The sequence below is a fragment of the Notamacropus eugenii genome, chromosome Y (assembly GCF_028372415.1).
Source record: "Notamacropus eugenii isolate mMacEug1 chromosome Y, mMacEug1.pri_v2, whole genome shotgun sequence".
In the NCBI taxonomy this organism is placed as follows: Eukaryota; Metazoa; Chordata; class Mammalia; order Diprotodontia; family Macropodidae; genus Notamacropus; species Notamacropus eugenii.
In genome coordinates this window covers 2,044,287-2,116,375 of record NC_092880.1, presented here as the reverse complement: position 1 = coordinate 2,116,375, position 72,089 = coordinate 2,044,287, and the positions used below count along the sequence as shown (strand labels likewise).

At 38.6% G+C, this 72,089-nt stretch overlaps 1 protein-coding gene across 4 annotated transcripts; it reads left to right on the top strand.

The window, feature by feature from the left end:
- The first annotated feature begins 28,124 nt into the window (after window positions 1–28,124).
- On the top strand, window positions 28,125–57,401 carry LOC140516580 (E3 ubiquitin-protein ligase Mdm2-like). Of its 4 annotated transcripts, none has more exons than XM_072627519.1 (10): window positions 28,125–28,219; window positions 30,391–30,465; window positions 33,740–33,873; window positions 34,965–35,014; window positions 38,671–38,738; window positions 38,859–38,952; window positions 40,689–40,849; window positions 51,197–51,340; window positions 51,788–51,865; window positions 56,237–57,401. In XM_072627519.1, exons 3-10 carry the CDS (start codon window positions 33,767–33,769, stop codon window positions 56,801–56,803), a joined length of 1,269 nt encoding a protein of 422 aa, XP_072483620.1. In that variant the 5' UTR covers window positions 28,125–28,219; window positions 30,391–30,465; window positions 33,740–33,766; the 3' UTR covers window positions 56,804–57,401. The 4 variants fall into 4 exon arrangements, with proteins under 4 accessions (XP_072483620.1, XP_072483618.1, XP_072483617.1 ...); XM_072627517.1 differs by lacking the exon at window positions 28,125–28,219 and adding an exon at window positions 28,355–28,433 and having other exon boundaries at window positions 40,692–40,849; XM_072627516.1 differs by lacking the exon at window positions 28,125–28,219 and adding an exon at window positions 28,355–28,433.
- Window positions 57,402–72,089: the final 14,688 nt, after the last annotated feature.

Below are 72,089 nucleotides of genomic sequence, written 5' to 3'. Positions count from 1 at the left end.
AAAAAACGATGGAATAGTTTCAGAGGAAACTATGATGCAGAATGAAGTGAGGAGAACCAAAACAATTTATACAATTGACAACATTACAGAGAAAAAAAGCTTTGTGACGTGAGAACTCTGATCAATGCAATGACGAAAGACCAGAGAAAGAAAGGTGAAGTGTGTTTACTAACCACCTCTTGCCAGAAGGGTGATAATGGACGTTAAATAAAGAATGATGAAGACATTTTGGATTTGACCATTGTGGAAATTTGTTTTGCTTGACTTTGAAGATTTGTTAGGAGGGTTTTTTTTTTCTTTTTTCTTTTTTAATTGTTCAGTGCTGGTGAGATGAGTGAAAGAGAAAGAAAATAAACACTTGTTAATTAGAACAATAATATTGTTTATTAAAAATAGCAAAAAATTTTTGAAATTAAGTCAGTGAAAGTATAGATTTCGTTTCAATCATATACAGTAAAAATGCAATGGAAGAAAATGGTATTATTTCAGTTATTTGTATTAGTGAAGTATTGTGATTGTCAATAGAACATGTGTGGTTAAATATGAATTAGCTAAATAGCCAGTATTTTGGCAGAATTAACTCAGCATTGTCACACCCATGAGTTCATAAAGATTTTAAGCCAGAAAGTGTGTGAAGAGAGACAACTTTAAAAAACATTTTATTTAATATTTTCAAGAATTAAACAAAGGCAAGCAACATAGCTGTTTTTTAAAGCCTGATATAGAAAGGACCAAAGAAGAGAGAAAATACATTTTGAAGGTTTTATTAGTCATCTATTTCTTGCTAGCATCTGTCCTCTGTTTTTGTCAGTCTAGATTCTTCACTTTCTCCAAAAGATATAATTTCCACCTCTGTCACCTACATATTCTTGGACAAATCATTTCCCCTTTCTGTGCCTCAGTTTTCTCAAATGTAGAAGAGAGACTTGTACTACGTGACCTCTTATGGTCTCTTCTTCTTCCTTCTTTTTTTACCTATTAAAATCCTTCACATCCTTGAAGTCTCTTAAGTAAAAATATTTTAACCAACAATCTCCAAATTAAAATGTAGCCAGTTTTTATATTTCCTTAATCCAAACAACCAGAAAGCTGAAATCTCTAGTTGAGGGTTTGTTTGTTTTTAGGGACTAAGGAAGTGGACTAGATAATCTCTGCGGGACTTTTCAGGTAAAAATTCCATAAACCTGTGACAAGTGTCTCAAATTTTTGGTAAAAAATATGAATGACTTCACTTTTCCATGAATGTCAGAGGTTTATTCCATTTAAGTGGAACACCTTTTTCTCTGATGACTCTGGATAAATGAGGTGTCACTGTTATTCTTTTCTTTAAAGCTTCCAATTTATGTCTTTTGTCCCATCTCACATCTAGAAATTTTAACTATGAGAACAAAGTGTGGGATGAGAACAAGAGCAGATTTTTGGATCATGCTTCTTCTTAAACCTAGCCTGAGAGATTAAAAGAGAATTAGATATGTTCCTTCCTTGCTCCTCAAATCTGTTTGGGATGTGACTTTCAATGTTTGGGTCATATGCCCCTTTGAAGTTCACCTTGTATATGGTGTGAAATGTTGTCCTATGCCAAATTTCTGCCGTATTGCTTTTCAGTTTTCTTGGTTTCTTTGAGCAGTGAATGTTTATCCTAATAGTTGAGGTCTTTGAGATTATGGAACATTATGCTTCTATGTTCATTTTCTTCTGTATGTTGTGTACTTAACCTGCTAGGTTAATAAAGCTCTCTACTTTTTTTTTTAACAACTACCAAATGGTTTCAGTGACTATTGTTTTGTAATGTAGTTTGAGATCTAGTGCTACTAGACTACCTTTCCATTTTTTTTTTTATTATTTCCTGGGGACTTCTTGACCTTCTGTGCCTCCAAATGAATTTTGTTATTATTTTTTTCTAGCTTCATAAAGGCATCCTCTGATAGTTTGGTTGGTATAATACTAAAGAAGAAAATGAGTTGAAGTAATATTGTTGTTTTCATCATATTGGCATGGCTCTCCTCATTCTCTCCCTCTTCTGTCACATCTTAATCCTACTTTCTCTTTCTCCTTTTGCTAGTTGTCCCTGTGCTGCCAATTCTTTCCAGTTCAACTACTGATGTCCCTGTTCTTTCCTCTCCATAGTCAGCTCCTTGAACTTTCTCCTCAATTATGGGATAGATTCTTGTTTATACAAATTCCTTCGAATGTGACCTCACCCAACAGAACCAGTTATACCTAATTTTAAAAAGCCTTTGATTGATTGATTCAAGAAGTTTACAAGTAATTTCCAAACTTAGTTCTAAGATTTTCCTAACAAAGGTAATTGCATTTAAGTGGGAGTAGGGGTAATCAATGGATCCCCATCCTTACACAACTATGGATAGGATAAAAATTGATAACCAAACAAAAGATAGAAAAGTATTAACTAAGTAAAAATGGAAATATTTTCTTATATAAAATTTTAAAAGTTTTTGCATAAAAAATATGTAGTTAAAATTAGAAAGGAAACATTGTTTTGACTTTTTTTGTCTCTAAAAAAATACTATCTATTATATGGAATGGCTCTTAGGAAGGTAGAGGAGGAGGGATACATGGGCTATTATGGTGATGTAACAAACAGAAAATATCAATAAAAACTTGTATTAAAAAGAAAAAAAGAGAAAACAAATAATTAGGGGGGATCCTTATGCCAAGTTTCTCTGAAAAAGGTCTGATATTTTAGACATATGAGAAACTGATTCAAATATGAGAACAAGAGCCATTCCCCAATAGTTGAATGGTCAAAGGCTAAAAACAGGTAGTTTGAAAAGGAAGAAATCTATTACCCAAACAACTAAAAGTAGGAAAAATGCAAATTAAAATTACTTTGACATTCCATATCATGTCAATCATATTGGTAAAGAAAGCAAAAAATAAAAAAAAATGACACTTGTTAGAGGGGCTATGGGAGGACAGGTATACTGATGCACTGTTGAAAGAACTCTTGCGCTATTCATTCTAGAAAGCAATTTGGAACTACTCAAAAAGTCATTAAACTGTATACTCTTAGAACCATTAATAGCACTACTAGGTCCACATTTTAAAGAGATGAAAGAAAGAGGAAAAGGATCCATATATACAACAATATTTATATGCCAAAGAACTAAAAACTAAGGGGTGGCCATCAATTAGTTCATTGCTAAACAAGTTGTGGTATAGCAATATGATGGAATATGATTGTCCTATAAAAAATGATGAAATGAGAATTTCACAGAAACCTGAGAAGATTTGTATGAATTGATGGGGCATGAAATAAACAGAATTAGGAAAATGAATTCTATAATAACTGCAGGGGTATGCTTGGCCCTTTAGTGCTGATTGTTAATTTTTCCCTGTGAAAATCTACACCTCTGAAATTGGTGCTAAAAATTAGGGCTTGATTTATTGCTATTTTAAGAAGACATCTGAATGATGATGAAGCCTCTACCACCAGACAGAGGTTTTGGACTCAGTTTACATAATAAGTCAAATATTTTTGGACTTGGCCAATGTGGAGATTTGTTTCTTTTTTCTTTTTTTTCTAGTGAGGCAGGTGATATAGAGAATTGAAGGGGATAGAGAGGCTGGCAATAGGGTCACCAAAGGAAAAAAAGAAAAGATCACTAAATCACCTTTTTTTAATACATAGAAGAGGATAGAAGGAAGGTCGGAAGGAAACTCAGGCACAACAGCTTTAAAAGTAACAATGCAGAGTTTAAAATATCCTTGAAAGGAAAAGCAAGTTGTACATAGTAGAAACTTGTAACTTCACATACAATCTTTTCCTATTTGCTTTATATATGAAAATACTCATTTTATTTAATATTTGTTAAGTTCAGAATTTTTAGTAACAAAAAAAGTGGATCTAGGTGTAGTCATTGAAGAAAACCTAAAGAATCACAGAAAGGGAATGGAAAGAGAGAAATGGAAGAAAAAGAGAAAGAAAAGTAGGAGGGCGGGAGTAAATTAGAAATAGGAGGAGGGAATGAAAGAGTTGGGACATGAATTGCCTCAGGAGTCTTGGTTGTCTAACCATTATATGTTGTCCAACATTTTGCTTCAAACGTTTTAGTAGCTCCAGGTTCTCCCATCATTATTAGTACTATTAAAGAAAGAACTAACACAATTATAAGTTGTAGACTTTCCTGAGTGCAGGAAGATAAGCTGACTTTTTTAAAAAGAATATCTTTATTTTTTTTCAATTATACATAAAAACAATTTTTAATATTCATTTTTAAAATAATTTTTGAGTTCCAAGTTCCATCCCTCCATCCCTGCCCCCCTCCTTGAGAAGGCAAACACTTTGCTATAGATTACACATGTGCAGTTATGCAAAATATATTTCCATGTTATCCATGTTGCAAAAGAAAACACAGATAATAGCAAGATAAATAGTTTTAAAAGTATGCTTCAATCTGTATTCAGACTTCATCATTTCCTTCTCTGGAGGCAGATATAAGCTGACATTTTTAAAGGGGAAACCCGAATGTTGCAATATGCTAGAACTTAACATTTTTTGTTTAGATAAATTGTTTTATTTTTTATTTTCAACATTTTAACATGCATTCCTAAATCAGTTCCCTATAGTTTTTCTTGGTTACGGATAGCTATATTGATAATGAAGATATCAGTTCCTTCTAAAATATTAGATTGAAAAATTTCAAATTTAATGTAACCTAAAAATCCAACAACAAATCTTTCCATAATACGTTTCCATATTAAACATTGTTAATAAACTGCAGTTTAAGGTTTTTATCTGCAAGAACAAATCTGATTTATTATCCAGCTATGAAAGGATTTCACCAATTTAAATTCTCATTTTAAGCATCTCTCAGAGAATCAGCTTTCAGAGTTGTGTTTTCTCAGTAGCTCCACCTAAGAGCAAAATGATGTTAAATTTATGTGAGTAATTGGAAAGAAGCAACCAATCAATCAACAAACATTTATTAAGCACCCAGTAAGCCAGGCATCGTGATATAATGCTAATATCCTAAGAGGAGAAAAAGGAGTATTGCCAAAAACCCTTAATTACTTCAAAGGGTATTGAGAAAGTTGAATAATAAACACAGAGATCTAGGGTGTGGATTGGTAACGTTCTGAGGGCGTAACACAAAGAAAGAGAAGGGAAGGTCAAAAGAGGAATGGGTTAGCAAAGAAAGGAAGAAGGGGAAGGGCGAGAGACAGTACACAAGCATGTGATAAGAAGCTCTTGTTTGTAGAGTACTTAACATCTGGTCTTGCCCATATACCAAGTACTGTGTCAGTGTTGGCTGTTGTGATTTTCCACGCTCCCTTCGGTTTTAGTTTTTACTACCCTCTTTGTTGTTCAGGCATTTTTCAGCTGAGTCCAACTCTTCCTGATTCCATTTGGAAACTTCTTGGCAAAGGTATTGGAGTGATTTGCCATTTCCTTCTCATCTTACGAATGAGGAAACTGAGGCAAATGCCCAGGGTCACACAGCTAGTAAGTGTCCAAGACCAGATTGGAACTCAGAGCTTCCTGAGTCCAGGCCCTGGTCCTCTATCCTCGCTGCCCCCTGATGACAATAACAATAACAGTTGTCAAACTAAACTGGGAAAGCTGTGTATATGTGTGCGCGCACGTATGTACATATGTGTATAGATAAAAAGAGACATATATTTCCTAGTGCTATTAATGTAAAATGAATTGCATGCTTACGTTATGAAACTCGGTAACACCAGCATAGAAAAACGACTTCTCTTGTAATTCAGATTCTGTTAGTTTATAAACTCATTTGTTAAAGAGCTGTCTACAGGTTGCAAAAAAAAAAGTATATAAAGGAAAGAGTGGGGGAGTGGGAATCACATGAAACTCACTTGTATCCAAAAGACAGAGGAAAACTGAGTATCCACAATTTGTTGTAGGAAATACATTAAATTCAACATGGAAACAATTGAGGATGAGGGCACCTTTAAGAGGAAGGGTAATTCTGGGGAGAGGATAGCTATAAACAAAACCATTTATTGTTCTTAAAGAAGTATTGAAAGTAAGGGAAAAAAGAAAATGAAAAACCAGACTAGAAGGGGATGTCTTAGATCAGATCTAAACAATTGGAAAATGGCAAAACAAGTTTTGGTATACAAACGTAATGTAATGTGATTGCACCATCAGACACCAAGAAGATGACTTCAGAGGATTTAGAGAGTAGAAAGTGAAGCAAACAGAACCGGGAGAATAATTTAGACAAGTGTCACATTGTAAAGAAAAACAACTTTGAAAACTTAGCAAATGTGATCCAAACAAAGACCAATGATATCACCCAACGTCACCTGTCACCTGACAGAGGTGATGGATACAAGGCATAGAGACATACCCACTGCGAGGATTTATTGTGCTTGATTCTATCTGTTTGTTACAAGGAATTTTTCTCCCCTTTCTTTTCTGGGTTAGTTGGGGAGAGGTGCTGGGTTAACAATAGTGATGCCCACATGAAGATGGCCTTGAAAACTTCTTTTGATTCACACAAGAGAACAGAAGCAAGTTCAGAAGAAGCACAAACAGGACAATTTTGAAAATAAAGTGTAGAATTAATTTTACACACATATATATGTGTATATATATTTTTAATGAGACCTGACTTAAAAACAATGACTGGGACCCCAGGAAACATAAGACTGTCGCAGTCTAGGAACGCTGGGAACCCTGAAATCCAAGGGCAAAAGACATGAGTCCCACCTGAAAAGTATTCAACTCAAGCCTTCCTTCAGTCAGAGACAAGTTTTATTAAAACGCTGGTTAAAGTGGGTGACATTGTAAGAATCTGCTTTGGTAGAGGAGACGAACCCTTTTTATAGGGAAAAGGTGTGTGGGAAGATTTGGATGGAAGTGGACAAAAGCGTCGTCACGGTTCTTTCTTTCTTCCTCCCCCCTCCTCCCGAACCGATCACGAGGGGGCCGGCCGTGCGGCCGGCGTGGCGCTGCTTGCTCGCCGCCGGGCGGGTCGACCAGCACTCCGTGAGAGCGTACCGCCGCGGCTGGAGGACAGGAGGGTCTGTCGATCGATCGCGGGCTGCACGGACCTGGGTCGCGCTCTCGGTCTTGCCCCCCTCCCTCCCTCCCTCCCTCCCTCTCTCTCTCTCTCTCTCTCTCTCTCTCTCTCTCTCTCTCTCTCTCTCTCTCTCTCTCTCTATCTCTTTCTCTCTCTCTTCCCACCCCGCCCCTTATCTCCCGGTCCCTGCGCGCATGTGCGGACAGGGTTCAGGGGGCGGAGGGACCCTGGCGCATGCGCATGTGCCCTCCTCGGTCACAGACGGCGGCGAGGGTAGGGGTGGGGGAGGGCGCCAGCTCTTCTGCCTACACATGCGCAGCTCCACCAGCTACGAGGGCTCAGCTCCTCTGGCTACACATGCGCAGCTCCACCAGCTACGAGGGTGCAGCTCCTCTGGCTACACATGCGCAGCTCCTCTGGCTACACATGCGCAGCTCCACCAGCTAGGAGGGGGCAGCTCCTCTGGCAGCCACCATAATACCCCCTCCCAGTTAGACTCTGCTGCCAAAGAGCAGGAGAGAAAAGAGGAAAGGGATTCCCACCCACCTAGTATACCTTACTCCATACACATATCCCCAGCTGTCCTTGGATTGTTCCAGAGAAACCTTGAAGACCCTTCTATACATTTCCCTGTCACCCTAATGCCCTAAACAATGGGTCTCAAAGACCCAGCAGGGCTGCTAGTAGCCTCTTGAAGAAATGTTATACAGCCTTCCAGGTGACTAGTTTTTGTCAAGGAGAAACAAAGATTCAGGTCATTGTAATACCGTAAAACTTGAAACAGGAAATCTAAGTTCGAAACTACTAGTCCTAGACAACAAGTTGTTTTAAAAAAAAAAAAATAAAACAAAATTTAAAAACAAAATCACTTTTTTTCCCCTTCAAAGCAGAAAAACTCTTCTGGCTTTGGATCGGGCCCTGAATTCAAAGCTTTTGTCAAACTCTGGCCTTGATTGGGTGACAAAGCAGTTCAAACCCAACATAATAAAAGGCCAAATATTCGCTTCATTTTCCCACTTGCTCAAAATTTTCTGACTCCACAGAGAGCCAGTGAGTTCCCTGGAGTGAGATGGAGGCAGAGAGTATTCTCCATGCTTTGGAAATTTCATTTAGCTTTTCCTTCCCCTGCCTGGGAAACGCTTAGCTGCTCCCAGAGCTTATTCACAGTGAATAAACAGGACAGCAAGATGCTTAGTGAACCCAGCCCTGTTCCTGGTTTGGTCATAGGTTTATCTTGCTTTTTGTTGCCTTGTCTGAAGATAGCACACCCATTCACTTCACTGTGCGTGGGATGATCACATTGCCCCCTCGGGGATTTGTCAGAGCTGTGCTATAGCTTTCCTCAGCTTAAGTTGGCATTTACTGCTATGTATCTGTCTGTCTTCCATTTACAGAGACTGGGACAAAACGGGGCTTTAGCCTAACCCCAGACAATGATGTCTTCGAGTATCTTGCGTATACCTACTCTTCAAAGAATCCTGAAATGAAAACAGGAAACTTTTGTGAAAATAGTATAAATTTCCCCGATGGTATAACAAATGGATACTTGTGGTACCCACTCAAAGGTTAGTTTTTCTCTGGTTCTACTGGGTTCTTTTCTTGTCTCTTTAATCCAAAGGTTATATGTTCTTCTCTCTATAAGCAGTTATCCAAAGACCCCCCAGTCCTTGCAGACTACTGGCAATCCCTTGCTAACAGAGTGTAGATGAGTTTGTGTTTGACATAGATAATAATGTTTCCTGTCATTAAGAACCCAGGCAGAAATGAGAAAATGCAACATTCCATGGCCACAGTGGGTCAGGCCCCTATGGGAAGAGTCCCCTCCCCTAGAGGAGTGATTGTACAAATAGCAGCCTAGATACTGCTTCTTTTGAATTCCAGGTGCTGATGGGCCAGAATACTCACTAGTCCCTTTTCCTAACTCCCTCCCCATTCAGTTGTTCAGCTGTGGGAAGGACGGAGAGCAGACACACAAGTTGGTACTTTTTACAGCAGGATGGCTCTGGGCCAGCCACATGAAAGAATGTAAAACAAGCAGACAGTAGGATTGATAATGCAGCCAAATAAATAGGTTTCTTAAGCACATCTTTCTATGGGTTTCACCTCCTTTGCTCCCTCTGTTTCCAGGCTTCTGTCACCTTCCTCCCCACTGTTGATACAAAGTTTTCTCCTTACACTTAGAAGAGAAATATTCTCTGGCTCAAAGGCAAGCTTTACTGTCTGTCTCTTGCGTATGAGAACAAACCCGTATTGCGTGGGATTAGTTGGAAACATAGTGACACACAACAATAATTCTGGGACTCATTCCCATGTGTGAGTCTCGGTAGACTTGTGTGTCTTCAGTGCTGATGAATGGGGAGTTTGGCAGGAAGTGTGCTATATTCTGTTGACCCGAAAACTTGTTGAAGAAAGGCAACAGGCTAATGCATACATTTTATGATTTAATTAATTAATTGATCAATTCCCCATCAAGAAAACAGTTACATAATGCATTATGGAGCCAGAAATGTTCTGGCTACCCAGTGCAGAAATCCTCTGGCTTATATACATTTTGCCATGAGGAGGAAACTCTATTAACTAAGCAAATCATAAATTCAGTAAGACAAGACAATTAACAAAGCAATGTCAATCAAATGTTGGGATTCCAAGCTGGGTAAACATATGTCTCGGTGACAAGGAAGGAAGGAAATCCCACCACTAGCAAGTGGCAGGCTTCCTGCCCCAAACAAATAACTGATGCAGGAAAGGGCAAACAATGTTCAATAGAAACCCAGGATGCCTATTTTTCTTTACCATTAATATCCCATAACATAGTATGTGTCCATTATTCAAGATATGTCATAACATAGTATGTGTCTATAGATAATAAGATACAAAGGAGAGTCCCATTATTCAAGATATGTCATAGGTTAAAGGTCTCCCAAGGAGGGCAGAGTCAGCCCTGGCTGGCATTTGCTGACACAGGAAGAGGCACTCTCTGAGTCCGCTTCAGAGAGAACAAAGAGATTATTCCAAAAATTTATAGTAAACATTATCAATTCAAATGTCTGAAGGGCTAGCATGTGAGAAGGAGGGATTACATTTGTCCTGCCTGGCCACAGAAGTACTCGGTGGAAATTACAGGAAGGCAGATCTCAGTCAACATAAAGGTCTCTTACCCAACAGAACTGTCTATAAATCAGAGCTAGAACCATTCCAGCACAAACCTTGTCAGGGAGATCGTTAGAAGTCATTCATTCTACAGATGGAATATAGACTAGTCCAGGGGAGGTTCTTAAATCTTTTTGCATCATGAACCCCTTTGGCAATCTGATGAAGCCTACAAAAGCATGTTTTTAATACATTGGATGACAAAGGAAACCAGTTCTATTGAAATGAGGTTAGAATTTTTTTCCCCATCCAAATTCATGGACCTTCTGGCATCTACCCACATAACCCTTAGAGGATAATAACCCCTGAACCATAGAAGATACCTGATGTGTGCATACTTTTCAACTCTTCTAGGATTCTAAGTTAAAATCAGATAAAACATTGTACTTTACATTTATAATCGTCTTAAAAATACGTGCTGGAATGAGAGGCAAAAGAGTGTCAGAGTGAACACCCTCAACATCTGGAGTAGTGGGGACCCCCAGTTCAGTCTGCATCAGTAACAGCAAAATTTGTGCCTTGCTTTTCTATCAGAAGGTTACTCTGGTGATGATTGACCCAGAAATGGCCCAGGAAGTTGAGCCTTCATTACAAAAGTGCAGGTGTGCCCTCTCTTTTTTTTTTTTTTTTTTTGGCCTTAAAGAGATGTGCACTTGAGGAAGCTCTATCTTAAGAGGATCCAGCAATGAGTCATTTTGTTAAGGGAGGAATCCCTTTATAATGGAAATTTTGTAACATGGGGACAATCTTGGACATGTTTCAGCAGCCTGGTATAAGAGCCATAGTGGAGCATTTCCAGTTGCCCCTAGATAATTGCTTTGTCAGGTCTTGTGTCTGTACACTAATTGATGGAGTGAATGGGGTGTTCAGGGAAGGCTAGTACTTCTGGTGTGAGGGCTTGCTGAGCCCTTGTCAGGGCTACTCATCCACCTTTGGTATCCACCTGTCACCCAACTCTCACCTGTGGCTCCAAGAAGCTGGAGCATGTGCAGGTGGTCACTCCCCAAGTTAAACCATAAGGGTAACCAACAGGCCTCATCAGTGAATTAGGGGGATGTCTAAACCAAACATGTGAAGACTTCCTCCATTGGAATGGGCAGATGAGAACAATTTGTTCCAGCAGTCATGAAGGAGGTGAGGCAGGCTCTGTGGAGTGCTTAGAGCTTGGTCAGACATCAAAGATGCCATGGTCATCCACTGCACCCCAGATCATCACCAGTCATCTTGACTTTTGTCTTGTGACTGGACTTTGATGACTCAGGAAGACAGAATGAGGCTTTATGCAACTCTGCCTCTCTTAAATACAATTGAAGGGCAAGTCAAGACATCATTTGTGAGGTCGCTGGTCATCTTTGAAAACCAAAGAAAACAATACTAATTGGTAAGCACTTCTGAGACAGTCTAATGCAGCCCTCTCATTTTAGAGAGGTCAAGGGACTTGCCAGGGATCTCCTAGGTCTTCAGCAGAAAAAAACAGAATTTAACCCACATTCTCTGCCATCAAATGCAGGCTCTTATCACTGTGAGCGATATGCCTCTTCTTTTCCTTTAACACAAGCATCTGCAGCTGCCTAATTCACCCATTTCTGTTTGTCTGGTGCTTTTGTTTAGGTGGGATGCAAGATTACAACTACATCTGGGCCCAGTGTTTTGAAATTACGTTGGAGGTGTCATGCTGCAAATATCCACCAGAAGAAAATCTCCCAGACGTTTGGAATAAGAAGCGAGACTCACTAATCAGCTTCATGAAACAGGTTCATCTAGGTCCGTAAGATTTTCAAATGAATTCTTTGCTAACGCCAAGTATGACTTCTAGCAAAACCTGTGGGATAAGAATGCGAACTTACCAATTTCCTGGCTACATTATGGTTTTTCCTAGGAGGCATAACTAGAAGTGAAGAACTTTCTCTGCTAGAGAGGAATCCTTCCATATTTGGGAAGGTGCTATGTCAGCCAGTTGGGGTAAAAGAGAGGACAAAAAGTGTTGATTTCCAGTGGGCCCCAAGTTCAAATATCAAGTCACTTGGAAACTGGCCTCAAGACAAGAACACCCTGTGTTAGTGAAAGGGATGATGCTCATTCAACAAATATTTATTACAAGAATCTGGCATATAAGACGCTCTAGGAGGCACTGGGGCTGGAAAGATAGAAGGTGACATTGTCCTTGTCCTCCATGAATTCACATCTCACATCCCACCGTATAAGTTAATGGTGACCTATCCTAGGTTACTTATTACCCATTATAGAAAAAAATTAATAAAAGCCCACCTGCATATGTAATACTTCATAATTTGAACTTCATAAATTTCCATATTTCACTTTAGTTTCCCAGTACAACTCTTCTTGGCCCCATTTCACATCTGGGAAAGCTGATGCTAAGAGTTCAAATGACTTCCTTGAGGTTATAAGTGGTAAGTGGCAAAATGACGTCTTTGAGGACCAAAACATTCCAGAGGGGTAACTGGACACCTGCTTGATGACCTTTTGTCCGTTTCTTTTCCAAGGTAGGAAGGGACCAACAGTGACTCCAGCATCCCCCCCCTCCCCCCTAGAAATCCTGCCAAATGCATCCAAGCTAGTATCATGGGGCTCTACCTGGCCTGCTTCCAGAAAGTCCTTTGCCAGTATTTCCCACAGCTGCTGGTCAAATACAATGAACAAAAGAGCAATACATTAACTGGGATCATGTACAGTTCAGCGCCCCAGCTGTCACTCAGTCTTCACTCATGTGGGCTTTGTAAAGCTTTTTGACTTTGTTAAATGTTGGTACCATCTGCTTCTATTTAGAACCTCCAGAAGAAAGATCAGAAATTGGCAAATGTTTTTCTGCTATAACGTCAAGTAAAGTGCAGGGAGGAAAGAAAGCGTTTGGGCTTTTGGTTTTGGTTTTTGCCAAGTTCTTGCCCTAATCCTCAACAAAAAACCATCATTTTACATCATCCTTTTTTTGGTTTGTTTTAGAGAAGGTATCATTTCCATCTTCACTTAGGTTCTAGGGTTTTTGCCCATCATCCCATGTCTTTCTCCTTTGCTAAATTCTAAACCTTGATTGATCTCTGGTTACCAGTGCTGAGCCCCCAAACCTTAATCCCCTGGGTCTGTTAGGCTTCCTGGATTTGTACACGTTGTATATGCTCAAGTTCTTAATTACCCGCTTCCTTCTTCTGTCATTTCAGTCCTAACTGTATGTCTACTTTGGGCATCCATTTCCCTTCATCCTTCACTTTCTGTCTGCCATATGAATTGTACCACAAGAGTATATTTTCTAGGATATGTTCAGAAGGGGCTGTAGGGGGAAAGGACATAGAAGTTTAGAAAAAATTCACTAAAAGTAAATAAGAAATAGATATGAAAGAAAAAAATGACCCAAGTCTTAGGCAGATTGACCCCCTAAGCTTGTTTTCTAAGTTGAGTCATAAAATATAAGTATATTCAAGAGGATATAAATATCACTAAAAAAGGTTTCATTATAAAATATATGATCTATCTTCCCTCAATTTATCATGACCCTAAAATTTCATCCACCCTTCACATTCATCCTGAATCACTTCAGCCTGAAAATCCCCTCCTCTTCAGCCTCTAGCTTTCCTCATCTAATACCTTTCTCTCAAATTTTTTTCATCCGTGCCCTGTAACCCCTGTTACAAACAGAATTAGGCCAGCAAAACAAATTTACCATGTTGGACATGTTCAAAACAGTACGTCTTCATTCTGCATCCTGAGTCCACCTCTGTAAGGGGGTGGGTTATAGAAAAGGTAAATGATCTCTCTAGGCCTATGCCCTAAATCATTTGTCTTTTCTCTGATCCATAGCTTTAGCCAAGCAGCAGAGGATGGAGGAATCAAAAGATATGGGTTTCAATCCCAGCTCTTCCACTTACTTCCATTTGAGTCCTTGGACAAGTCGCTTTATTTCTCTGGGCCTCAGTCTCCTCATCTGTAAAACTGGGATAATAATCCCTCCCAGGATTGTAATAAGGGTAAAATGATGTAATATTTATAAAGTGTTCTTGCCAATTCTAAATGCTAGCTATTATTCAATGACAGGCCTGGGGCCTCCTGACTCTCAGGTCTGTGCTTTTCCCATGATGTTTGAGTTCTCTTCTGTAGCTAATTCTCATTTGCTCTGATTCAGGAGGTGTGTCCATATTGGCTCCCTTCAGGGACTATAGGGGTAAAGGAACCTGGGTATCAGTCACAGAGTCTCTCTCTCTGGCATACCATAAACAACCAAAGAAAGGCATTCTGGAGGGGAGAAGGGAAGCAAAGAGAACGGCTTATGCATTGCATATCAAATAACTGATCCTACTCGTAGAATGTAGAAGGGAGGTGTAGTTTATCCACACAGAATGTGATTGGCACAAAATTCAGCCCATGGAGTCATTTCTTCCTTGGTTAGAAGACCAGCAGACTGTATACCCCGTGCTGACCATTCCAGGACTTTAATGAATGAGAAAACACTGGCTTAGGAAATGATGGACAGGAGGACTTCAGAGAGGCCTGGAAGGACTTCTATGAACTGATGCTGAGTGAAATGAGAAGAACCAGGATTACATTGTACACAGTATCAGCCACAGTGTGTGAGGACTATTTCTGGTAGACCCAGCCCCTCACAGCAATACAAACATTCCCAAAGGACTACTGAGACAAAATGCCACCCACATCCAGAGAAAGAACTGTGGAATCAGAACACAGAATGAAGCAGAACATTTCTGCTTTGTGTTGTTTTCGTTTGGTTTGTTTTCTCACATGATTTCTTCAATTCATTTTAGCTCTTCTATGCAACATGACTAATGTGAAAATGTGCTTAATAAGAATGTATATGTAGAACCCACATAAGATTGCATGCCGTTTCAGGGAGGGGGAGAAAATATAAGACTTATGGAAGTGATTGCAGAAAACTGAAAACAAATAACTTAATTATTAAAAAGAAAAGGTTACACTAGTTTAGGAAAGTAAAGATCTACAGTCCCCTTGAGTGAAGTCAACCAAAGACTGAAGGCAATTTCAGAAAGATACAGTCACTACAGCATTTTCTTCTCTTTTGTCTTTCAGTGAGAACAAGGGAGCGCTTTTCACTCAGGTCTCATCCTTTTCTTCCAGCTTAGAAACAAATCTGCTTTGAAAAAAAACATGTGGTTTGAGTTTTATCCTTTAAGAATCCTGAATTGGGGTCTTTGCACGCTAACTGTAATTCTTTTATGGTGCCCCACGGTCAGGGTTGGAGGCGAAGGAACATGATTTCTCCTGGATTCTTGCCGGGGGAGGTTTCCAGCTGCAATTTTATTGCAGAAAACAAAATTAATTAATTAAATTAAATGACTGCATGGATTGGTGCAACACTTCTGCCCTCTTGTGGTTTCAGACTGATATTTCCCATTGCAACTGCCACCGCTTTCAAGGTGTCCTCGTGAGGCTTCGATTTCAGGGTCTTCCATGGAATGTCTTTTCTGCCCTTGTGACTTGAAGTCCATGGGAAATCTTGATTCCTGAACTTCCTGACAATGGGCATCTGTTCTAGTGCTCTTCAGCTCTGACCTCGACATTGAAGTGTCTGGTGACTTTGCCATCAATGACCCAATTTCATCATTTGACATGATGTATCTGAAGTGGTTGAGACTGCTATTACTTCAGACTAGACCCTACGTATAAAAACCTTGTTGTAGTGCTTTGAGCACTGGATGTTGGCAGCAGGAAACATGGGTTCCATCACTGACTACAGTTAAAGGTAGTTAGTTAGATGGTACAGTGGTTAGAGTGCTGGAATCATGAAGACCTAAGTTCAGATCCCACCTTAGACATTTATTAGGAAAGCCCCTTAACCTCATTCATCTGCAGTTTCTTTTTCTGGATAATAATAGCATCTTACAGAGTTATGGTGAGGATGAGATAAATCGTGAGAATGATTCTGAAAACCTAAAGCATTATATGAATGTGAGAGATCATTATTACTAACTAGCTGCGTGACCTTAGGCAAGTTCTGTGTCTGCTCCTCTTCTGAAAAATGGGGGCAGTAAGTCCTATTCTATCTAATCCATAGAGTTCACATGAGGGGGAAATGAGATAACACGTGAAACTGCTTCAAAATGACCAGAGGTCTCCAACACGGGAGAATACCACTCTATTATTGTGCCACTCTCAGGCGACATCAGATCTCCTATTGCATTTTCAAGGACTGAGCTTAGAGGGGAGCTTACACATAATTTCTTCTAACAGCTGCATTTTTCATAGAAAGAAGCTAAAGACCTAGAAAGAAGAGAACAGTTTGGCCAGTGTCCCAGAGAGTTAGCCTTAGACAAGTATTAGAGCCAAATTCTAGAAGCTAAGCCTTCTTTGTAGATTCCAGTATCGTAGGCTTTAGAACATGGTGGAACCTTAGAATTTATCCAACCCATTCCCCTCACTTTATAAAGTCTTTGCTTCCTGGGGGCTCTGAGGCTTAGATTAGAATGGGAAATCCTTTCACCTATTGGGAAATCTCTTCTCTGGGCACAGAAGAGGATTTTAGGGTAAAAGGTCATGAATTTAGAGCTTGAGGAACTTCAGATAATTTCTGGAGCTATTTGGCAGTCTTCAGTCATTTCTTAGAAATCTTAAATGGAAAACATACTGTGCCCTGATTTCCCATAAAGAAAAAACCCTGACGTTTCAAGTTGTGGTCCAGAACCACCCAGCAATCTAAAAGGCTGGACAATAAAAACCTGGGGGATGTTTTGTTCACCAATGGATACAGTCTAGCAAAAGAACTTTGTCCACCCCTGACTGCTTTGTTGTAAGAGAACAAAAGAGAAAAAGGCCACATAGTATCTATATCAACATTAAAGACCTGAGCCACACTGACCTAAGGCAAGACTACTTGTCTCTCGCACTTCTGATGTCTGCCCACCTTGTCATTTGTTGCTTGGCTAGAAGAAGATAAGCAGATGGTATAGCCATAGTATCCAGGGTGTTCATGAATGAAGCCAGGTCAGAAATGGCAAGCTGTGGAGTCAATGGCTAAAGCTTAGTATTTGGAGTCAGGGAGACTCAAGTTCAAAACTGATCTTAGATCCTTTGTAGCTCTCTAATCCTGGTAAAGTTACTTAACGTATCTGCCTCAGTTTCCCTATCTGTAAAATAAGAGCACCTACTTTTGAGAATTGTTGTGAAGACAAAAGGAGATATTTATTAGGCACTTTTGCAAACCTTAAAGTGTTGTATAAATGCTATTTATGATGGTGATGATAACTGCTATCTCATACCTCAACTTACTTTACCTTCCATATTTTCCCATGCATATAGCAAGAAGGAAAGGACTGATATGTACACAAAACATTTACAGCAACTTTTTGTGGTAGCAAAGAATTGGAAACCGAGGGGATGTTCATCAAATGGGGAATGACTGAACAAGTTATGGCATATTATTAACGTGATGAAATACTATTGTGTTGTAAGAAAAGAAGGGAGATGGTTTCAGAAAAGCCTGGAAAGACTTAGATGAACTGACACTAAGTGAAGTGAGCAGAACCAGAATATATGTGTGTGTACGTGTGTGTGTGTATATACACACATATATACATATATATATAAATGTGTGTGTATATATATTATTGTTATAAAATAACAACAATATTGTAAAAATAATCAGCCCTGAAAAACTTGGGAACTCTGATCAACAACATGATAAACCACAGTCCCAAAGGACTTATTAAGAAACATGCAATCTACTTTCAGATAGAAGTGATGGGCTGAGAGTAAAATGAAACATCTTTTCTTTCTCTTTCCCTCCCTAATGTGGAGACTGATACTGCATAGCTATACCTATTAGCAATGGGCTTTGTTGTTCTTCCTTTCTCAGTGGATATGAGTAGGCTATTTGGAACTGAAGATAAAATTGACTTTTTTAAAAATTTAAATTAGAGAGGTTGGACTCAATGGCTTATAAGGAATCTTCCCATCCTAGATCTAAGATCCTGAGATGGTATTAATCAAAAAGTATTTGAGTTGAAGAAATTTTTTAAAATACATTTATGAAGTAGTCTTTTGGTCCAAATTGTGAATTCGTTGATTACTCCTGGTGAGGAAACTCCCTCTACAACCACAGATGGGTAACTGTTCTCCAGTTAAACTCTTAAGAAAACTGCCTGCGCAGTTTTCAAAAGAAGAAATCAAAGCTATCAGTGGTCACATGGAAAAAAATGCTCTCCAATGCTATTGATCAGAGAAATGCAAATTAAAACAACACTAAGATACTCCTCACACTTCTCAGATTGGCTAACATCACAGACAAAGAAAACATCAAATGCTGAAGGTGATGCAGAAAAATCAGGACACTAATGTGTCTGAAACCAGATTTAAGCAGGCAAAGATGAGTCTTCCTACTCCAGGCTGGGCACACTCTTCACTATGCCACCCAACTGACCTAAAACACCAACAAAACTACTGTAACTTAAATAAGAAATGGAAAGAACGTCAACAACTGATCAAACAACCAATCAAAATCCTGTTCAATGCAATGCCGATAGTATTCAGTCATGAAGGAAACTGAAAACAGATATAAAAGAAAAGTCACGAATCAGATCAAGGAAGGAGCTGCGTGCTTCAAAATGCTATCCTCCTGGTGTGCAGTCTGACAGTGGGATTCGAGAGCAAAGTGGGGGTGTGGCTCTCATGCCTCCACTCTCATCATCTTGGATAAGGAAGTGATGTGAGGCAAAACTGTCATCTCCTCAGTAACTACTGCTCCAACTTTACAGCATATATGCTCAGTCTATACAGCTTTTGAACTGCCTGATATGACCTCCATTCCCACCTCCTGCCTTCTCCTTTGAGCAACCTCCATCTTCAATTCTCATGGTCTGTGGTTTACTCTCCATGAACGTAATTTGAACCACTGGACTGCTTCATCCTTCCCCTAAAATTCTCCCCTCTGGCCTTTAACCATCCTACAGGTGTTGGCACCCGTTGGGTCTCTAGAGGGTCCTGAGTCAAAGACATTTCTGTGGTTTCCTACTCAAAGTTAATATTGTTGGGGGAGAGGGATTCTTCTACAAAATGTTATCTGATTATCTAAATAGCTTCCAATAAGAGTTTGGCAAGATATTTTAAATGAAAAAAAGTTTTATTCTCACAGGCTATAAAACTTTTTTTTTTTGTGCTTTTTAGGTATTAAAGGTCAAGTGTTTGATGTGAACAAAAATCCAATACCAAATGTAATAGTGGAGGCTAAGGGCAGGAACCATATATGCCCCTTCAGAACTAACAAATTTGGAGAATATTATCTTCTTCTTCTGCCTGGATCCTATACGACAAATGGAAGCATATAATTGATGTGGTTCAAATTTACTTTGAAAAGACAAGTCTTTCCCCCATACAAATTCATATCAGACAGGCTATGGTTGGAGGGATTGCTTGGCTCTAAAACAACAATCTCTGGAATCCAGTAACTGACTTGCTTCCTTCTTAGGGTTGAGACTTGTTTTGCTCATAGGGATGCAGTTTGGAGAAATGCAGTGATGGCAACTAAAAGTAAACTCTTCGGAAAGCCCAAGAATTAGAGATGCCTAGGGCTAGAGGGAGGGGATAGTGATAAATTTGACATAGTACAACAAAGAACAATTTTTCTGAAAAATCTGAGATGGGAAAAGTCACATCACATATTGAGCAGCTGTTATTTTTATTGGTTGGTTAGCATTTTTTTTTTGAAAGACAGACCATATTCCAAATATTTAGTGTTTAAGAAGTTTAGCACTGAAGGAATCTGAGGGGTAATCTATTCTAATAAATACTTGAGACCTTCCTTAATTTCTCTACAAAGTTCTCATCATCCAGTCTCTGATGGATGATCTCCAGCAATTGGGAACTCAGAGAATTTTAGTGTTGGAAAGGGATGTCCACAGCCTTCTGGTCCAATCCATACATGAAAGGCAGTCCCTGTGACATATTCAACAAGTGATTGTCTAGCCTTGGCTTGAAGATCTCTAAGTCTTTTTTCTCCAAAACCTCACCAGGTAGCTTCTTCTACTTTCAGACTAGAAGTAATTTTTTTCTTGTCTTAGATCTAGCCAAAATCTGCTTCTCTACAACTTCTACTCATTGGTCCTCATGGAAGATTAGTGTGGCAGTAGGATAAAGGATGGATTAGAAAAGGAAAAGAGGAAAGATCTACTAAGAAGACTTTTGCAATAGTCTAAGTTGGTGGCAGTGAGAGCCTGAACTAGGGGGATGTCATTGGGAAGGCAGAGTAGGGAAAAGATTCAAGAGATATCACAGAGATGGGCTTGTTAACTAATAAAATGTAAGCAGTAAGGAAAATGACGATAATGCCTCTATGTTACCATAGACAATAGGGAGTTGAAAGGAGGAGTAAGTATATTGGGAAAGATGACAAGTGCCATTTTGGACATACTGAGTTTAAGGTACCAGTGGGACATTCCTTGGGAAACAGAGGACATTGAAGATGTTAGAGCTGGAGATAAAGACTGGGAAGTCACATAAATAGATGTTGTAGTTTTATTTTGGCAGTGACAGGGAAGAAACATGGGGTAATGGTAGGAGTAGAATAGTAAAGCAAAGTTTATTTGGAATTCAGAAGACTTGAGCATGATTGTCGGTGCATGAGAAGGGTGTGACAGAAAGATGCAGGAGAGGAATGTCTTGGTTCTCGAGCAAATCGGTTCGAGGGCACAAGGGGAAGGTGTTTTGCTTTATTACAGACTGGAATCTTTCTTTCTGTGGCCACAGGAAAGATTATGCTGAGAGGTTCTTAGGAGAAGAAATAATAAGAGTTTCCTTCAGATAATCTCCTTCTCAGTGTGGAGTGTAGCTGGATAAAGAAGAGGAAAAAGAAAAGGTTTAAAACAATCTCTATGGGGAAAAAGCTGGGGAGCAATGAAGGCCAAGATAGAAGAGTTATCAAATAGTTAGGAGGAAGGTATAGAAGATGAAAGTTCATTTTCATTTTGTGGCATTTACCAGCAATACCCCTTGAAGTAGAGAAATCAGAAGTTTGAACCACTTAGGATTGATAATTTTCTGTTCAGGAATGGTTGAAGACCATGGAAAGTTCAAGTGATTCTAAGGTAGAAGCTAATAAAATGGTTTTTGGCTTTGTAAAGCCAAAGTGTGGTATACGAATTAGGAGACTAAGTGAAGAATCCATGGTGAAGAATCCATAAGTAAAAGTGCAGATTAGGTTTTAGGAGAGTAGAAGAGACAGAAGAATTAAAAGGTCATGTCAGAGAGAGAAATTTCAAAGTTCAGGATCTTGGAGGTATTGCAATTTCAAGAGATGGTGAAGACTAGAGTGTAATAGTGTCAATGAAATGTGTTGGATAAAAAAAGGGTCTTTAGGCTGAGATATTGTGTGGTCAGATTGTTAGAAGGGTTGCCATTATGAACACTGACATCCCCTAGGATGATGGAAGAGAATGAAATGGAGAGAAAAACGGAAATCATGAACCCAGATCATTGAGAAGGTCGGGCAGTGGCCTGAAGGTCAAGAGATGACATCAGTAAGAATGGGGAGTTGGTTTTGAGTCATTTCAATCGTGCCCAGCTCTTCGTGACTCCATTTGGGTTTTTCTTGACAAAGATGGTGGAATGGTTTGCTAGTGGTTTCCTTCTCTAGCTCATTTCATGGATGAGGAACTAAGGCAAATGGGATTAAGTGACTTGCCCAAGAACATAGGGATACTAAGTGTCTGAGGTCACATCTGAACTCAGATCTTCCTCACTCCAGACCCAGCACTCTATGTATTGTGCCATTTAATTGCCCTGTAACCAGTGTAATGCAGTGCACATTCAGCCCAATTTAAACCACAGACTTAGAGAGTTCATCCACCCCAGAGATCAAAATAGAACAGAATTCTGGTGTATTGTAAATGTGTCTTTATGGGCACTTACTTCCAGGCAGCTGTAATGTGAGGGTCAAATGAGACAATGGGTGTAAAGCATTTTGCTATAAAAATACCATTTGCTGGTGTAGTAGTAGTAGTAGTAGTAGTAGTAGTAGTAGTAGTAGTAGTAGTAGCAGTAGTAGTAGTAGTAGTAGTAGTAGTAGTAGTAGTAGTAGTAGTAGTAGTAGTAGTAGTAGCAGTAGTAGTATGGGCAGCTAGGCGGTGCAGTGGATAGACCAGGAGTCAGGAGGACCTGAGTTCAAATCTCACCTCAGATACTTGAAACTCACTAGCTGTGTTGACCTTGGGCAAGTCACTTAATCCCAATTGCCTCATCCTGGGTCATCTCCAGTCATCCTGATGAATATCTGGTCACTGGATTCAGATGGCTCTGGAGGAGAAGTGAGGCTGGTGATCTGCACAGCCCTCCCTCACTCAGCACAAAGTCACGTCCAAGTCATGTCATCATTTCTCTGATGGCATGGTCTTCTTCAGCAACGAAGGATGAAACACACAGAAGTAGCAGTACTAGTACTACTAGTAGTAATAGTTTTGTTGTTATCCCAAACTCAGCTGGCCTCCAGTCTGATCATGACTTCATTCCCTCAGCCTTCTAGCACATTCCTATAGAGCTAAAGTAATACGTATGAAGCAATTCAAAGGTGTCCTGGCAAATGTTTAACAAATGGGTTCTGGGAGGGAGCAGTAGCCACACAATTCTAAATTTAATCTGCATTATTTACTTTTAGGGCATCTAGGTGGTAAATGGATAGAATGCCAGGCTGGAGTCAGGAGCATTCATCTTTGTTGTTCAGTTATACCCCATTTTGGGGTTTTTGTGACAAAGTTCATTTTATTGATGAGGAAACTGAGGCAAACGGAGTTAAGTGACTTGCTCACAGTCATATAGCTATTAATTGTCTGAGGTCAGATTTGAACTCAGGAAGATTCCTGATTCCAAGCCCAGTGCTTTATAAATTGCACCACCTAGCTACCCATTACCTCTACTGTAAACTGTTAAAACCGTGCATTTGCTCTGATTTGAAGGGGGTAGGAGGTGGGGGAAAGGGGTCTTTGCCCCTTCAAGGGAGATCTTGTTCCTCCTTTTTCTGGTCAGAATATAGTGGACCTTCATGATGTACTGATTAGGGAAACAGTTGGGTATACTGGAAAAGAGGACCTGAGTTCAAATTCCAGCTCTGACATTCACCAGTTGTGGGAGTGACCTTGATCAAGTCATTTATGCTTGTTAACTCTCAATTTCTTCATATACCAAATGAGGGGATTGGACTACATGGTCTCAGATCCCTTCTGGTTCTAAATCTATGATATGATGATCCTTAGGACTATGGCCTCCCTTGCTTAGAAGGGTTTTCTACTCCACTACCACCACCCCCTTTTTTGGTCCCTTCTGTGTACACTGGATTTCACTGTGGTATTTCCTTTTGGCTAGAAACTCATACACCTGGGTGGAGTAAACCTAATGAATAACATGAATTGCTCTCTGTGGTACCAGAGACAACTTTAAATGTATAAACTTCCCTTGAGCGCAAGGACATGCCAACACCCCAAGGGATTCTGCATGACTTGTACCAAATTATTTGCCCATTTAATAAACATTAAGCTTGTTGCCTTGGATTTTTCATTTCTTTGGATATTAAATATATGCAAACATTTTAATTATTAAACAGATTGTGAGTCCTCATTGCACATCAAAAAATTATTTGTACAGCCTTGTATGTAAGGAGGCACCCCCAGGTGATGAATTATTTATGCCCCATTGATCAGCCTGGCTTAAAACAAATAGCCTGAAGTTACTATGAAACTTGGTAGGTGAAACCTTTAAGGTCAGAACTAAGGATTTTATTATGACGTGACTTTTAGCCAGATATATGGAGTGTGGTGTTCCATTCTGAGAACCACATTTTAGAAAGGACATTGATAAACCGAATAATCCTTTAAATCAAGGTAAAATGGGGAAGGGCAGATCTCAAATCCGTGTTATTTAAGGATCAGTTGAAAGGACTCAAGGTGTTTACCCTGTAGAAGAGAAAACTTGGCAGGGGAAGGGACCCTGAAAACCGTCTTCAGATATCTAAAGGATTGCCACCTGGAAAAAGGACTGCTTTTACTTTGCCCTGAGGGCAAGATTAGAAACAGGGGATACTAGATAGTTTTAGAGTTGATATTAGGAAAAAACAGAGAGAACTCCGCAAGAATTGGAATATGGAATTCAGGAGGTAATGTGTTTCCACTCATTGGAGGTGAACTGGATCACTTGTTGGGAGTGTTATAAGGCATTCTTGGTCAGATGTAAGTTATACTAAAGGATCTCCAAGATCTCTTCCAGCTGACATTCTAGGATTCCCTCCCTTGGGCTCTCATACTCCATTTACCATGGATTACATACATACAGCATTTTTCAGTATGAGAATCTCATGGCCAGCTTTTTTCCTGTTTTTTCCTCTTAAAAAAAATGTGCTGCTTCTCTCTTTTCTTTGCAGAGGTTGAGGACTGATAAAAGTATGAAATCGTGTATATTATCAGAGGCAGTTCTTCTGTGGGTTAACCTTTGGTTTTGCTAAACTGCTTTTTTTCCTGTCTTTTTTTTTTTTCAGTCTGTTACAAGCCATTGTTTGTTAGATAAGGAAGGGATAAATCTAGAAATGATCAACAAAAAGAAAATGTTTAGATAAATAAATGAAGAAGGAAAGAAAGAACGGCAGTCAGTCTGGCAGAGACAACAATAGGGACCTTATCTATTACAGAGCCCAAAAGAGCAGAATGAGACCCATACAAGTGCAGGGGGGTGGAGATCTGATTCTCACCCTCCTCCCTTTGTCTTTTCATCATTGTCACTGGCTGAATGCACTTGTCAATCAACCAAGAGTTCTGATTCCCTCCCCCGCTTTTGACCAATCACTGATTGAATGAGCTATCAATCAGCAATAGTACAGCTAAGGACCATTTCAATTGGTTGTCATTTCACTCTGCCTGATCTGAGGTGATCGCTGGTTCAGCCAGCTAGTGACAGGGCTCCAGGCTAAGAGTCCTCCTTTATTCCCTCTGCTAATTCAACAAGGACCACCCTCTTGATTACGGGGTGGTGTATTTTGTTGATTCTAGAGATTGCTGCCTAGTATCTCCCTCATGAAGCTGGAGGAAGGAACAATTCTGGGATGCCAGAGTCAGTACCCCCACGTGCCAGGATGGGTGACACCCCTGACTGACAACCTACAGAGACAAAACTCAAACTTTGATTCCACTATCCCAAGATAGACAGAGGGCCCTATTTCAAGTTCTTTTGGAAGGCATTCAAGCTTAAATTAACTCTGGAGGGAAAATAAATTGCTAGGGAGCTGACTTTGTCTGTTTATTTTGTTTACAAATATTGCGACATTTCCTGGGAGGGAGCCAGGAACACGTTTCCTTTGGTGCAAATTTTGACTTCACTGAGGACTCTTGGTCACCCAGAAGAAGACCAGAGTAGAATGATAATTTTGCTTTCTACTTCTCAGCTGCATGCCTGACCTTTTTTTTTTTTTCATTTTATAGTTCTTGGCTACATCTTTATCAGCCTTGATTCTGTTGACCTAAAAACTTAAAAAGAAAGGCAACACGCTGAATGCATATGTGTGGGATGGCTCAGGTCCCTACATAAATCAGTTACTCAGAGGCCTCTCAAAGTGATGACAGAAAAGTGATTTATTCGATTCTCGAGAAGCGGGGCTCACCTGTAGGAGTAGGAAAGCCGAAGACAAAAATCAGGACAGTGATTTATAAACCCTAACGCAAGTCCCTCCTCCCCCCACTGACCATTATCCTCATTAGCTGAGGATATGGTCTTACATTCTATACACGAAATCTAACCAATCCCTTTGAAATGAAGACATCGAGGAATTACGCAAGTTTTGTCCAATCATTGAGACCCCAGTACACCACACAGTTTTATACCTTATATGGAACTATTCTATTCCAAAAACACTGCAGCCCCGAGCCTCCAGGCCCCACCTCACCCTTGGGAGAAAACCACAATCTGAGGAGTCTTCACCAAGTCTATCCCACTCAATGCCAATAGAAGGGACTCCTCCCTAACTCCCTAGTGGATTTTGGAGGGCATTCTTCCAGAAGAAAAGAGAATATTATTCCTTTCTTTCCCTATGGCTACGGTGCTAAAATGTCTGACCAAAGTCTATTCAATCAACATTTCTGGAGTGCCTGTTTTGTACCAACTTCTGAGGACACACAAAAAGAAGTAAGACACGAACCTTGCCTCACGGAGTGTGCATGTTCAGAATTATGCCATAACGCAGAATACGCCCTAACAGAAGGACAAAGTCTTCCCTACGGTACCTTAGAGAAGGGAGGGATTACTTCGGGCTCAGGGAATTCGGGAAGGTGTCTCACCCAGCCTTTTCCCTTGGTGCTGTTTTGTTACGGGTTGGTTTTTTCCATGTTCACTCCACCAGGCTCTTGTTGGGGAGGGCAGGGAGAAGTCTCTCTCAGTGAGAGTGGCTGTTTGGTCGGGTCAGCCATCACACATTTATTAAGCACCTCTTGTATACCGGCGTCTAGGCTAAGCACCGCAGACACAAAGAAAGGAAAATAAAAGCTCCTGTCCTCAAGAAGCTCACCCTCCCATGGGGGAACAACTACGCTCCAAGAGCTAGGTACAAGCACGATGGAGACGGGATCAATTGGGGATCCCAGGGGCGCAGGGGGCCCCCCAAGTCCTCCACCACAGTCTCTGGGACCGAGCTCACACAGGTCTGAGAACCACGCCAGTAAATGCGGACGGACGCTGAGGCGGAAGGGTTACGCCTAGGTGTTGAGTCGCGACAGGCATCGTGAGAGGCGCCCCAGGTATCGTGACAGTCGCGATAGGAGGCCCGGCCAACCTTAATTTTGCCATCTCCAGGAGCTCGTTAAACTGTAGACGCCCGAAAAGGTTTTGATTTCTGTACCTTTTAAAATAGCGTGCTAGTATTTTTTTTTTGGTAAAAAGCTGACTGAAGAAGCCCATTTTGAGGGCCGCTCCTCACTTTATGACTAAATAAAGCTTCGGTCAGGAAACTGGGAACACTTTGGGGAACTCTGGAGTTTGCTCTCCGCTGTTTAAAAAATCGTTCTTACTGAGGGTCATGTTGTTTTTAATTCTTCACAAGCCGGAGCTGTTCGTTGCCCTGGCGCCCTACTGACGAGGTGAAGCAGCGTCAACAAAAACACATGAAGGGCGAAAAGAAAGCTCGAGGGAGATTGGATCGGCTTCGAACGGCAGCCGCTGCGCAGGCGCGTAGAACGCTCGGCGGCGCGCGCAGAGGCCCGGATGGACCGCCGCGCTCGAGAAGGTAGCTTCGGGTTGAGGGAGGTGTGCGCACGCGCAGATATCCCTGCGGCTTCCGGCGCGGGCCCTTGGAGGGGGAGGGGTGCGTGCTCGCTCCCGAGGCCCGGCTGCGCACCCGAAGACCCCATGCGGTTTTCGGCGCGGGCCCGCTCTGGGCTTCCCTCGGGGGCCTTAGCGCGCCGAGGGCCTTCTCCCCTCCCCCCAGAGCCCGGCCAGGGTCCGCGAAGCGGGGTCTGGAGTCCGAAACCGCCCTTCCAGGGCGGTAGGGCCCCGTTCCGCCGGGGGCGCGGGCCGTGGCCAGCACGGCCAGAAGCGCCCCTCAGCTCTGGAGCCGGAGGTGAGGCCGGAGCCGCGGGGGGCCTCGCCTGGCCTGGGGGTCGAGGGGCGCCCTCCCGGCGGACCCTCTTTTCTGGGGCTCCGCCACGTCTCCCTCGGACCAGGAGGGAGGGGGGCGAACGAAGGGGCGGGTCGGCGGCCACCGGCGGGAAAGGGAAAGGAAGAAGCGGACGGTGTTGAGGAGGGGGTCTTCGCATCCGGGGACAAAGGTAGCCGGAAGTCGGGGCCGGCGGGCCCCCGTGGGGGTGGGGGGCAGAGCAGGCGAACCGGGGCCGGTTCTTCGGCAAGTCGTCGGGCGAGGTCGGGGCCAGCCCGCGGCTTGACCGAGCTTTTCCTCTTCGGGGTGGTCATGTTCGGCCCCGTCAGGCGGCGGCCGTGCTGGGGAGCTAAGGCCCGACTTGGCCGCGGGCCGCGGGTATGGAAGCCGCCACCTGCCGGCCTCTGGGTTTCAGGAGCTGTCCTCCGGCGGACCTCGGCGAGCTCTTCCCGTGCTGACCCAGGTGAGGGGCGCGGGCTTCTCTGATCGGGTCTCTCGCTTCTTCTCACGCCTCGTCCACTTTGGGGCCTCGGGTGCCATGGCGTCGGTTTTCTCACGCTTGTGTCGTCTGTGCTTCTTTTCCCGATTTTAGGCAAGTGTGCAATACCAGAATGTCTTCCGATGCAGACGGTGCCTTAAGCACCTCACACATGCCAGCTTCGGAACAAGAGACCCTGGTTAGTCTGCTTGTCCCCAGCGCTCTGCCTCCCTGCGCCCCGTCATCCGTGGGGGTTTCAGCTACAAGTGACGAAGCCCCGCTTTCCTAGGGTTTTCCTCTTGTAAAGTGGACCCCGATCCGATTGTCCCCCTCAGGCCGAAAAGAGAAGTTCCAATCCGACCGTGTAGGCTTGTTCCTAACGGGAGCATTAGCAGAGTGAGGTTCCCCCCCCTAAATCTAGCGAAGGCGCTGAAAGTTAGGCTTTAAGTCTTATTCTTTCTCTTTCTGTCCTGTTCTGAGCTGTCCTGAGAAGTCTTGAAGTTTTCAGGTTAGGATGACTGGTCAAGATGTGGTTTATGGAGTCTTTAGAGGGAAATTAAGGACCTTTGGGAGCACTTTTTCTTTCTAAGTTTACATTTTGAATAAGAGAAGTCTTTGTCTCCTCCTTACCTGAGAAGTCGGTCCTTGAACCTAGGGTACAGGGCCTCTTGCACGTAGTAGACACGAGCTAAAATGCTAACTGGCCGCCTGGCATAAAAAGAGTTGATAGGAAATTTCAGAGGTTTATGATTCTATCATTATTATTATGTGCTTTTTTTTTAAGTTCTGGTAAAAAAAAGGTATTATAGGTATCTTTTTACGAAAGTTTGTACTTACTCTGTTTTTATATTTTATTTTAAAGTTGATTTTTTCGGAATGAACATTTGCCTTTTAGTTGAACATGGAATAGCTATTTCCATAAGTACAGGTTTTTCGGGTTGGATCTCAAGCTGTTACCTCATCGTAGCTGCATAAATTGAGCAGTGTAATTGTTAGTATTTGAGTGGAAAAACCCCAGAAGCTCTCTGTTTAGAAGAGTGTACCTTTGTTTAATCGTGAACCAAAGGGTTGGTAAGAATTAGAACAACTTTTTTTTTTTTTAAATTAGAACTACTTTCTGGTGAAGTATGAAGTATATTTCTTCAACAGACGTGGAGTACGTTCTGTTTGCAAGAGTCTTAGGTGCTGTAGGGGATACAAAATAGAAAAGAGAAGGTCTCGGCCCTCGTAATTCACAATCTAGTAGACATTGATATGCTGAATGTTTGAGATAGGGAGTCCTGAAAAAGTAATTTCAGGCCTTGAAGAACCACGTGAAAGTTATGTTTTGGGGGTTATTACATTAGGTTAAACTAAATCCACAAGGCTGTTTTTTTGGCTAAGTTTTTGACTTGGCAGTGGCAGGAGTTTAAGTCACACCCTTATGGAATAGTTTACATAGACTGATATCTCTGTAGCTGGAAAGGACCTTACAGGTCATCTAGTCTAACGTTTTCATTTTGCAGAGGAAGAAACTGAGTCACGGAAGTTGTGACATGCCCAAGGTCTAAGCTGATAGCAACTTGTAAAGCAGGGACTTGAGCTTAAGTCCTGTATTTCCCAGGTTTGGTCCTCTATGAAATCAAGTGCCCAGGCCCTAAGGAAGCATTGTAGCATAATGGAAAGAGCATTGATCTGGAGGAGAAGAGCTAGGTTCTAGCTCCAACTCGTACAGGCTCATAACTATGAGGACTGATTGCTTTACTTCTCTGGACCTCCTTTTCCTCATCTGTAAAATTAAGAGGATTGTTTTGTAAGATCTTAGGATTCTGGATGCTGTGATTCTTTCATTCCTGCCTATTTTAGACTTCCATGACAGTCCACGATGTGGCTTGATCAAACTTAAATGTAGGTAATCTATAGTCTTGGGTAGATGGTAGATTAAGGACTGATAGGGACCTTAGAGGCCATCTAGTCCCTACTCCCTCATTTTACAGATGAAGAAGCTGAGACCCAGAAAGAGGTTTTGAACCTGAGCCCTATGATTCCAAATCTAGCACTGCCACACCACACTTTATGATTTCATGTATTTGATTATTTTACGTGGTTACATACTAAGAAACTCTTGGTTGTAGAAAGATTTTCCAAGTGTTATAGATGATGTTTGTACTTTATAGGTTAGACCAAAACCATTGCTCTTGAAGTTGTTGAAGTTTGCTGGTGCACAGAAAGAAACATTCACATTGAAGGAGGTAAGGTATATTCAGAAATTATGAAAGAAGTACATTGTATTTTGAGATGAAATACAATTAAATTTTTTTTGTTCAGCATAATATAACTTACAGTCATGGTGAAATAGTTACATTGTGGAGGAATTTGTTCAGCTGCTAGGGAGATGAGATAGTAGAAGGAATTTGACTCTTTTTGTAGGTGCGTAACACTACTTTAATATACTGATGCTACTACTCAGTGGAAAATACTAGCATCAGGTTTCAAGTGGAAGAGACAGGGAGGTCACAGAGAAGATAATGTATGTACTTGGAGTACTATTGAGCTAGCTTACCTATAGGCACTTTGTATAATGTGAACTATGTTTTAACTCATGATTTATCCTTTATAAATAAAATAGAAAGCATTATATTGGAAGCATTTCAACTCTGCCTACAGTGGTATCATATGCAAAGTTGTGGCCTTACTTCTTCCCAAATCCTCCTCTGCTCTAGAATTCTTTCCCTTTTCCTAAGTCAGCATTTTTATTCTCATCGTAATTTGGCACTAATGTGATCATTACACTATTCTCCTTCCCAGAGTAATTTAATTTAAAAAAAAAAGATCTTTTTAGTCCAAAAGGATGTCTTTTGGGATGTTGATGGGTAGAAGAGAGGCCTTTCCTTTTACTCTATGCCTATTATAGGTTTCACTATTCTCTGACAAAGAGAAAGGATGATCATATCAGTTGGTTGAGCATGGGTTAGGGTGCTTCTTTTCCTTCAAGGCCAGTTTTGAAGTGAAGCGTTGCTTCTTAGCTTTTGTTCTCTAGGAAGAGGAAAGAAGAGGGTAGAAACTTAGAATATTTTTACCATTTTTACCTCCCCAACTAGGGGAATCGTTCAGCAGTGTGTACTTCCAGCCTGCGTGCTTCTTTTTAAGCTTCAAGTCAAATGGTATTGTTCGGGACCAATAATGTGAGTTTTACTTTTTTTTTCCCATTTCATATTCTGCCTCCAAGGGAATTTTAGTTTTCAATTCATTGCACATTTCTTAAACATGCAAAGTTTTGAGGTTTCAGAGACAGTGAAAATAATCCTTGATGTTGAAGAAAGAGCTTTCTTTTGAGAGATTGGAAATACCCTATTTAATTAACTACTTGCAAAAGTAATTAGGAAAAGTGGAAAGGCTTTCAGAAAGAGGTGGCACTTAGGATGTACCTGGAAGGAGTCTAAGGCTTCTGGGCTTTAGCTAAGTTTAGAGAACCAGAATTAGACCAGTTTAACTGGAAGAGAGATGGGGAAGTAGGAACTGGAAAGGGTTTTGATTCCCAGGTTTGAGGAGTTCATCTACCTGGAGCATTTAGCACAGGAATGATATGGCTAGACTTTTGCTGGAAGATTATTTTGGCAGTTACCTGGAGGGTGGTTTGGAAAGGGGAGAAATTGGAATAAAGGAAACCATTTAGGAAGTTACTGGAATAGTCCAGGTAATAGGTGATAAGGGTCTGAAATAAGGTGCTGGCTATGTGTGTCTGAAAGAAGGGAATGACATAAGAGACTTTATGGAGGTAGAATTGACAAAACTTGACAACTGATTGGATGTGGAAAGTGATGAGAATCAAAGATATCTAAGATTGTGAATCTGGCTGACTGTAAGGAGGATGGAGCTCTCAACGGAAAGAGAAATTTGGATGAAGGACAGATTGGAGAGAAAAGATGAGTTTCTCTTCTGTATGTTTGTACATCATTCAGTTGGAAATGTTGTATGGAATCCAAGAGACTATTTCTGATGATGTTGATTTTGTAGTCATCTGCACAGAGATAACTGAATCCATGGGAGATTATGAGATGACTGAAAGAGGTCAAAGGGAGAAGAGAGGAGCACTCAGGACAGAATTTCGGGGACTTTATCATGTTAGTGGGTGATGATCCTGCAAAGAAAATTGAGGAAGATTATTTAGACTGGCAGGAGAACCGTAAAAGAGCAGGAACAGAAGGACAGAGAGGAGATTACATAAGAGGAGGGGGCATCAGCAGCTGTAAGTAAAAAACATGGAGGGAAGAAATGTAGCTGGGCTAGTGAGACTGTGGATCATAGGGTGTTTATTCACAGCTATAGCCTTGCAGGTGGAGAGGGAGAGCTCATACTTAGGAATTTAAGTAATTGTGGGAATCCAGGAAAGCAGTGAATTCTTTAGACATGTCTGTCCTGTGGTAACTGGAGTGAGAAGATAGGGACGTTAGAAGTCCGTGGTCAAGTTTTTAGTTTAGCCATCTTTGTCAGAACAAAATTCAATTCTCAGAACATGAATGTTTTGATGACTCATGAGAATATCAGTTTTTGTACTCTTAAGGCCCCCTTGGATGTGGGTAGAGTTTAACTTGCCCTGTCTCTGGGATCTCCTGGGGTTGTTCTCTGTTGTTGTTAGTGAGCAGATGATTTGTCTCGTGGTAGTGTGTTCGTAGGCTCTCGAGCTTTGTGATTGCAAAGGAACAGAAACTGACTACCACAGGAGAAAGATGCTAAGTCATCGTAGTTTAGAAAGCTCTTGTAATTTAGTTACTTTTGATGGCGGTATCACAGACATGAATCCAGAAGATCTATCAGCTTTAACTACACATCATTCTGGAACAGTTCTCTGAAAAACACGTTTTTATAGAAAGATTAAAATCTCACCACTCTTAACCTTGTCAGACCTTACTTAGTGAATTGGATTCTTAGTAATTTTTGAAGAAGGATGGTGATAAGCTTGAGAGTATTCAGGAGGAGGGCAGTCAGGAAGAAGAGTTTTGAGTCCATGACTGCTGAGGTTTGGTGGAAAGAACTGGATGTGTTTATCCAGAAGAAGCCACCTGAGGGATGTGACAGTGAAGTTCAAGCACTGTCACGTGGAGGAGGCACAGTCCTTAGTTTCATTGGACCACACAGGGCAGAACCAGGGACCAGCGGGCGGGGCGGGGGGAATTGCAAAGAGGCAAACTTAAGCTTTAAGAAAAAGTTTCTAACTGATCTCCCAGGGTGGAATGAGAGGTGGCAGACTCCCACTCCCAGGAGGTCTTCAGGCAGAGACTGAATGACTGCTTGTTGGGTATGTTACAGTTGGGATTCCTTTTGTCTCTAACTTGGACTAGAGAGCTGCCCTATTGCTCCCACTTCTCAAATTCTGTGTTAGGTGGCATCAAACCTATTCCTGAGAACTTCCTGGTAGATATGGTACAGAGGTTGATACTAATACTTTATAGCCTGTTTGCTATATACATATTTCAGATTGTGGCATTGATTTCTCTCTAGTCATAGATTTCATTTCTGTTTCAGGTTTTGTTCTACCTTGGCCAGTATATTATGTCAAAACAATTATATGATAAAAAGCAACAGCACATTGTCTATTGTTCAGATGACCTTCTTGGAGATCTGTTTGGGGTACCAAGCTTTTCTGTGAAAGAGCATAGGTAAGCTGTTTCTGTTGACTTCGTTTAGAAATCCCGTTATGACTTCAGGTTTGTTTCTTTTTTTAACCTGTAGGATCATCTTTGTTTAGTGAAAGATTTTCTATAATTATATGTCATGCTAAACGTCATGAGATAGTCTTAGAAACTTGTATTCTTATGAAAACTCTTGAAATTTAATTCTTCAGCTCTGCATTTTTGTTTTCTCCAAATGCATTATCCCGTCTGTACCATAACAGGTTACTGATCACTAAGTCTGTAAATAGCTTTTGAAAATGCCTATTTCCCGTTTTGACATGCTGCTGTGAAACTTTTGTTTTGACATCTAAATGTAACTTAGAGCCAGTGTTTTCTTGTAGAGTTGAAATTCATTACCTTGTTTGTACATGATTTCTGATATATTCATGTTAGGTAATGTTTGATGCTGTAGCTGCTGTTGTGTACAGTTCAATTTTTAAGTGATTTCTGACCAGAAGTTTCATATATAGAAGGAGATTGAACATTCAAGAAAATTACTGATTAGGAAAATGGAAGTAAATAGAAACATTTTAGCAGGCAACTAGCTGGTAATGCTAATTTTCCTTCTCTTTTGGGAACTAGAAAATATGTAATAATGACATGCATGGTAGTCACCAACTGTTCTTTACATGTGCCTAGTTACTAAAGTGATCCTTGGTTCCTCTGTAGATGTTAAACTAATAAAACAAGAACATCAAGTGATTAGCCTAATGTGAATGATAAAATAGAAATGAATACAATTCCTTTGTAGGTTGGATTCTTCTCTGTGAGAAAGATTATGTTTTTTTCCTTGTTTTGACAAATCGAGAAGAAATAGTACTAAGAAGGATATAGTTCTCTAAATCCTTAGGACTCATAAAATTGTCTTCTTTGTTGGCTTACTTTAGTACTAATTAAGAGAGGTCAGTTCTTTATTAAGAGAGCATTGAACTCTGTCACTTGCGTGCTCTGTCGGCCCTAATATGTTGATTCCGTTTGAAACTATTTAAATCTTGGATTATATTAATTTGAATTCAACCGCTATGCAGATTTTTCATCACAGACATATTTTTTTATCTCTCTCCCACCCCCACCAGGAGATTGTATGCAATGATTTCTAGAAACTTGATAGTAGTCAATCAACAAGGTAAGTTGATTTTGAAAGAATTCCAAAGTATTTTTTGAATTGTTTACATTCTAGCATTTCATAACTAGTTTTCATTAAATGCAGAATTAATTATGTGGAGTAGTAGTTTTAATAATTTGATGGAATAATTTCATGGAACAGTACAAAGAAACTTTTTTTATGTAGTATTTTATAGCTTCTAAATCAGTTATGTATAAATTTAAAATTACCCATGACCTTCTTTAAGTTGGAAATTATTGATTTATTTTGAAAGTTGAGTAATTTAGAAGTCCTTGGTTTGTAGAGGTAATCAATATAGCTAGAACTTAGAACACTGAAAAGTGGATTTTATGTCCTGGTTAATAGTATAATAATCAGTGGTCCTGGATGAGACCATTGAATAAGTATGTATCTTTTTGGTATACTAACGGAGTACCACATAGATCATTGTGTCTGAGTAAATGATAACTTGCTTCTCTGTCCCCAGTGTGTGGTTCTATTTCAGCATAGCCTTGTTAATTCAAGATTTTCCCGGGAAATCAGGTTGGTTTTAGCACTGACTAGAAATTAGGAATCACTAAACCTGAATTTCTGCCTTATACCTGCTCCCCAGCCTCTACCTGAAATTCCTATCTAGAAGAAACCAAAGCTTCTTCCCAGGTCATCCGAAGACACAGCTGCAAGAGAAGACATATTCTATGTTCAATTAAAATGAACAAATATTAAGCACACTGTGTGAAAAAAAAAGGGCATTGGGAGAGGCTCTGAGAATACAAAGATGATAATAATAATTGAGATCTTTATATAATGCTTGAGATTAAAAAGCACTTTAAATATTGTTATCTCATTTAAACCTCACAGTAGCTCTGCATGTGCCTGGGTCTGTCTTTGGCCATGAAGTCTGACGGGTTAATGATTGCCCATGACCACATTCTACTTAGTGGCAGAAACAGGATTTAAATTTAGGTCTTCCTGACTCCAGTTTCAGTGTACTTTCTGTTGTGCCATGCTGCCTATGCCTTTGAAACTTATAAGTTGCTCAGGGATTACTTGTGACTGAATCTGCCCACTTCATTAGGGCTGGCCTGGAACTAGAGTTTTCCTGGGTTCGATTTTTGCATACATATTTGCCTGTGTGTTGTCCTTGCTCCCAGATTCTTTGTAGCTATAATATAGAAGCTACAGTGAACTCTCCAAATAGCTATTGGTGGCTTTATAACTATCAATTTCATTTTTCATCTCAGAAGAACATGTAGGTTAGGAGTGCTACCCTCGAGTGCTGTCATATTTGGCAGAAAAAGTTATGGAAGTTAAATGAAACCTTGGGCATATGGCATCTCTAGATGAGGGAATTTCCTGTTCCGTGAAACAAACAGAATTTAGACATAACTCCTTAAGTCTTGTATAAGGAGTGGAAATTACCTTGAAATCAATCTTAATTTGTAGGGCAAGGATGTTTTTTGGCCAGTGAAATTTGTGTGAGTCTCTTGTGTGTAAAATAGGGAGTTCCTAGGTACACAGCCAATCCAAAAACTAGGAGACAGGAATCTCTACATATACTCGAAGATCTCTATGAGGTATTTCCCTGACAAATCATCATGGCTCTCAAGAAGCAGGTTCATCAGCTTTTTCATTTGGAGAAATGCTGTCAGGGTCACTCTGGTTATATGCCAGTCCCAGTTAGAGTAGTAAAGATACCTTTTGTCTAAGAGGATCTTGTGAAAATAGTTATTATGCTGTAAGAGACCACTGAATAGTTTATCTCCAGCCTTCTCAGTGTCTGTCTTTAATCTACAGTGTATCCAACCTCCTTATAGAGTAGAGAGGAGGTAATAGTAACAATTTTACCTGAAGGACAAAATTGTATATTAATGTTTCCATTTAAATGTTCTTTTGACATCTCAAACTCAATATGCTCCAAACTAAACTCATATTCCTTTCTAAGTTCTGACTCCAAATTCTCCTATTTATGTTCAGGGTATGAACACAAGATTAAGAATATGAAATCTGACAGTTGCCTTCAGATTTCTTTACAATATCTTAAATAAATGGGAATGAAATGCTGGCTGAAGATGGGAGTGCAATCTAAAAGGCTAGTCACACTGTATTTGCCTACTTTCATGCAAATCTAATAAAAAAGAATTCAAGTTTAAAAAAAAACTAGGGAGTTCCTTTCAGTTTCAGATTCTTAAAAGCAGACTAGTTTTTAGGTCTAGACCTAGATTATTTATGCAGTTCCATAGGGCTTAGAAATAGAGGAAGTAAGAAGACTACTTTCTTCTACTAGGATACAAGCTATCACCAAAAGCTCACTGAAGCTGTGATCATGGGATTGTATACTTAGAACCAGAAGGGACCACAAAGGCATGGTAGATGCCTTTCATTTTACAGGAAACTCAGGCCCAAGGAAATGCAATAACTTACTTAGGGTCACAATAGCACAATCAGTATTTGTACCAAAGTCCTCTGACTTGAAACCTGGCCCTCTTCTCACTGTACCATACTACTTTATCTGTTAACCTCATTCCTTCCTTATAACACAGTCTTTTTACTTACATAGCTTTGAAAAACTTCAGTAAAATTGTCACTCAAAACAAACTTGATGGTTACATATGCTTGGGCCTAATCTTGTTTCTAAAATATCAGAAAATTTACTTTAAAATTAAAATTTGAGCTACTAAATTCATTTTGAATTTATATGAGTCTTAATCAGTGATTTCCTAAATGTTTACAGTTATATCTTCTCTTTGGTTTATTGTAAGTCAGAACCTGACTGTTACCTCCAAGTTCTTTCTGTGAAGCAACCTGGATCTCCAGCAGCCCCTATCTCCTTTTACCAGAGCTTCTACTGCTTTCCATCTTCCCAAACTTTTCTTCTTTGCAGCCTGAGCTTTCTCCCCATATCCTCTGATTACTGTCATGGCTGAGAGGTCCAGTATTGCCTGTATGTAGATAAAGTAGCCATCCATCTGTCCTCACGTTTCAATTATCTGAAAGAAAGTTACTCAGAATAGAGATTTGTGGTACTGTCTCCTAATACAGGAATTCAAAAATAATTATTACACTGTGTAATATAAATTTTAGAACTTTTCATCTGTCAAACGAAAATACATTTAATATGTTAATGCATTAAAAAACTTAGTATTTGGAATGATTTTTCTCTTGTTTTTATTTCTCTAATAATTTTTAAAGCCTTTGTAGGGAGCTATAGAGATTGTTGTCTTCAGATATTATTTTCTGAGTTCTTAAATATTCTTGTTTTCTCAAAGAAAAACATGTAAATTTATGCGAACATAGTGGGCTGTTTCACTTCATGTTTGTGTTAATAATAATAATGACTGACCCTTAAAATGTGTCTCATATTATCTCATTTAATCTTTCAACATTGTGAGGTAGGTACTTTACATCCTATTATCCCCATTTAGTAGAAGAAACAAGTTTAGAGAGGTTAAATAACTTTTCCATGGTCATACAACCTCTGAAATTTAACTCAAAATCTTAATCGAATTTTTCATTTCTAAATTTTCCGGGGAAAAAATGCTATTTTAAAGAAATATATTTGTGCCAGCTCTTAGGAGCATATTTGACAAGAATTTCAACTTTGTAAGAGGTTCATGTTTTGCATTTCCCAATTCAATGTGTTTTCTAAACACCTAATTTATATATTTTTTCCTAAGAATTTGCTAGTCCAGATACATCAACAAATGAAGCCAGCTGTCAGCTTGAAATCGGAAGTGATCAAAAGGTGAGCTTTAACCTTTCATTTTCTACTACAGTAATTCATTTGCCCCGGAAATTGTTTGACTTCTAGCTGACTGGTATTCTTAAGCTTAGTATTTATTTTGCATCTGTGTTGAATACTTAGGAGTCTATTCAGGAATGGCAGGAAGAGAAACCATCACCAAATCTGAATACTAGACCAACTACCTCATCCAGAAGGAGAACACATAGTGAAGCAGGTACATGGTGATATTTAACTTAGATTCAAAATTTTGTTTCATTTCTCCCTTGAAATTAACTTTTGTATTGATGGTGGTTGCTTGAAGGATTTTTTTTCCTTTGTTAAGTGGATGGATCTCTGTTCTTTCTTTTCATTCTCTGTTGATATATGATATGGGCTCATTTATTTAAGGCTGGCTAATTATTTTCTTTAAATTCTTTCTCATTTTTTTCTCATTAAAATGTTTTATTTTTACTGCAGTACATCTTAAGTATAGTTTTTCCCAGTGACAGGTAACTTTTCATTTGAGAAAATGAAAAATGAAGATATCTTTGAATAGAAAATGTAAAAGGAGAAAATTAGAAATGTGTTGAATCACAAATATGCTTATACAACACTTATGCTTTATTGATTTTGTACTTCTGTTATTGTACTTCTGTAAAAACATTTGAGTATATACCCTCAGCGTAGTACACTGTCATATAAATTGCTACATGAAACTATTGCACTGATATGTTACATACGTTATAAAAACACAAAAATAGAAGTTAAAGTATGACAGGTAAAGGACAATAGTTAAACTTTTTTTATTAATGGTACATAAAATTGCAATACTTAGAGTGAGAGCAGTTGAATATGTGCTTTATTATCTTTGAAAATCTTGATAATTCAAGGTAAAACATGAATGATAATGGATTGAGGTCCATCTTTTAAAGATTACGAATAATTTCAAAGGATTTTGATTGATTTTCTGTCTTATTTAATTACAGTTCATTGTACTGTCATTTTTATTTTGTAATTTGGCTGATGAAGGAGTAAGAGAAATGACATCCCTGCCATATTCATGTTCATTTGTGCTCCCGCATTATTAATGTTATCCTCAATCCATAGTTTCTTTGCAGAAATCTTTTTAAATCACTTGTCTATTTTGCAAAGGTTAGCGTAGATAAACCTAGATAATACTGTAAATCCACTCAGCCAGGAAAACAAACTGCAATTTGTTGTAATAATGGGGAAAGCAAATCAGTGAATGAGGGCACTAATCTCAACCCTTCTGTGTGGTATATCTCTCACTGTTCCCTTAGAACACCACACATATCGTGATATGTGACCCATCTGAGTGAGGATATTGGTACTAAGTTGTTTATTAAATGTTAATAAAGCTTAATTTTGCTTTTTTAAGGTATAAATAAATGTTAGTAACTTTAACATTTTTACATCTCAATGGTTTGTCTTGTGCGCACAAGTCATTGCAGTCATTGGCAACTATCTTGGCCTGTTTTAAATCATGGAGGTAATCTTTTGTTTAAAAGTAGCTCTCACTTATATTGATATATCCTGCTGAAGAAATAGGATTCTGAAGAAGTTGAAATGATTAAAGCCACCTTAGCAATAATTTTTTTTTATTTTTTGAGATGCCAGTGATAAAAGTTCATATTCTAGAATACAATATTTATCAACATACAGAGGAGTTGAAAGAAGAAAATCTCTTTAGTGAATTTTATAAATCATTACTTGTGGAGATACAAGTCTGCAAAAATGATATGTGTGATGACCTTTTATAAGACTCATTTGGAGGTGTTTTGGTAGATGTTTCTTTTCAGACGTGTTTGTATGTTACTGTTACCTTTTAGTCCATATGCCTATAATTTTAACTTTTTGGTGAAAAAATTGTCAATGTAAAGGTACACAGAACACTTTCTAGAATTATTATAATTGTATAAATTAACAGTTTTTTCTTTTTTTCACCAAAAGAAGAAAATTCGGAAGAGTTGCCTGGTGAAAGACACAGAAAACGACATAAGTCAGATAGTATTTCCCTTACATTTGATGAAAGCTGTGCCCTGTGTGTCATAAGTGAGATATGCTGTGAACGAAGCGGTTGCAGTGACTCAACAGAAATCCCTTCAAGTCCGGTAATCATCACTTGTTCAGATAGATTAGCTATCTTGTCAGCAGAAATGTAGGTAAAGGGGGTTTGAAAGAAACTCTTTTTCAAAGGACAGGAGTATGGGCTTCTGAATTTGTGATAAGATTTTCCCTTTAAGGGGAGTGACTGTGTAATAACATCCACTTAGATGCAGTCTTGGGGATGGAGAGTTAGAGATTTGATGATAAAATTAATATTAAATGTGATGAAAGATACTTAAGAGAATCAAGCTTATATGGTTTTAGAAACTTGTAGCAATTCTACTTTAGTGATTGTAAAAGTTAAAAAAGCCAGGGCAGAACCCCCCAAATTTCATTAACCTAGATATTTGTAGCTCTTCCTATGAGTCTGAGCACCATAACTGGTATATTTCCTAGTTTTTTCAGTTACTAGAATTTGCGTATTTTCTTGGAAAGCTTAATCATAATTTAAGGCAATGCCTATACGTTTCAGCCACCAGCAAGTATGTCATTGTCCATTATTTTCAACACCTACCACATAGGTGACGTGGTAGGTTTGGAAGTAAAAAAGGGCAGATTTAACTGGAAGGAAGGAAATACGGATGTGACATTATGTATGGTAGGACAGTATCAGTCTTGGTTTTTATTGAAATCTATCACATTTCATTAAGTACCTACTGTGTGTTGAGCATGGTGGGAGATATAAATCATGGCTTTGGTTTCCACTTTATCCAATTTATCCATCTAGCTGAAGGCCAGTGTCTTTTATCTTTGAAATTAGCTGTGTTATTTTAACTTTTCCTGGCTGTCTCACTATGTAACTATAATAAATATCCTTGACACAGTCTTTTATACTATTTATCAGGGGACCATAGGCTGAGAGTTAAAAAATAATTTAGAGATCCTCTAATCTAACTCCTTTCCAAATCATGAATCCTATTTCCACTATGCCTAATCATTGATCATTTAGCCTAAGTGAAGATTTCCTCTGACAGAAAATCCATTAGTTTTTACGTTGGCCCATTTTACTTTTAAATATTCTCATTTTTAGGAGATTTTTTTTCCCTTAGTTTGTACTGAAATGACCTCTCTGTAATTTTTTATCAATTTGTCTTAGGGGGTCAAGCAAAACAATTATGATCTTGCATTCACATAACAATGCTTCATGTGTTTGAAGATTATCATATCCCCTATAAAATGTTATCTTTTCTAGGCTAAACATTCCTATTTCCTTTAATGAAAAATACAATGATTTAGAGTACTCCTCCTGTTACAGTTCTACTCCTGGTTGAATATTAACTTTTCACCATTTCTTCAAAAAATGTCATACCCCGAGCTAGATATAGTAGTTCCAATATAGTCTGACATGTCTGTCATAGTATAGTGTAATTATCATCTCCTTGTGCCAGGACACTTGGGTCTTTTTTTTCTTTTTTGTAGTCTTACCCTGTGATCTTATTGATGTAAAGTCCCAGGTGAGGAGGCTTCCTCTATTAATACAGATTAGCACCTATTCTATAACTTAAAATCATATGGAATTGCTTGGGACACTGAGTTCTGAGACCAACTCTGTCTACTACTGATTCTTAAGCTGGTATTCATGGATAAATTTCAGGTTGTCCATGAGCTTAGATGGGGGAAGAATTACATATTTATTTTCACTAATTTCCAAATGAAATTTAGCATTTTCCTTAATTACTTAAAAACATTCTTTTGAGAAGGGGTCCATGGGTTTCAGTAGACTGCCAGGGTTTGGAGGGCATGATACAAAAAGGTTAAGAAGTTCCATGCTACCTCTCCTTGGATACTTTTCCTTTCACTGATAGTAGGAAGTTTTTATGACTTATTTTTCTGTTCTTCAGCTGGTCTATTGGAACTCAGAGCCTTGATCAGTCTGTTGGAATTTGGAACCCTCATTGCTCCATTCAAACTCAGGCTACCTTCATTGAACTATTAGAAGCTGGGCTCAAAATTTACCCATTCCGACTTGGATCCCAAAATTCTACCCTCGCTTCAAGGGGCAGGCCTTGTGAGAAAAAGGAAAGGGTTGTAGATTATTGGTGTATGCTGAGCCTGTCAAAGGTCCTTTTTACTCCTAGATTTAGGGGTTGGAGAGAATAAAGACAGGAGGAGTAGGGCAGCCTTCCTGGGTCAGAACTGAGAGAAGGGGGGGGCTGATTTTTAGGGCAAATAGGGATTTAATCTAGGTATTGTGAAAACATTATTGGGGGAAAGAGACATGGGGGCTGTTTGGAGAAGGGGGATGGCAACTGAGGGAAGAATCCATTTTCACTAGTAAAGGGATAAACCAAATAAACCTTGCCTTGAAGTACAGCTGAATTGTTTTGAATAATGACTTTTATGGATTTTTTATGTTTTTACATTGCCACCATTTCAGTTTATAGCTCCTCTTCCCTCCCAACATATATACAATGAGCCCTGCCTTGTAACAAAGAAAAATGGGTAAATAAAACTACTGTCAGCAACTTTTTGACAGTAGTCTACATCATTCCAAACCCACAGTTCCTTATCTTCTCAGAGAAAGAAGAGAAATATATTTATTTTCTCCTTGGGAAGGGGAGGAGCCCATACTGATCGTTAAATTTTTTGTGTTTGGCTTTATTTTAGTGTAGTTTCAATTTACGTTGTTTATCATTTTTATATATATTGCTTTTTGGGCAGCTAGGTGGCACAGTGGGTAGGGTGCCAGGCCTGGAGTTAGGAAGATTCGTCTTCCTGAGTTCAAATCTGACCCCAGACACTTACTAGCTGTGTGACCCTGGGCAAGTCATTTTAACCCTACTTGCCTCAGTTTCTTCCTCAACTGTAAAATGAGCTAGAGAAGAAAATGGCAAACCACTTCAGTATCTTTGCCAAGAAAACCCCAAATGGAGTCAGGAAGAAGAATAGGACACAACTGGACCACAGCAATTTATTATTTTCCTGTTTCTACTTATTTCATACTCTGCATTTCTTCATTATCTAGTGTTTTTTCTCTAAATTTCTCATATTTATTGATTTTTATGCTACAATAATATATTATATGTTCATGCACCACAGTTTGTTCAACTGTTTCCTCAGCTAAATGGGTCCAGTTTTTGAAACCACAAAAAGTGTTGCTATGATTGTTTTTGTGTATGTGAGAGCTGTTTGTCTCCCTCTCCACCCCCCAGGACTATACTCTTAAGCATTGGGATCTCTGAATCAGAGATTATGAACAATTTAGGAGAATTTTTCTCCTACATTTTATTCCACATTGTTTTCCAGAATGGTTGGACCAGTTTGCAGGTCCATCAGCAGTGCTGTCTTCCTCATAGATCCTCCAGCATTGACTCTTTTCATCTTTTGTTATGATGATTTGCTGAGTATGAGATGAAACTGCAGAATTGTTTTCTTTGCATTTCTGTTATTAATAGTGATTTGGAACATGTTTTTGTATGCTTGTTCACAGTTTGTAATTCTTTTGAAAACTTGATATTGACTGCTTAACTATTGGGTAACAGCTCTTTAGATAATTTGTGATTATGATGATAATAGCAGCTAGCATTTACATGGTGTTTTAAGTTTTGCAAAGCATCTTACAGACATCTCGTTTTTATGAACTATTGAATACAATGAATTTTCCCATTGATAACTTCCCTTCTTATGCATGATCATTGTTTTATGATTGAGAACCATTTGGTATCTGTGATTGATTGGTGTTAAAACAGGCTTTTGCATCATCAGGTAATTTAGAACTAATGAATACATGCTGTTGATTTCCAAATGTAACCCATCCCAGTCTCATCCCTACCCAATTCATGCCCAAGCTCATTCTCCATCTGGTACGCCTATCCTACAAACATTGGCAAACTTATTTGATTGGCCGTCGGGCGTTATCTAGGCAATATTTTAATCCACTATTTTTTTCCAATTGTGGATTTTTAGACCAGCCTCACATTTGTGTGAGTTTATTTGAAGTTTTGTGTAGTGTTACAGGGGATGATGCAAAAAGTACAGTCATCTGATTAGAAGCATTTGGATAGGCTTGTAATTGATAAGGAATCCTTCATTCAGACTTGATGTAAAGTATATTTTTCATGATGTCTTGTTTGCTGTGAGTCTTACGTGATTTCGATATGTGCCTCCCAGATGCACTTCTGAGGAGACTTCAAGTCTCCTTTGTTTTGTTTTGTTTTTTGAGTCATATTCTTTTAAATCACTGAATAATAGCCAGGCATGATGATGCACATCTATCATCCTTGCTACTGGGGTAGGTTGATGGATCCCCTTGATTTCGGGAGTGCTGAGCTGCAGTATGGCTGAAGCTAATGGTATGTGCTAAGTGCAGCACCAGTGTGGTCAGCCTTTGGGAGTGGAAGACCACCAGGCTGCCTAAGGAGGAGCAAAGTGGCGCAGGTCGTAGACGGAGCAGAGTGAAGCTTCCATAACAGTCGGTTTTGGATCAGGCTTGTTTAGTGGCTGCTGTATGTTCTCCATCTTGGACTGGTTGAGGAGACCCATTCTCCAAAGAAGAAAATCAGTGAAAAATAAATAGTGGTGTATTGTGTTCTCTGTATCTTTGAGTCAATAGAGTTGACTGTAAAGTTGTGGTCTTTTGTAGAAAATTGTCTAAGAAAATAACGCTTAAATGGTTTTTGTTGAGGTTACTGTTGATGTGAGCATGGACTGTTGTGACCATTTGAATAAATGGGGTGCTAGTTGCTGCTGTTTTCTCAATTCCCTCCTTTCCTTTCTCCCCTACCCATTTTTGCTTTTTGTTTTTTGGGAGCGGGGTAAGAGCAAAATCCGTAACTTTTTCAGTCTTTAGGAATCTTCACCTCTTTTGATTATCTGCTAATTGATCCTTGAGTGCTTCAGGAATTGTTTCCTGTAGCATGGATTTTTTCTGTGTCTAATTGGCCATTTCTAATGGCTCCCAACTTGTGGTTTAAGTACAGTTGTCACTTCTTCACAAAGCCTGAATTGAATATGATGATTTCTATCTTTTTCATGGGAATGATATACTACCATAAAAAATCCTCACAATTCTGCTATTTTACTTGTGTTTGATTCCATCTGGTTTTATCTGCAAATTCATTCAGGATGAACTGGCTTAATCTGGATCTCACAACATCTTTGTTGGATTGTTTTCTTAACAACTTTTCATTGTTTTGAGGTAATACTGCTTGTAGTTTTCCAACATTTTTCTGTAGTTTGAGTTTGTATTCAACTTGTATTGCCCTTGGCTGCCATTTGAGGTAGTATATACCTGCCAATGAGGGAGTATTTGCTGGTTGAAATACTTTATGGGCTTTTTTTCCCCACTTTTTTGTTGTGATGACTGTTGTACAGGAGTTGAAATTTTAAGAAATGTGATTAATGAACTTCTGTGAAGATGGAGGAGTAAAAGATCCATGGAGAACCTTCTCAGTATCCCAAATGAGCCAAAAATTGTGTCAATAAATGCCTGAAAGAGTGAAAAACACTATCATTTTTCAAGAGAAAAATTTTGGGGGAAAAAATTCAAGGCTTAATAAACATGAGAAAAGGTTCTGATACAATCAAAATGAATATAAGAGTAGAGACATAAACATCAGACAAATAGAATGTATAAAATACAAAACAGAAGCATTAATCTTTTTAGGACACAATGGATATTGGAACAGTGGATGTAGTAAAGGAATTTAAGGAAGAAATGAATTTAAGAAAAATGCCATGGAGGAGCTGAAATAAAATGAAAAGAAACTGAATGAGAACTTTCCTGAGATTTCTGAAACAACAGCTTAGAAGTATCTGAAGAAAAAGGTAACATGTTTAAAATAGAATTATTTCCCTGGAGGACAAAATTGAAGAAACCAAGAAAGGGAAACATGGTCAAAAAATTTCACAACTGGACAAAGATTTAGAACAGTTGGATAAATTGTATCTGGAAGCCAGAACAAGGCAAAAGAATATCAGAATTCTCAGTTTCTGGAAGCTGAAGAAACCAAGATGACATTCTGGGAAACTATATAGGGAAATCTGAGAATATATTGAAAATGAGGGACAGATTATAAGTTAACGGAACAGTTAATCCTAAAGTAATCTTGCCTAGATACATCATTGTTAGACTTCACGACTGCCCTGATAAAGAGATGATTTTGCAAGTCACTGAGAAAAGCATCTCATACCAGAAAACATCAGTTTGAATTATATAACATTTCTAGCAAAACAAGAAAAAGGACAGAATCTGAAATAGTTTAGTTCTAAAAAATTAAAGCTATAAAATTTCATCCCAAATCCAGTTTAGTTTTCCATTTGTGCTAAGTTTCTAATAGAATCTTTTTGAAGACAAAAAAGGTGGTCATTTTGAGTCTACGGGGATTTCAAGGATTTGTGGAGGAGAGAGCCAGTCTTAAGGCAGCTTTGCAACAAGAAGGCAGATCATCGTCAAGGTATGAAAACCAAAGTGAGTTTTACAGTTTAACTCAATGTAATCACTCTAGGGAGATCGTTTTAGGGGTGAGGGAGAAGGGAGGAGGGAAGAAGAGAAATTGAGTATAAGCATCAAAGGTGAAGAAAATGGAGAACAAACAACAAAGAATAGGAAGAGAGGAGAAAGGGTAAGCACTCTTAATACTGATCTCAAAGGGGAGGAAGAGGGAACTGGAATTTTTAGAAAACTAATAGAACTTAAAGAGAGCCTGTTTGTTGAGTGCGATTGTTGTGTGTTAAGGTTGGAATCGGATTAAAATGAAATAAGGGCAATTTTATCCCTTTTACCTAAATGCTAATAAAATATAATTAAGGACAGACCAGAATTGAGATGAGAGATTGGGCTAGAAATGGTGATATCCAATTTCTTAAGTCTACTTTATATGTTCTGGATTTGTAGGAGCTACTGTAATTGTATGCAGTGTCTATACCTTTATCCTTTTTGGATGCTTACTTCAGCCTCTGCTCTATCTGGTCAGCTGATTCCACAGACAGCTGATTTGATGTGATTTGTTTCCTGTCTGTTGAAAAATGGCAAATTTAAATTTTTAATGTTTCTTGCCCTGTTTAGTGCTTTTCCAGCTCTTCTAAACGACTGTACTTAAGATTTGTATGAGAATTTTTAGGAGTCTACTTTCACTTTGGCTTTTAAGTTTTTTGATCATAAGCCATATTTGCCAGTGTAGTTTTCACTTTCTACCCGTGTTCACTTGTGTATTGAAGTTGTTGAATTTCAAAGTATATATTGATTTATCTTGAAGAACGTTGTCAAGTTCTTAAGTAGAATTTCTCTACTACTCTCTGTAGTAGATATTGCGACATGAGCTAGTTATCTTCATGGTGGTATATTTGCTTATGTTGATTTTGAGAATCTTTTGAAATAATTTGAGTATACAATGAAACCAAACACAGCCAGCTTTTTTATTGATAAGCTGCTCATCCATGTAGTTGTGACCTCTTTTATGTATTCTATTCATACTTAATAGTTAGAATGTCAAAGTGGATGTTTTCAGTTTCTCCCACTGATGTCAATTTGTTGGGCGTTAGACATAAAGCATAATTTTTTTCTTGCCAGATTGAGAGTCTGCCCTTTATGTCTTATGCCAAAGAAAGTCACATAGGCAGCATACTTCATTAGGAATAGGAAATGCCTACCAGCTTGCAAATAGATAGTGAATTGAATGCATGTCGTTTTGAATCTTTCCCTTTTAAAATGCTTTATAAATTCTAAAAGCTGAGTTGCAAAAGAATATTTGAGAAATAATACTCAGCTCAGTTATAAAACTGCAGAGATTAAAAAGGTATACACAGAGTTCTTCAGTGAACCATTGTTATCTTTTTAAAATCTCTGAATAAAAAGATATAAGGATGTTCTTTCCTTCTGGTTCTTTGTTACTAACTAAAAGCACTGTTGTCAATATTTTTGTATATATGAGACATTTGGAAACTGTTGATTCCTTTTAGTATGATTGACATATGTAGCACCCACCTTGTAGCTGAGATACAGCATTTCAGATAGCGTAGAAAATAATATATGGTTTTAAATTGACATCTAAGAATCACCTTACGATTCTGGCAATAATTGAAGTACAGTAATCCAGTTTCTAGCTTAACACATTTATGTATTATTTAAATGTTTTTCTTCCATTCCTTGGTAAGGTAGGTATCTAATTAGGCTGATCTATTAAGGTGGATGTTAGCTGGGGAGAATCAGCAAACTCATCCTACCTTGAGTTTGGTTACTCCTTTTTTCCTTTAACATGCGATCAGCTGTAAGTCCAATATGCAGGCCAGTCTCCTGAGAGGCACTTCTTTAAAATTTCTTAATTCCTGCCTTTTCTTAAAGAACTTAGGAAATAATAGCAAATGTTTTGCTGCCCATCTTCACCTTTGCCCTCCAGTAAAATAATCAGATTAGAGCATAGCAGCATTCTTTCCTTGTTATGCATTTAAACCTTCATTTCTACTTCCAAAATTTGTAGTGTAGAAAAGAGGCTAGGATTAAATTGCCTAAAATATTTTATTCTCTTAACTAAGGGCTAAAATTCTCTCAATATGCAAGAAGTTTAAAAAGATTATTTCCTCAAACTCTCTTTATATGGCTACACACTCAAAATTTGTAACCTGGCTGGAATCATTTTTGTCAGGGAAAAATTAGAAGTGAATTCTAACTCATCTGTATAACAGACAAATCATAGTGATTCAAAAGGGCAGGGGAGGGGAGAAGAGAAAAGAAGGAAAGGCTTTCTTTGAGGGAGGGTTGGTAAATTCATTGGTTGGAATTCTCCCCCAAGCTAGGGAAATGTGACATCAGTCATGCTGGCTACTGAACTGGCTGTCCTCACCTGCTGCACTTAGGACTGGAGCTGTACAAACTTGGTACTATTTTCATAAGTGCCAGTGCTATATTATTGAATTGTATAGCTGCTGGTGCCATAATCAGACTGTGTTACAAATGAAGAATGTGGACTTCTAATAGCATATGGCCATGTAATTATAATCAAGCTTCTAGCGTGTCTCCGGCCACATCTGGATGATTGATTAAAGAAGTGGTATACTGAAAACAATTACCCATTCCACCTCTGCCTTCTCTGGGATATGGCAGCATCCGCTAGGGACTGGCTGATCATCTCATTAAAGTATTTTCTTTAAGTGTGATCCTTGCATTTTCTGTGCAAAGATTCAAAATCCGTGGAAGCTGTGGTGGTTAATGAGTGTCATATAGTTTCCATTGATTTCTTCAAGAAGATGTTACTTGCATTTTTCATAGTTGATAGAATTGAGAAGCAAGAAGGGACCTTAGAAATATTTTAGTAGACCTCATAATCCAGATGAGGAGACTGAAACCTAAGCAGTTAAGTGATTGGCCTACAGTCACTCGGTTGTTAATGACTGACCTAAGATTCAAACTCAGTTTTTCTGACTTCCAATTCTTTACACTCAGCTATGTGACTAGATCTCATTCCACAGTAAGGGTCTTTGTCACACCTGCCTTGGTTAACAAATTTAATAGCTCTTTGGCTCAGAGTCCAAAAACTCATCTTTAAGCTGTACCTTGTATAAGGCACATAATACTGATGAACATTAGTTTCTCCTGATTTCTGAAATGTTCAGAGATAGCTGGGAAAGGCAGTTGTCTCAAAATTGAGAACCTTTAGCAGGATTTTTTATAAATAGTCTCAAATTTAGACTATTTTACATAGCCAGTTATTTGTATTTTCTGGGCAAGCCCTCTGGTAAGTGCTAGAATTATGTGAATTGGACCATTCTTTTACCTCTCCAAATTCAACCTGTAATCCTGTTTATTAAGCTGTATAAAGTTTATGTTTCTAAGTCAACAGATTAAAGACCCAAGTGTGCACAAGTCATGTGCTAGTTCTGTGGGGGAGGCCTTAAGAAAGTATAGAGGACAGTCTTTGTCCTCAAATACATAATCTTTTGGGAAAATTAGATAGTACATCTGTAATTCAGTAATTCAAAGGAGACAAATAATTTTCAGATGTGTGATTGGGAAGGTTTTCCAGGAATATGGAACTTGAGCTGACCCTCAAGGACTGTGGAGGAGTGGGATGTGGTTGGGGAGGAGAAGAAGGAAACATTTCAAATAGGAGGAAAGGTTAAAGCAAAGGCTTGGAGGTAGGGACAGTCTGCCTGGAGAGGATGGTTCATTTTGAGGTTATCAAGTGTAAGAAGAGCTTTAAATATTAGCGTTTTTGAAGGCCTGGAATGTCAGGATAAGGAGTCTAGGTTTTGTCCAATTTTGTGTAAGGAAATGACAAAGTCTTTTTGGAAGAATTAGTTTGATGTGCTGATTGGATTTTAAGGTGGGGGCGGGATTGGACAAGTAAGGGAGAGCAGTTAGGAAATTGTGGATCGTTTTTTTTTGCTTGAGTTAAAATTCCTTTTCTTTTGTTTAGGATATTGATACTGGTGTATTAAGTGAAAATTCAGATGATTCAGTTTCAGACCAATTCAGTGTTGAGTTTGAAGTTGAGTCTATTGATTCAGAAGATTATAGCCACAATGAAGAAGGACAAGAACTCACAGATGAAGATGATGAGGTGGGTTTTTTTTTTTTTAACATACCTGCTTAAGAAATAAGTGAAGTGTTTTCCTTGTTTTTAGTGCATTCTGTACAGCAAATTGAAATGTTAATCCCAATTTTTGAATGTATTGGTTCATTTAAAATTCCAGAAATTTCTTTATCTTTGTCTTCATCACCCTTCATGCATGAAAGAAAAGTCTGTTTACCTTGTAATTCTGAGAGGTAGCTAACACAAGCAGTATCATTCTCATTTTGCAGATAGAAGTTTAGAAAGGTGAAGTTACTTGCCCTTGGCAAGTTGCGGAGCCTGTCTGGGCTCTGCTCAGCTCCAGTGCTGTGCTTCTGTTTGCTTGTGGGTCAGCTCTTCATTTTCGAAACTCCACTTCTAGTAAATCTAGGGAACTTGTTTAGATAAAATGAAGTAATAGGTTTGTATTAATGGAGTTGTTGGGCCTTGTTTTAGATATCCCAGGTAACCTTATATCAGGCAGAGGATAGTGACACTGACTCGTTTGATGAAGATCCTGAAATATCCTTAGCTGTAAGTATAAAATTCTGATTTCCTGCGATACAAAAGCAAATGACAGTGAGATGTGAATTTAGAGTAGGGTTAGAAAAGTATATCCACTTTGTAAGAAGTAAAAAAATTTGTGGAATTTACTTTATTTTTAACATTACAATATACATTAATGACTTAAGGCAGTCATCTGTTGCTACATATATGTTGTTTATTGGAATGTGATTAATATTTTTTTGTTAAATGCTCACATTTATGCCACACACTTAGGATTTCCTGTTCATTAATTAACTGATGTTGAGGAAGATTTTGTTAAACTATTGTTTTAGCTTCTTATTTGGTTAATATTGCTAGTTATTCTTTCCTTCTAAGAATAGATTAGTAGTAAAGTGTATTTTCATATGCTAAAGAAGAGAAAAGATTATAAAATCAGGTATACACCATGGGGATATCTGTGTTTACCTGACTTCAAATACTCTCTTTGTATGTAGAATAAGAAAAAAGGTTAAAAAAGGTGGCCTGGTTGCTACATTTTGAGGACAGAGGATGGCAGGGGGATGACACAGCACTCAGTATCCTTGTGCCAAACAACTTCTAAGGAAGATTGTCCCCCCATGGTGAACTTAGGGAAGGATGTGGTGCAAGGCCTGGATGAGTTGTGATGTGCATTTCTGTTAGAGGGAATGTCCAAATCATTGAGATCAAAGGTATTTGAGAACTGTAAGAACACCATAATACTGTGTGACTTGAAAAGAAAACTTTAAATTTCATTGTAATGTTGGAAGACAAAAACTAGAAAATTAAAATGACTTCATAATGTTGATATAGTTGAAGTCAAGTTGAGTAAGCTGTTTCATATAACATACTGTATATAAAAATTTTGAAGTACATAGTCACATAGTAGATCTAGCAATAGTTTTATCTCATCCTAACAGAAACAGTAACATATACCGTTATGATTTTAAAAGAACTTAGTGAAAACTATTTCCTAACATTCTTTTATGACTTCCATTTTAATATTATAAGATAGCATTGTAGACACTGGGCATGCTTGGTTTTGTGAGATGATGTGCTTTAAAGTCCATTGGTGTCAGACTAAATATAGGGGCCACCGATTTCTACATCAAGATCCCTGTGGGCTACTTATTGACTTATGTTACCTCTGTTTTATTGTATTTATTTATTTTGTAACATTTCCCAGGCACATTTTATTCTGGTTCCAGGGAGTGCTTGGAAGCGTTGTGGTGCATCAGTGAACTCTGTGTTTGATGCCTCTGCTCTGGTCCTTAAGCCTGACTGGTCAAGAATTTTGCTTTCACCCATCAGTTATAACTGCATTTGACATTGTTTGCATCATTCTGCCCTTATCTCCAGCTTCTCTTCAGACTGAGCCTTATTGGTTTGTTAGTGACTCAGGGTTCAGGTTTTTTTTTTTCTTTTAATTTACATTGTTGTAGTTGTATGTATGGTTCTACTTATCTGTTTGTATCATTTTATGCAGTTGTTCCTAAGTTATTCTCATAGTTACTATTTCTTATTGTGTAACACTATACTATTACATTCATGTACTGCAATTTAGTCATTGTCCGTTTGATGGACACTCTGCTTTACCATCACAAAAAGTGCTGAATATGAATCTATATACTGATCACCCTACTTTTCTACCTGTACCTCATACTGTTTCCCTTCATGGACTCAATGCTCCAGCTAAACTGGATTATTTGGTATCTCTTGAATGTGTCTTGTACCTCATTGCCTTTGTTCAAGCCATTTTCTCTACCTAGCATGTCTATCTAGCTAAGTGACTCAGTGAATAGAGGGTTTACTAGAGTCAGGAGGAACTGAGTTCAAATCCATTCTCAAACACTTATTAGGTTTGTGTCCCTGGGTAAATCACCTAATCTTTGCTTGCCTCAGTCTTCCCCTACTCTAAAATAGGGATAACAAATAGCACCTACCTTGCAGAGTTGTTGTGAAGATCAAGTGAGATAATATTTGTAAAGTGCTTAGCACAGCCCCTGGCGTATTGTAGGTGCTGTATAAATGCTTATTCTCTTCCCTTCCCTTCCTCCTCACTTTTGACTTTCTACCTATCCTTTCCAATTCAGTTTAGAATGCTCATCATTCATAAAGATTTTTCTAATTTCCCCTCAATGACTTTCTCCCCTCAAATTTTACATAGCACTTGGTTATGAAATCTTTCCTTAATACACAAGTGTTTTATGTACTTTTTTGCATTCTAGTAGTATGTATGTCTTATGCCTCTTCTAGAATAGCTCTGTGAGGGCTATGTTTTCTCTAAACTTCATACCTTCCTCAGGATCTTGCACAATGCTGTGTTCACTGTTAATACTTCACTTATTAAATATTGTCTGTTGTGGAGGCCTTGGAATGGTGGGCTGAGGAGTCTGGACTTTTATGTTGTAGGTAGTGAAAACCATTGGATGCTTTTGAATAGGGAAATGACATGAGAAACACTGGCTCTAATGTGCAGGATGGATTGGTGGAAAGCTCGTTTAAATCATTTCATTACTCTAGATAATAAAGATCCTGAATGGCAATAAGAATGGGAAGAATTTTTGGATGTTGTATTTCAGAGGAAGTATGAGGAGACTATAATGACTGAATTTGGGGGTAGAAGGAAATGGGGGGAATCAGAGGTGATTCCACTCCTTTGAGAGTTTGGTATTATTAGCAGAAACAAAAGAATCAGGAGGGAAGGTTGCTTTTTGTTTCTCTCTTGCTTCTCTCTTTGACCCCATCTCAACAAACACCAAACCTGCAGACAAAGCCTTTTACTGAAACTTGTTTTCTGTATTGTTTCTCATAAGATGGTAGTGAGGGACCTTCACTAAAATCCTAGCTTAATGTCTTGTTATATAATTCAGGTAATCCTGAATTTTCAAGTTATTCCAGTGAGACTCAGACTTTTTAGCAAATTTAGTAAATTCCTACCAAGGTGAGAAGTCTAGGCCAAGTGAAGCACTATTAGTCTGTTCTCTCAAGATCAACCCAAGATCTCTGAAGATCAGAGAAGTTTATCACCAGAAGTGATAAGTCGGAAACCCTGTGCTAAGGTGCAGCATATGTACGTCAATACAGTGAGAATATGCTCACATGAGTGAAATCATAGATCTTCGAGGCATAAGAAACAAGTAAAAGTTAGGCTTAGTGTTAAGAAGAGAGACTGCCGAATTACTATGGCTTCTTTCTCTAGTTTAGCTCTCTAGAGCTAAGCAGTTGACAAACTTAAAGATAACAGACTGTTTAGTAACCTCTGTACCCATTCCAAAATATTTTCTCTTCCAAACGTATGCTTACTAAATATTTTCATTTCACTTTGTCCCTGAAATGACTACCAGGGATTCGTTTGAATTTGCAAGCCTTTTGAAAAAAAATGGAGCTATCACTCCTGGGAGGTTTGCTGAGGCTCAGAATTAATTTCTTTTAATTTAGGTTTTCTTCCTAACACAGCTTGATATTTGAAAGAAGAATTTTGTTTAGAGTGAAAGGATTATAGGTAATTTGGGGACATGAAGAACATTGGTGGGCACATATGAGTTGAGGATAATATAAGGAAATGCTAAGGGGGAATCACATTAGGATACATAGAGGGAGAAATGAGAGAAAGTACAATGGTAATGAAGATGTCAAAGACAGGTTTCATCTAGGCTTAACCTTCTCCACAGGGCAAGAGAACTAGAGGGGGATCCATTAGATGATTTTCATTCATAATTCCAGCCATCCTCTCAGCCTTTTCCACCTCTCCATTGTTCAGTGTTCTCAATATCTAGTATTATTAATTAGGCTGTATTATAAAGTAGACTTTTCTGAGTTTGCCCTGGGAACCTAACTTCTGTTTCTAGCAATATTTCTATGAAGACATTCATTTTCACTTTCAAAAAAACCTGATTTGTAAAATAACAAAAATCATTTGTAAGGTGGGAACTGTCTACAAATGTAAGTTGGCTAGTTTCCTATAAATTGCATTACTCTCTATTTTACAAAAAGGGGGAGGGGGGGCAATAGTTAAAACAGATTCTTCTGAATACTACCCAATCAAAATAGACATGGTAGCAGATGGTTCCTGACAGATACGGATAAGGATGGATTCCTATTGAAAAAAGGTCTACAACTAAGAGAAATAGAATGCCTCACGTCAGAATCTCCAAAAGGTGAAAAGACCACTTACCCACAATTTCAGGTTTCAGGAGAAGTTGCTAAGAGTTAAAGATGGGGTAGAATTTGAAATGTTTTACAAAATAAGCTACCAAATCTTTTTATTGCAAAACCTGATTTTTAACAAACAAGCTGAATAAATTGGCATGACTAGCATTGATATTTCTGGTTATTTAAGAACTATTGAAACTAGTTCTACTTCTTTTTTCATTGCAGGACTATTGGAAGTGTACTTCCTGTGATAAAATGAACCCTCCACTTCCACCACGTTGCCATAGATGCTGGGCTTTGCGAGAGAATTGGCTTTCTGAGGGGAAAGGTGACGTGTCAGATAAAGGCAGACTAGAACGCCCCACGCAAGGGGAGGAAGAGGGCTTTGATGTTCCAGATTGTAAGAAAGATAAAATGAATGACTCTCAAGATTCATGTGTTGAGGAAAGTGATGAAAAAATAGTACAGACGTCAGACTCCCAAGAAAGTGAGGATTATTCTCAGCCATCGACATCTAAAAGTATCATCTGTAGTAGTCAGGAAGATGCTGGAGAATTTGAGAGAGAAGAAGTGCAAGACAAAGAAGCAAGTGTGGAATCCATTCTTCCCCCTAGTACAGTAGAGCCCTGTGTCATCTGTCAGAGCCGACCTAAAAATGGATGCATTGTTCATGGAAGGACAGGACATCTTATGGCATGTTTTACATGTGCTAAGAAGCTGAAAAAGAGAAATAAGCCTTGTCCAGTGTGTAGGCAGCCAATTCAGATGATTGTGTTAACTTATTTTCTCTAAATGTGATGTACTAAAAATGGAACCATGTATGAACCTTGTGTATGAAACTCTTAAAGAATGTTCACACGACTTGTGAACTTTATTTAAAATTTTATTTTTGTACGTTTTTTTTCTGGGATGACTTCTAATCCATATTAGTTAAATCTCATGCAATTTACTTTCTGGAAGAATTTTTTTATTCTCTTCCTTTGGGAAAAAACATTTTAATTACTATTTTTTCCATTTTTGCATTTTTATTAGTTTTCATTTGTATTATTTATAGAGGCAGCCAGGTATAGTGGATAGAGTGCGGGTCAGATACTACATGGGACACTTACAGCTCGTTTGACCCCGGATGAATCATTGAACCTCTTTGTGCTTTAGTTGGTTCCCAAAACTTATGTGCCAAGTCAGATCATTTGAGAGTAAGTCATAAACACTCATACTGGGTTATATTGAATCTATAGATCCTTTACTGTTTGCATCTGTTAAGAATCACTAGTTATTTTGAAGATTGACTTTCTTTTTGTTAAGTAATTTCCTTATCTAGTTTGGGAGTGTGAAACTTTTTGAAAAAATTGTGTAAATAGTAAATTTAATAAATATTATTTAAGTTGAATACTGTTGGTGAAATGTGATGATGATTCATGAAAATGATTGTTTTTGAGTTGCAAATAAGTTCAGGTTTCTGATTCTTTGAAGTTTTATCTGTCCTTACTTCCAAGAATCTTAGGAAAAATCTCCTAGGAAAAACCTGATAGTTTTCATTTGTTATTTAGAGATCTTTTTATATTGCATAGACAAATACAAAAGAAAGGGTGGCTTTATCTTTTTTAGAGCCCATCATAGTTCTTTTATAAATTTTTAAAATTTCTTTGTAGTTTACAACGTTCAGTTCCACAAGCTTTTGAGTTTTAAATTTTCCCCTCTCCCCCAAGATGGCATGCAATCTGATATAAGTTATATATACATTCATATTAAACATTTTCACATTAGTCATGTGGTAAAGAAGAATTAGAATGAATGGAATGAGCCACAAGAAAGAAGAAACAAAACAGAGAACAAATACTATGCATTCAGACTCTAATTCCATCTCTGGATGTGGATAGCCTTTACCATCATGAGCCTTTTGGAGTTGTCTTAGAACCTTGCATTGCTGAGACTAGCCAAGTCTATCAAAGTTAGTCAAAATACAATATGACTGTAACTGTACATAGCATATTCTCCTGGTTCTGCTCCCTTCACTTAGCATCAGTTCATTTAAGTCCAGGTTTTCCTGAAGTTCCCATGCTCATTATTTTATAGCACAATAGTATTCCATTACTTTCATATACCACAACTTGTTCAGCTGTTCCCCAATTGATGACAATCCCCTCAATTTCCAATTCTTTGCCACCACAAGAAGTTGCTGTAAATGTTTTTGTACATGTGGGTCCTTTTTCCATTTGTATGATCCCTTTGGGATACAGCCCTAAAAATGGTATCGTTGGGGCCATCATAATTCTTTCTATACGCCTTTGCCACCAGGACCATACCAGGCAGGTCTTTTTAAGGGCCTCAAGTACAATGTAGCAATGCCCCTTTGGATGAATGATAGCTTACCCCAGACCTTTTTCACACTTCAAATTAGGATTAGAATTGGGAAAATCTGTTTCTACCAAGTTGAACATAATTCAGATGTAACTCATTATGTTATCTTAATCTGGACATATGGCCCCAGGTAGGTGTCTTGGTTTCAACAACCAGGTCCAGTTTTTAAAAAAAATTCAGGAATTACACAAATGAAAGCATGTTCTTAAAGAATCTTTTGGTTTTTTTAGGCTGTCAAAATATTTACTAGATGTAGTTAAACCATTGGTACATGCTTGAATTTAATGTTTTAAAAGTTGGGGACATCAGTCACAATTACATAAAACTGATATTAACATGAATTTCTGCTCTTCCATGCAAATCAAGGTGATCCATTTTTAAGATTTTGCATAGGGGCACCTCCAAAGCAAATAGATTATGATTTGGTTTTTTTGGAAGCAGATTTACCTTCATAACTATTGTTGCTTAGTTTGTGAATTCTTCGAACTGCAGATTATTTGCTGACTGGAAAGCTAATTTAAATTTGAAATTTTATTGCACCAATTTAGGTGACTAATGTGTTTGTGCAAGTTAAGATAAGGAAATAAAATAAACTGGAGTCCATTTCTGCTTGTATTGAAGACTGGTAGTGAACCAGATAGCTGTACATCTGGATCATTTCCCTAGAATGTCTGCTCCAACTCTTGCTGAGACTGGGCCTACTCAACCCCCGTGGCTGCCCAGCCTGGTGTGTGTGACAATGCTGTTGAGTACAACTTGGACTGGAATCAAAGTATTGCAGCTTGTACCACTCAGTGGTGCTGCCCCATGCTGGGCTCACTGTTGGTGATCACTTGCTGTGGTGCTAAAAGTGGCAGTTGTGTGTGTATGTGTTCATCCTTTGTTACTGAAGAAGACCATGTCATCAGAGAAATGATGACATGACTTGCACTTGACTTTGTTTTGCGTGAGGGAGGGCTGTGCACATCACCAGCTTCACTGCCCCTCCAGAGCCATCTGAATCTAGTGACTAGATATTCATCAGGATGATTGGAGATGACCCAGGATGAGGCAATTGGGGTTAAGTGACTTGCCCAAGGTCACAGAGCTAGTGAGTGTCAAGTGTCTGAGGTGAGATTTGAACTCCGATCCTCCTGACTCCTGCGTTGGTACTCTATCCATTGCACCACCTAGCTGCCCCAGGATGGGATCAAGAGAGTAAATAAAGGAGTTGTTCCAAGCGGGAAGTATCAACTCATGTTTTGAAACCAGAAGAAAGTCAATTACAGGTCAACAAGCATTTATTAGAAATGCCTAGAACACTTCTAAGTGCTGGGGATACGCAGAAAGGCAAAAACAACAATCTTTGCCCTCAAGGAGCCAGCAGTTTAATGGGAGAAAACATGCAAATAAGAAATGTACATAGAAAGCAGAAAGAAGAAAATCATGGTGTTGTGCCCTCATCTAGGAAAACTAGAACCACTTGCAGAAGGTAACATCTGAATTGAGTCCTGTGCCAGACAGGCAGCTACTCTAAGTGATGTTGGGCAGCAGTCGGGCTGCTGGGATCAGGGTGGCGAAGCAGGCAAGGACTGGATAGGAGTGGGAACTGTATTTAAAGGATCTTGGCCAGGGTAGCATTCAATTCGGTATTCATTTGCTAAATATTTTGATTTGCACAGCACTTTTTTAGACAGTGAGAAGATATGTTGAAAAATAAAAGTTTCTCTCTTTAACGGACTCTACAGTCTAGTCCAGTGGATGAGACAGGTACACTATAAGTTTTAGTGCAAATTAGCATGAGAGATTGGACATGATAAGGGTATCTGAAGTGCATTGAGGATTCTAAGAGGTATAAAATTGTGAGAGCATGGGTGGGTGGGTATTGGGGTGGGGATGTAGTCTGATGTAGAACCGAGCATTGAATGGATTAAGGAGAGAACTGTGAAATAAAGCTGGAAAGTTGGAGCTTACGCTTCATTTAATCTTTGATTTAGAAGATGTATTTCCAGACTTTATGGAATGGCCTAGGAGCATTATTATAAATGTCTGTCACCACTGTTGGTACTGTGAAATAATTCTAAACTCCTAGGACTTACTAGAATTAGTGGGGGTGGGGTTGGATGCTGAAGACATGGGAGTTTGCTATATTTTGTTTCATGCATCATGCCTCTCATCTTTCCCTGACAGCTTTAGATTGCTCGTACAAAGGAGTATTCAGTGATAATATCTCCAGATTCTTTTCAGGGTAATTTTTAAACATGAGAAGTTCTTATTGATACAAAAGCTAAGCTGTAAGCATCAAATGGTACTACTATGGTTTTTTTTAAATGCCTGCATAAATTTTTGAATTTGAAATTTTGGTACAGGAGACTGTTGGAAAAGATGGAAGTGAAATTCACATTTAAAAAAAAAAACTTGTTACTACAGGTATTACTTGATGAAGATTCAGTTATCTCTGCATGCCAGTAGATAGTGGTTAAACCACAGAGGGCAGAACTAAGGCAGGACTAGGGATGCCTTAAAGGATGGCAGATTTCTATTTAACAGAAAGGAAAATGTCTTGATAACTAGAGTAGTCTAAAAGTCAGACTTGACTACCTGGAGTTGTAGTGAGTTCTTCATGGCTGGAGATGATGCTTGAGCTTTGTAATTCCATGACTGCAATATAAAATGGTCAAAAAGACGTGTGTGTATACATACGTGTGTATGCATGTACATGGTATGATATGTATGTATGAATACAAACATATGCACATACACAGTTTAGGCACAGTTTTTTTGTTTTTTAGAGTCATTTATTAAATATTTACCAGCTTCTCTCTCTAGAAATAGCATGATATGAATTGGGCTAAAATGGGATTGTAATTGACTTGAAGCTAAATACAGTATGCTTTAAGAAAATTAGAAAAAAAATTTTTCCATTAAAGTTATCTTTCCTCCCACTTTCCCCCTTGAGAAAAAAAAGAACAACAAACCTTTTATGCATAGTCAAGCAGAACTGATCTTGCATTGGTCAAGTCCAATAAATAGGTCTCTGTCTGCACCCTAAGTCCATCACCTTTCTGCCAGGAGTTAGGTAGCAGTTTCATCATAAAGTCCTCTGGAAGTGGGTTTAGTCATTATGTTGATAGGAGCGCTTTAAGTCTTTCAGACTTGTCTTTACAATGTTGTGAATATATAATTTTTTCTCCTGGTTCTAGTCACTTAACTTTGCATTATTTCATAGAAGTCTTCCTAGGTTTCTCTGCAATCATTTCTTTTATTATCCTTTTAATATTTCTTATAGCACAATTGCAATTCCATTATGTACTCATATACCATAATTTGTTCAGCCACTCCTCAGTTGGTGAATATTTCCTTAGTTCTTAACACAAAAAGGATTGTTGTGTTTTTGAACATTTGGGTCCTTATTTCTTTTATCTCTTTGGTATATGGACTTAGTGGTCATATTGCTGGATCAAAGAGGATGCACAGTTTAGTAACTTTTGGGACTTAGTTCCAAAATACTTTCCATTATGACTGATCTGGAAAAAGTTCTACCAATAGTACATTAATGAACTTGTTAACCTCTCCAACATTTGTCATTTTCTTATATATTTATATTCTTTTTAAATTTGGAAAAATGAACACTGCTTTCCTTAAAAAGCTATTTTTAATGCTTCATCTTTAACTGTGGATTGGACTGTATGATTTCGGGGATGCCTTCCAACTCTGATTTTTTGTGATTGCAAAAGAAATTTAAGATCTTTGCTTACAGGAAGAACATATTTTCAGTGGTGTCTTGGACTTATCCATTGGAGTATTCTACCGGCCCCTGAAACTTATAAGGTCCATCTTGACTTAGATTCACTGCTGTAGCCAAGCTGAGAAGCCTGTCAAAATTTGAGTAAGGATTGAACTAAATCTTGTTTGAGAGTCTGTGATTCCACACCATGCATATGCCTAGATTATTCTTACCTTTGCACCTGTCTTTGTGGAATTTCCTTTCTCTTTGTCAAATCATCCACACTGTTCACTCCTTTCAGTCTTGTCTGACTCTTTGTAACTTGTGGACTGTAGCACACCAAAATTGTCCATGGTGTTTTCTTGGCAAAGATACTGGAGTGCTTTGCCATTTTCTTCTCCCGTGGATTGAGGCCAACAGATTAAGTGACTTGCCCAGGGTCACACAGTTATGTCTACACACAGCTGAGTATGCACTGAGCCACCTAGCTCTAACATTAAATTCATCTACATACCTACTTCCAAACTAGGTTGAAAATTACTTCAGAAATCTTCTGTATATATTTGTATTTCTCCAACTAGATTCTTGGGGCCTAGATTGTCTTCTCTTTTATCTCCATTCCAATACTCTCTATATAGTAAAGACTAAATAAAGGACAGAGTAACAATAGAATTTCTGACCTCAGATATTTGAAGCATGCTAACTCAATAGCACTGTGCACTTTTCTCAGAATGATAATTAAAATTATCTTACAATAATTAAAAAAAAAACTTGTAGAAGTAGTCTTTCAACAGCACTATAAATAAAGTCCAAAAATAAATAAATAGAACAGAATAGAGATTCCAGGTGCCCCACCCAATACACTTTAGGATAAGGGGAAAAAATCCATTATTTCACAGATTATTTGGGAAGGCTGTTTTCATGATGGGTGGGAAATGAATTTAGACCTATATCTCCTAGATATCTACCTTGATGATCTCCAACTGGATAATATAAAACATGTAAAAAAGAAATAAACAGGAAATATTAGCAACATCATAAATGTTGGATTATTTTGAGCATTTTTTTAACAAGAAAAACATGAAAGTACCACTGGGGAAAGTATGTAAAATTTGTGATAAAACTTTCATCTTAACTATATCAGGAACTGGTAAAAATTTTCAAAAGCAATTCCTAGCCTCTAATGGATAAATAAATGGTCACAGATTTGGAACAAATAATTCTTAAAAGAAAAAAATGGTAATCTTTGAAGAATTTAAGAATTTTAATAAAGATGCAAATTGAAACAAATTTGAGTCATCATCTCACATTTTCCAATAGGCCCCCCAAAATAAAAGCAATGAAATTACTAGTCAGACTTCCTTCTTCATTGCTGGTGGAAAACTGAAAATAGAGAATTTTGAAGGGCAGTATGCTGTACTAGCTTAAAAACAATTGTACTTCTTGACCCATTCTTTTGTTGACAATATACAACTTGAAAGTATTTTTTTATAACTATCCAAAGATCTACAGTTTTGCAAAAAAAAAAAAAATGAAACTGGTAACAGTCTAAATGTTTAACAGATAGTTAATGAAACACCACATTGCAATTAGGATGACACAAATATGCAAAATATATAGGAATCTGGAAGGACTCTTATGAAGTCATGCAAAATAAAAAAATCAGAGGGAAGCAGAAAAGTGGGGATTTTTGCAACTGGTGTCTGTGATAAAGGCCTCATTTCTAAAATATATAGAGCACTGAGTCAAATGTTCAAGAATACAAGTCATTCCCCAGTTGATAAATGGTCAAAGGATATGGACAGTTTTCAGAGGAAGAAATTAAAGCTGTCTATAGTCATATGAAAAAATGTTCTAAATCACTATTGATTAGAGAGATGCAATCCAAAAACTCTGAGGTACCACATCACACCTGTCAGATTGGCTAACATGACAAAACAGGAAGATGACAAATGTTGGAGAAAATGTGGGACAGTTGGAACACTAACTCATTGGTGGAGCTGTGAGCTGATCCAACCACTCTGGAGAGCAATTTGGAACTATGCTCAAAGGGCTACAAAAATGTGCATACCCTTTGACCCATCAATATTGCTTCTAGGACTGTATCCCAAAGAGATCATAAAAATGGGAAAGGGTCCCACCTGTACAAAAATATTTATAGTAGCTCCCTTGGTGTTGGCCAAGAACTGGAAATCAAGGAGATGCCCATCAGTTGGGGAATGATTGACCAAGCTGTGAAATATGAATCTAATGGAATACTATTGTGCTATAAGAAATGATGAACAGGAAGACTTCAGAGAGGCCTAGAAGGACTTATATGAACTGATGCTGAGTGAAAGCAGAACCAGGAGATCACTGTACACAGTAACAACCACAGTGTGCAAGGAATTTTTCTGGTAGACTTAGCCCTTCACAGCAATGCAAGATCCTAAAAAATTTCCAATAGACTCTTGAGGCAAAAAGCCTTCCTCATCCAGAGAAAGAACTATGGAATTGGATTGCAGAATGAAGCAAACTTTTGTGTTATATTTTGTTTTGTTTTCATGGTTTCTCCCATTCATTTTAATTCTTCTATGCAACATGACGAAGGTGAAAATGTATTTAGCAAGAATGTATATGTAGAACCCATATCAAATTACATGCTGCTTCAGGGAGGGGAGATGGAAGAGGGAAGGGAGCAGAGAAGGAAAAGAAGAAAAATCTAAGATTTATGGAAGTGATTGGAGAAAACTGAACACATAAATCAATTTTTAAAAAAATCAGAACCGATAGAATTTTGACCTTTGACTGTATAAAAAGAAAGCTGTCCAAGATAGGAAATGGCTGGAAAGTTATGCTATGTTGTCTGCTGAAATTCATGAAATTCATTTATTTAAAATGTAAATAGGTGCAAAACAAGTTTGATTGATGGAATGTCAATTTCTTGAGAGTAGAAGTTGTTCCATGTCTGTATCCTCTGAACCCAGCACAGAGGCTGGTAGGTACTCGATAAATAGCTTGTTGATGGCTTGGACTGGTTGTATGGATGTTTACCATGTTTATAATAAGTTATTTTTTAGATTGCTTTACAGTCAAGTGTCCCAGTACATGTCTGAATTCATTGCTACCAGAGGAAAATGAGCCTGGTGGATTCAACTTGAGTTCAGATATTTTGAACTAAAGCCCACCTGGTGTCCCAAGAGTCTAGCATCAATACGATGATCCCCCAGGAGGGGTTAGGGTGGGCTGCCTAAAGAGGGGCAAACTGACCCAGGCTGGAGGCAGCATAGCTTAAAACTTCCATGCCTGTTGGCAGTGGAGTAGGACTTTTTGCACTTTCAGCCTTGGAAAGAGACAAATCCAAGCTCAAAAATTTAAAACAATCCCACTCCCCACCCCAAATAACCTTCACAATGTTAAAGTTTTTTCCAGAATATCACAGCGAAAAAAGGGTTTAAATGGGGGTCAAAGGCACCCACATAAAACCCAATAAAGTGATCTTTAGAAATTGATCTTTGTGTGTACTTAAACAAATTATTTCGAATATTAGGATTGCCAGAGGATGTAGAAGCAGAAAAGTTTGCTTCTCCTCAAGCACACACACACAACCCCCCTCCACCCCACTGCCAAGCCTCATAATACATGTTTCTATATAGACACGTTTAGATACAACACTTTATTATTTTTTTGAAAGCAAAAAAGCTTTTAATGAAATAACAAGTCAGGAAAAATGACAAAGTTTCCCCCATGGACACAAGGGTAAACTCACCTACAATTTACTACTCTACAAAGACGGGGATGATGCATACATAGGAAACACATATAACAACTCAAACATCAGTATGTAGATGCTGCAGAGTTATTGATGTCCTCTACTGATGTCAATAGAATTGACTGATCGGAGGAACAGTTTTCTTGGCTACATTTTTACAATTTATTTAATATTTAATTTTTTCTGAATTACATATAAAAAGAATTTTTAACATTCTTTTTAAAAAAAATTTTTTGAGTTCCAAATTCTCTCCCTTCCTCTCCCTTCTCATTGAGAAGGCAAGCAATTTGATACAGATTGTACTAGTGCAGTCATGCAACATGTATTTTCATATTAGTCATATTGTGAAAGAAAATAGACCCCCCCCCCCCACAAAAGCAAAAACAAAAAATATTCTTTGTGGAGTTCAGAATCCAATTCTTTCTCTACAGATGGATAGCATATTTTTTTCATTCTTTTTTATTTAATTAGTTTATTTGTTTTCAGATTTCAACAATCACTTCCATAAGTTTTAAATTTTCTCCTCCTCCCTTCCCCCTCCCTCCCCAAGATGGCATGCAATCTTATATGGTTCTACACATACATTCTTATTCAACACATTTTCATATTAGTCATGTTGCATAGAAAAAATAAAACTAATGGGAAAAACTATTGGAAAAACCAAACCAAAACACAATATAACACGAGAAAATAGTCTGCTTCATTCTGAATTCCGATTCAATAGTCCTTTCTCTGGATGTGGATGGCATTTTACCTCAAGTCCTTAGGGAATGTTTTAGGTCTTTGCATTGCTGTGAAGGGCCAAGAAGCAGGAACATGTGACCCGTGCATGGAAAGTACATTTTCAAACAAACAAATTTTCAAAAATGGAATGGGTTACCTCAGGGGAGTGGTAACTTCCCATGCACTGGTCATATGTTCCTGCTTCTTGGGCCTAGTTAAAAGTCTCTCTTCCCAGAAACAGAATTTCAGATATTTGAAGATTATTATGATCCCTCTTCTCATGGAATCCCTAGTTTCCCTGTTTTTATTGTTTTTCAGTCATGTCCAACTCTTCATGATCCAGAGGACCATACTGTCCGTGGATTTTTCTTGTCAAAGATACTGGAGTGTTTTGGCATTTCCTTCTCCAGCTCACATTACAGAAGAGGAAACTGAGGCAAACAGGGTTAAGTGATTTGCTCAGGGTCACAAAGCTCGGAGGCTGAGGCTGGATTTGAACTCATGTCTTCCTGAATCCTGACCCAGGGTTTGATTTATTGAGCCCCCTAGCTGCCTAATTCCCTCAGATGGTCATAAAATCTTAGCATTAAAAGGGATTGTGGAGGTCGTCCATTTTGGTATTCTCCCAACTTTTTTGATCAAGCACACCCAATCAGTAGAAAATTTTTTTGCATGTACCCTAATATGTTTGTATAACAAATTATATAATATACCACTATCCTAATAATTGTGTGTATTATAAAGCTTCTTCAAAATAGATATTTTTATATGGATGAGATGGAGATTAATAGTTGATCTTAGGGCCAGGAGGTGGTGCTGGAATTTATAGAGCAGATTGTCAGGACTGTGCTGTAGGAAAATCTCTTTGAAAGCTATGTGGATGATAGATTGGAGAGAGGGAAGACTGAAGCAGAGAGACTAATTGAGGGACTGTCACAATAGCTTCAGTGAGAAGTGATGGGGGCCTGAAGCTAAGATGGGTTGTGTTATGAGAGAAGGTAGAAGCATTTGAAAGAGGTGGAGGTAGAAGTAACAGGACTTGGAAGCTAGATATCAGGAGTAGAGAATGACTCTGAGGTTGTATACCTGGGTGGCTGAACTTATAGTCCCCCAAAACTCCTGGATTGTTTTACATAAACCATTATCTACCTGACATCCCATGAGATACCGCTAGTCTGTATTAATTCCATGAACTAAAGTATAAAAACTTGAATTTATACCAAGCAAAATTTCATCTTACAAGATTTGGGCCATTGTCTTAGCTTGTTGAGATCTTTTTGGATCTTGACTAATCATTCAAAATATTAGCCATTGCTTCATATTGCCTTCTTTGATATCTTCATACTTTGATGAGCATATCATCACTCAAGCAATGCCTTTATTCAAGTGAGTGGGCGCTGAACAGCTTAAGACCATGGATAGTGCCTTGGGGAGCTATGATAATCTCTCTCCCAGTTTATTTTTTTTATTTTTAATTTAGCTTTCTTTTTTCTTCTTTAATGTTTATTTATTTATTTTTACTTTGCAACATTCATATCCACAAAATTTTGAGGCCCAAATTTCCTCCCCATCTCTTCCCTCCTCCCACCCCAAAAGGCGGTGCATTCTGATTACCCCTTCCCTCAATATGCCCTCCCTTCTATCACACCCCTCCCTTCCCTTATCCTATCTTCTCTCTTTTCTTGTAGGGCAAGATAGATTTCTATACCCCGTTACCTATATTTCTTATTTCCCAGTTGCATGCAAAAACAATTCTCAACATTCATTCCTAAAACTTGGAGTTCCAACTTCTCTCCCTTCCTCCCTCTCCACCCATTTCCACTGAGAAGACAAGCAATTCGATATAGGCTATCTATAGATAGTTTTGCAGAACACTTCCATAATAGTCATGTTGTGTAAGACTAACTATATTTCCTTCCATCCTATCCTGTTCCTCATTTATTCTATTCTCTCTTTTGACCTTGTCCCTCCCCAAAAGAGTTTACTTCTAATTACTCCCTGCTCCCACTTGCTGTCCCTTCTATCATCCTCCCTCACACCACTTCTCCTCTTCTCCCCTACTTTCCTGTAGTGTAAGGCAGATTTTCATACCAAATTGAGTGTGCATGTTATTCCCTCCTTAAGCCAAACGTGATGAGAGTAAACTTCACTTTTTCCCTCTCACCTCCCTCCTTTTCTCTTCCATTAAATAAAGCTTTTTCTTGTCTCTTTTATGAGAGATAATTTGCCCCATTCCATTTCTGCCTTTCTCCTCCCAATATATTCCTCTCACCCCTTAATTTTATTTTTTTAGATATTATCCCCATCTATTCAACTCACCCTGTGCTCTCTGTCTACATATATGTGTATAATCCCTCCAACTACCCAAATACTAAGAAAAGTTTCAAGAGTTAACAATATTATCTTTCCATGTAGGAAGGTAAACAGTTCATCTTTAGTAAGTCCCTTAGGATTTCTCTTTCCTGTTTACCTTTTCGTGCTTCTCTTCATTCTTGTGTTTGAAAGTCAGATTTTCTTTTCATCAAAAATGCTTGAAAGTCCTCTATTTCATTGAATGACCATTTTTTCCCCTGAAGTATTATACTCAGTTTTGCTGGATAGGTGATTCTTGGTTTTAATCCTAGTTCTTTTGACTTCTGGAATATCCTATGCCATGCCCTTCGATCCCTTAATATAGAAGCTGCTAGATCTTGTGTTATCCTGATTGTATTTCCATAATACTTGAATTGTTTCTTTCTAACTGCTTGCAATATTTTCTCCTTGACCTGGGAACTCTGGAATTTGGCTACAATATTCCTAGGAGTTCCTCTTTTTGAATGTCTTTCAGGAGGTAATCAGTGAATTCTTTCAATATTTATTTTACCCTCTCATTCTAGAATATTAGGGCAGTTGTCCTTGATAATTTCATGAAAGATAATGTCTAGGCTCCTTTTTTGATCATGGCTTTCAGGTAGTCCCATAATTTTAAAATTGTCTCTCTAGGATTTATTTTCCAGGTCATTTATTTTTCCAATGAGATATTTCACATTATCTTCCATTTTTAATTTTTTGGTTTTGTTCTGTAATTTTTTGGTTTCTCATAAAGTCATTCGCTTCCATCTGTTCCATTCTAGTTTTTAAAAAAACTATTTTCTTCAATGAGCTTTTGAACCTCCTTTTCCACTTGGCTAATTCTGCTTTTTAAACCATTCTTCTCCTCATTGGTTTTTTGGACCTCTTTTGCCATTTGGGTTAGTTTATTTTTTAAAAGGTGTTATTTTCTTCAGCATTTTTTGGGTCTCCTTTAGCAAGCTGTTGACTTGCTTTTCATGATTTTCTTGCATCACTGTCATTTCTCTTCCTAGTTTTTCCTCCACCTCTCTTACTTGATTTTCAAAATCCTTTTTGAGCTCTTCCATGGCCTGAGATCATTGCATATTTATTTTGGAGGTTTTGGATGCAGAAGGCTTGACTTTTATGTCTTTCTCTGATGATATGCATTGTTCTTCCTCATCTGAAAGGATGGAAGAAAATACCTGTTCACCAAGAAAGTAGTCTTCTATAGTCTTATTTTGTTCCCCCTTTATTGGGCATTTTCCTAGCCAGTTACTTGACTTCTGAGTCCTTTGTCAAGAGGAAGGTATACTCTGGGGACCTGTAAGTTCTCAGTTCCTCCACGGTGGCACAATTAAGGGAGAGGAGTTTACTCCTCTCCTGGCCTGTGCTGTGGTATGGGAGCAACCACAAGCACTCTTCTGTCCAGGATCTGCGAGTAGGAATCCCTGTCCAGAACCTCCACCACCAGCGCTCCTCCTCACCCCAGGACCGCCACTCAGGGCTGAAACTCAGATCAACTGCTCAGTTCCCCCAGGGTCTTTAAGCCAAGGGCTCCAAAAATGGCTGCTGCTGGTGGGGCCAGGCCACATTCCCTTTTCCCCGAGATGAAAGAGTTTTCTCACTGACCTCTGAAGCTGTCTGTGGCGTTTGTGGGTTGAATAACATGGGAACCGCGGCTGCTGCTGGGGATTCCACCCCTTGAGGCCTGCTCCAATCCTATTCCTGTTGGTGCCCTGCGGCCAAGGCTGGGCTGTGCCTGGTGCGATAGACCTTTCCTATCAGCCTTCCAGACTATCTTGGGCTGGAAATCTCTTTCGCTGTGTCATTTTGTGGCTTCTACTGCTCTAGAATTTGTTTAGAATAATTTTTTACAGACATTTTATGGGCAGTGGGGGGGAACTTCTACAGGTTTGTTCTTCTACTCCACCATCTTGGCTCTTCCTCCTCTCTCCCATTTTGACACCAACCCATACACTACTTTTTGGGTCCAGCCATTCAGTTGGTTCTGAAAATCCACCTTTTCTCTTCTAGACCCCATATCTCTTCACTTTATAATAGGTAGCATATATATATATATATACATATATATATACCTATATAGGTAGCTTATATATACCTCTAGTATATATATAAGGATATTGTCAAATATTTTTCTGGGTCTCTACTGTATTCTGATTTATTAGACTAGTAACCATGTTTTTTAAAAATTTTGTTAAATTTGTGTGTGTCCAAGCTTTAATTTCTCCCAAGCTGGCTTGACATGTATTGCATGGCAGTTACAGTGCACAACTGGGCCCCCCTAAGGGGACCAGTTCAGAATTGGCTCAATTTGGGATTTAGGGATACAGATTGTATGCCCTTTGAGTAACCCTGTTTTTCAAAAAAGCAATATTGCCTTAGCATAACTGATTTATCGGTGAAGCCGCAGTGGCTCAGAGATCACTGCTTCTGTCACTAATATTTTAATAGTCCCAGCATCTCACAGATGAAAGTACTCACTCTTATCAATATAATGTGCAGCCTGCTCATTGTCCTTTTCCTTCCCCCATGGATACCCTACAAAAGATCCACCCCAACATGCCAAAGGTTCCCCTCCTAGGTTTTGTCACATTGTGTAAGGACCACTGTAGCACCTGGGCTGTTGATCTGCTCTCTTTGCATTCCAGGATCTCCCTCCCCTTTCTTTGCCCACCTCTTTCCTGGACATAGATTTCATGGGTATAGTTGTTGCCACCTATTTCACATAGGTCCATCAATGGATATGTACTACAGCCTACTTTCACCCATTATATTTCTCTCCAATGCTTTTTTGGATTACCTGCAATTTTTCCTTTTGTATATGGTGGTCCAAGATGTATATCCACAAAACATCTCCAGGAAAATACCACTTAAAAAAGATTGTTCCTTGTGTCAGGTTATCCGCTTGGGATCATTAAAAGCACTGCATTCATCTCCCAAATTTGATTTAACCTGCTCTTTTTCAATTTAATGCTGGGCATACAGTAGCTTATTATCTTGGGCTGTATATAATACAATGGTACCCTCAAGGGCTAAGGTAAATATTTCCAACTCATTGGCTTTTATACTTCATTGAATATAGATTTAGAGCTTGAAAATGCCTTTGAGGCCAACTACTCAAGCTTCTAAAGTTACAGAGAGAGCAAATAGCAGGGATGGGATTTGGTCCAAAGTCCTCTCACTCCAAATCCAGCATCTTTCCA

Bases quoted from the DNA above. Each gene is read 5' to 3' on its own strand.
- LOC140516580 (XM_072627516.1), top strand. From the start codon at position 28,368: ATGTCTTCCGATGCAGACGGTGCCTTAAGCACCTCACACATGCCAGCT. The intron at 38,739-38,858 runs GTGAGCTTTAAC...TTGAATACTTAG, and splicing joins AAATCGGAAGTGATCAAAAG to GAGTCTATTCAGGAATGGCA. The intron at 51,341-51,787 runs GTGGGTTTTTTT...GCCTTGTTTTAG, and splicing joins TCACAGATGAAGATGATGAG to ATATCCCAGGTAACCTTATA.